Genomic DNA, 71,491 nt, shown 5'->3' on the forward strand with positions numbered 1-71,491 from the left:
AGGCCGAAAGCTTAGCATAGGCATCAACGGGCCGAATTACGCGATAGGCCTTTAACAGGCCCAAAGTGACGTTGGGCTTAACTGTTGCCACCTTTAGCATGGGTCGTTAGTGGGCCCGATGTCCCATCGGACCATATATGGCCCATGGGCAGCACGGGCCATTCCCAGGCCGAAAGTCACACCGGGCTGAAATGGGCCCATGTCTACATCAGGCCTCTAACAGGCCAAAAGTCACTGGGCTGTAGTTGGGCCCAAATATTCGGCGAACAATTAACGGGCCAGATCTGGCTTCGGGCCGCAAATGGGCCCAAATATTGGGCGAACAATTAACGGGCCAGATCTGGCTTTGGGCCGTAAATGGGCCCAAATATTGGGCGAACAATTAATGGGCCAGATCTCGCTTCGGGCCGTAAATGGGCCTTTATTAAGCAAGCCGTTATTGGGCTGGCCCACTAGTACCTGATTAAGTTCTACGGGCCTTTGACTGGGCCGGCCTTTTTAACCTATATGGGCCTCTGTTGGGCCCAGCCACGTGTCGACGTATCATAGGCATGTCTCCTCCAATGGACGGGCGACATCTGGCCCACTGACGAGCTGACAGGTGTTCCCTTCGACCAATCATAATTTTACACGTGGAAATTTCCCATTGGTCAGGGCTGTTAACGGGTTATCGGATCCAAAATCCAACCCGATAGCTTAACGGCATTCTGTTACGGTGGATGCCACGTGTCGGTCACCCTTGACGAAAGCACTTCTGTGACGCGCGATTTAACATCATGGAAGTGGACACTTCCGTGATCATAATTTTGGCAATGTCATGGAACACTTCTACGACAGCACAGGTATGACTATCTTGATTCTGTCATAAATTTGTCATGGATGTACATGCATGACAGAAAACGCGACCTACCGTGACAAACACGTATCATCACGGAAGTGTATTTTTTTGTAGTGTTAGCCGTGTGCGGTTTCCCCCTCCACCATAATCCACCTCGGTCATATCGTAGCGGTGCTTAGGCGAAGCCCTGCGTCGGTAGAACATCATCATCGTCACCACGTCGTCGTGCTGACGGAACTCTCCTCAAAGCTCGGCTGGATCGGAGCTCGAGGGACGTCATCGAGTTGAACGTGTGCTGAACTCGGAGGTGCCGTGTGTTCGGTACTTGATCGGTCGGATCGTGAAGACGTACGACTACATCAACCGCGTTGTGCTAACGCTTCCTCTTTTGGTCTACGAGGGTACGTGGACACACTCTTCCCTCTCATTGCTATGCATCATCATGATCTTGCGTGTGCGTAGGAAATTTTTTGAAATTACTACGTTCCCCAACAGTGGCATCCGAGCCTGGTTTTATGCGTTGATGTTATATGCACGAGTAGAACACAAGTGAGTTGTGGGCGATACAAGTCATACTGCTTACCAGCATGTCACACTTTGGTTCGGCGGTATTGTTGGATGAAGCGGCCCGGACCGACATTACGCGTACGCTTACGCGAGACTAGTTCTACCGACGTGCTTTGCACACAGGTGGCTGGCGGGTGTCAGTTTCTCCAACTTTAGTTGAACCGAGTGTGGCTACGCCAGGTCCTTGAGAAGGTTAAAAAAGCACTAACTTGACGAACTATCATTGTGGTTTTGATGCGTAGGTAAGAACGGTTCTTGCTCAGCCGTAGCAGCCACGTAAAACTTGCAACAACAAAGTAGAGGACATCTAACTTGGTTTTGCAGGGCATGTTGTGATGTGATATGGTCAAGGCATGATGCTATATTTTATTGTATGAGATGATCATGTTTTGTAACCGAGTTATCGGCAACTGGCAGGAGCCATATGGTTGTCGCTTTATTGTATGCAATGCAATCGCCCTGTAATTGCTTTACTTTATCACTAAGCGGTAGCGATAGTCGTAGAAGCAATAGTTGGCGAGACGACAACGATGCTACGATGGAGATCAAGGTGTCGCCGGTGACGATGGTGATCATGACGGTGCTTCGGAGATGGAGATCACAAGCACAAGATGATGATGGCCATATCATATCACTTATATTGATTGCCTGTGATGTTTATCTTTTATGCATCTTATCTTGCTTTGATTGACGGTAGCATTATAAGATGATCTCTCACTAAATTTCAAGAGAAAAGTGTTCTCCCTGAGTATGCACCATTGCCAAAGTTCGTCGTGCCCAGACACCACGTGATGATCGGGTGTGATAAGCTCTACGTCCATCTACAACGGGTGCAAGCCACTTTTTGCACACGCAGAATACTCAGGTTAAACTCGACGAGCCTAGCATATGCAGATATGGCCTCGGAACACTGAGACCGAAAAGTCGAGCGTGAATCATATAGTAGATATGATCAACATAGTGATGTTCACCATTGAAAACTACTCCATTTCATGTGATGATCGGTTATGGTTTAGTTGATTTGGATCACGTGATCACGTACATGATTAGAGGGATGTCTATCTAAGTGGGAGTTCTTAAGTAATATGATTAATTGAACTTAAATTTATCATGAACTTAGTACCTGATAGTATTTTGCATGTCTATGTTTGTTGTAGATAGATGGCTCGTGCTGTTGTTCCGTTGAATTTTAATGCGTTCCTTGAGAAAGTAAAGTTGAAAGATGATGGTAGAAATTACACGGACTGGGTCCGTAACTTGAGGATTATCCTCATTGCTGCACAGAAGAATTATGTCCTGGAAGCACCGCTATGTGCCAAACCTGCTACAGGAGCAACACCAGATGTTATGAACGTCTGGCAGAGCAAAGCTGGTGACTACTCGATAGTTCAGTGTGCCATGCTTTACGGCTTAGAACCGGGACTTCAACGATGTTTTGAACGTCATGGATCATATGAGATGTTCCAGGAGTTGAAGTTAATATTTCAAGCAAATGCCCGGATTGAGAGATATGAAGTCTCCAATAAGTTCTACAGCTGGAAGATGGAGGAGAATAGTTCTGTCAGTGAGCATATACTCAGAATGTCTGGGTATAACAATCACTTGATTCAACTGGGAGTTAATCTTCCGGATGATAGCATCATTGACAGAATTCTTCAATCACTGCCACCAAGCTACAAGAGCTTCGTGATGAACTATAACATGCAAGGGATGGATAAGACGATTCCCGAGCTCTTCGCAATGCTAAAGGCAGCGGAGGTAGAAATCAAGAAGGAGCATCAAGTGTTGATTGTCAATAAGACCACCCGTTTCAAGAAAAAGGGCAAAGGGAAGAAGAAGGGGAACTTCAAGAAGAACAGCAAACAAGTTGCTGCTCAAGAGAAGAAACCCAAGTCTGGACCTAAGCCTGAGACTGAGTGCTTCTACTGCAAGCAGACTGGTCACTGGAAGCGGAACTGCCCCAAGTATTTGGCGGATAAGAAGGATGGCAAGGTGAACAAAGGTATATGTGATATACATGTTATTGATGTGTACCTTACCAGAGCTCGCAGTAGCACCTGGGTATTTGATACTGGTTCTGTTGCTAATATTTGCAACTCAAAACAGGGACTATGGATTAAGTGGACACTGGCTAAGGACGAGGTGACGATGCGCGTGGGAAACGGTTCCAAAGTCGATGTGATCACCGTCGGCACGCTACCTCTACATCTACCTTCGGGATTAGTATTAGACCTAAATAATTGTTATTTGGTGCCAGCGTTGAGCATGAACATTATATCTGGATCTTGTTTGATGCGAGACAGTTATTCATTTAAATCAGAGAATAATGGTTGTTCTATTTATATGAGTAATATCTTTTATGGTCATGCACCCTTGAAGAGTGGTCTATTTTTGATGAATCTTGATAGTAGTGATACACATATTCATAATGTTGAAGCCAAAAGATGCAGAGTTGATAATCATAGTGCAACTTATTTGTGGCACTGCCGTTTGGGTCATATTGGTGTAAAGCGCATGAAGAAACTCCATATTGATGGACTTTTGGAATCACTTGATTATGAATCACTTGGTACTTGCGAACCATGCCTGATAACCCACAAGTATAGGGGATCAATTGTAGCCTCTTTCGATAAGTAAGAGTGTCGAACCCAACGAGGAGCTAAAGGTAGAACAAATATTCCCTCAAGTTCTATCGACCACCGATACAACTCTACGCACGCTTGACGTTCGCTTTACCGGAAACAAGTATGAAACTAGAAGTAATTTATAGGTGTTTTTGTATAGGTTTGCAAGATAATAAAGAGAGCGTAAAAAATAGGGGCTGTTTAGATAAAGACACAACTAAATTAGTTCTAATAGAGAGCTTTTTGTTACGAGAAAGTTATTTGTCCCTAGGCAATCGATAACTAGACCGGTAATTATTATTGCAATTTTATTTGAGGGAGAGGCATAAGCTAACATACTTTCTCTACTTGGATCATATGCACTTATGATTGGAACTCTAGCAAGCATCCACAACTACTAAAGATCATTAAGGTAAAACCCAACCATAGCATTAAAGTATCAAGTCCTCTTTATCCCATACGCAAACAACCTACTTACTCGGGTCTGTGCTTTTGTCACTCACGCCACCCACCATAAGCAAATCATGAACATATTGCAAACCCTACAACGGGAATCCCCCATGCTTGTGCGACACGGAGAGCACCAATAATAAAACATGCAACTCAAACCAATCTTGATCATCAAATAGCCCATAGGACAAAACGGATCTATTCAAACATCATAGGATAGCCATACATCATTGGGAAATAATATATAGCATTGAGCACCATGTTTAAGTGGAGATTACAGCGGGTAAGAGAGAGGTTACACCGCTGCATAGAGGGGGGAAGAGTTGGTGATGATGGCGGTGAAGTTGTTGGTGAAGATTGCGGTGATGATGATGGCCCCCGGCGGCACTCCGGCGCCACCGGAAGCGAGGGGGAGAGGGCCCCCCTCCGTCTTCTTCTTCCTTGACCTCCTCGCTAGATGGGAGAAGGGTTTCCCCTCTGGTCCTTGGTCTCCATGGCATGGGAGGGGCGAGGGCCCCTCTGAGATTGGATCTGTCTCTCTGTCTCTCTCTGTTTCTGCGTTCTCCTCTGCTGCCCTTTCACCGTTTCTTTTATATCCGGAGATCCGTAACTCCGATTGGGTTGAATCTTTCGCCCAGATTTTTCTCATAAAATTAGCTTTCTTGCGGCAAAAGAAGAGCGTCAACTGCCTTACGGGGTGCCCACGAGGGTCTACGGCGCGCCTGACCCCCTGAGGCGCGCCCCCTGCCTCGTGGCCCCCTCGGACACCGTCTCGCGTTGATTTTACTTCCCAAAAATCATAAATATTCCAAAATAATTCTCCGTCCGTTTTTATCCCATTTGGACTCCGTTTTATATTGGGTTTCTGCGAAACATAAACATGCAACAAACAGCAACTGGCACTGGGCACTGGATCAATATGTTAGTCCCAAAAATAGTATAAAAGTTGCCAAAAGTATATGAAAGTTGTAGAATATTGGCATGGAACAATCAAAAATTATAGATACGACGGAGACGTATCAGCATCCCCAAGCTTAATTCCTGCTCGTCCTCAAGTAGGTAAATGATAAAAAAAGATAATTTTTGATGTGGAATGCTACCTAGCATAATCTTGATCATGTATCTAATCATGGCATGAATATTAAGATACGAGTGATTCGAAGCAATAGTCTATCATTTGACATAAAAGAAATAATACTTCAAGCCTACTAATAAAGCAATCATGTCTTTTCAAAATAACATGGCCAAAGAAAGTTATCCCTACAAAATCATATAGTCTGGCTATGCTCCATCTTCACCACACAAAATATTCACATCATGCACAACCCCGATGACAAGACGAGCAATTGGTTCATACTTTTTAACGCGCTTCAGCTTTTTCAACCCTCGCGCAATGCATGAGCGCAAGCCATGGATATAGTACTATAGGTGGAATAGAATATGATGATGGGGGTTATGTGGAGAAGACAAAAAAGGAGAAAGTCTCACATCGACGCGGCTAATCAACGGGCTATGGAGATACCCATCAATTGATGTCATGCAACGGATGCACTAGAGCTATAAGTATATGAAAGCTCAAACTGAAACTAAGTGGGTGTGCATCCAACGTGCTTGCTCATGAAGACCTAGGGCATTTGAGGAAGCCCATCGTTGGAATATACAAGCCAAGTTCTATAATGAAAATTCCCACTAGTATATGAAAGTGATAACTCAAGAGACTCTCTATATGAAGAACATGGTGCTACTTTGAAGCACAAGTGTGGTAAAAGGATAGTAACATTGCCCCTTCTCTCTTTTTCTCTCATTTTTTTGGCCTTCTCTTTTTTGGCCTTTCTCTTTTTTTATTTTATTTTTATTTATTTTTTTCGTCCGGAGTCTCATCCCGACTTGTGGGGGAATCATAGTCTCCATCATCCTTTCCTCACTAGGGCAATGCTCTAATAATGATGATCATCACACTTTTATTTACTTACAACTCAATATTACAAGTCGATATCTAGAACAAAGATATGACTCTATATGAATGCCTCCGGTGGTGTACCCGGATGTGCAATGATCTAGGGTAGCAATGACATCAAAAAACGGACAAGCCATGAAAACATCATGCTAGCTATCTTACGATCATGCAAAGCAATATGACAATAAATGCTCAAGTCATGTATATGATGATGATGGAAGTTGCATGGCAATCTATCTCGGAATGGCTATGGAAATGCCATGATAGGTAGGTATGGTGGCTGTTTTGAGGAAGATATAAGGAGGCTAATGTGTGATAGAGTGTATCGTATCACGGGGTTTGGATGCACCGGCGAAGTTTGCACCAACTGTAACAGCCTGGATTTTGGCCCTTTTCTTTTTCTTTTTGATTTATTGGTTTTTGCTCTGTTTTTCTTTTTGGAGTGGTTTTGTGGCCTTGTCACCTGGGAAATCATCCTCTTTTTCCTTCCCAAGTGGCTCATCATTCTCAAAATCCTGCCAAGATCACGTCACTCCACTGCTTGACCAAACCCTAATTTCTTTTTCTCAGGAATATTCCTTTTTCTATTAAAGGAATAACCCTGTCTGCCCTAGGTTGTGAAGCAACCTTTATTTCCATCACTCCTAAAATTCCCAAATAATTCTCATAAATTTTTTGGGTCATATATTTCTCAAATATGGCAAAATATTTCATTTGTCATGTTTATCATCTTGCTCAAATAATTCATTTCCTATTCTGCCCTAAATGGCACATTGTGAAGCAAGTGCTATTTTCCTTTTCCCAATTGACCTCAAAATCCTTGGACACCTTTTCCTGTCCATATCATTCCCACATGCCAAAATGCAACCTCATTTGCCTAGTAATTATTTAATTATGATTTTCCAAAGTTTCTTCCCAGAAAGAAGCTTTGTGAAGGAGGTGCAAGCTAGGCATATCTAAATGAGTTGCCATTTTGCATGATCCCTCGTATCATCATATCATAGCCCTCCACCAAAGTAGAGCTCATGTCATGCCTCCATGTGAGCTCATCTTCAATTCTTTGATTCTGCCCAAAATTTCAGTTTGTGAAGCAAGTATATTTTATCTTGCTCCATTATGGCTGCCAATTTTTCTATGCCTTCTATTATCCATATAACCTACCTCCACCCATATTGGGCATGGTTCATCAAGCCATTATTCCTCTAGAATTTTTGCAAGTTTCTGGTCAGCAAGGATGTTTGTGAAGCAAGTACCATTTTGGTGAATCCAATTGGTATGAAACTTATACAGCATCTTTATATGATCAAATCATGAAGCCTTGCCAAACTTGAGCTCAAGTGGCCACACCATTTGAGTGCATCATCCAAATCTCATTTCTGGACCATTTTGGTCAGTTGCAAAGCAACTATGATTTATCTTGATCCAAACCCCCCCATAGTTACCAGGATGTAAGTCCTTCTTTACCTCAACCTCTCAGACAACTCCATTGGATCCAAAACCCTTCCTGTTGATCACTAGTGCTCACCCAAGTTTACTGCAGTAAACTTCAGAGGGTTCTTACCAGTTAACCATAGCACTTTTAACCGAGCTATCACCGGAGTTGAAACCTACACTGGATGAACTTACCACTAGACAACATTTTCAAGCCTCTCTCCCCCGCTACATGCCAGTGCACACGGTGACCGCGTTAATGGCATCACTATGCACGCGCTCTGTGTGCAGTGGCCGCGCCCAGTGGCTGTTTGTGCTTCGGCCCCTCCTCCTCTCGTCGTCTTCGCGCGCGTGAGCGTGTCCAACAGCTAGCCTGCATCGTCGCCGTCCCCCTGGACCCCTCTCCCCCTCCAGCAGCTTCCTCACCGACGCTCGCCGCCGAACGCCCACGGGAGCACAGTGCCCCAACATGTTTTAATGGTGCTCGGCCTCTTCCTCTGCTCTCCGGCGTCGCCTACCCCTCCGTGAGCTCTGAATCAATAGCTCGTTGTGTTCCCGTGCCCTCCCATGCTCGCTGGCCGTCGCCAGAGCCTCGGACGGACGTGCCCGGCGGCACCCGAGCCCATCTCCCTCGCCCGGCTATAAATAGCCATCCCCGAGCCCTCCTGAGCACCTCACCAGCCTCCACTCGCTCCACTACACCTCCCCATCCATCCGCCCGAGCCTCTGGAGCTCTCCTGCTCCACCATTGCCGCCATGGCCGTGGGCCTCCTCATCCTAAATTCGCCCGGAGCCGAGCCCCTCTCCCACTTCCTCCTCCACCAGAGCACCTACCAGACCATGGCGTAGCTCCCTCGCCGTTCCCCTCCTCTGCCAGAGCCCCGTAGCCTCAAGTTCGTCGGCGCCTGAAGCTCTTGTCCGCCGTGGCTGAGGCCCTGCTTCCTCCAGCTCTCGCCGACGCGCGTGAAGAGCCCATGCGGATGTGCCTCCCCGCGCTGGTCATTCCGGTGGCCGGGGCGTCGCCTGAGTCGACCCGCGCCGCCCGGACGAGCGTCGACGCCGGCGGCCTCCCTCTGGTCCACGGGCGAGCACGAGGGAGATGAAGATGATGACACCCCGCGCATGGGACCCACACGTCAGCCACTCCCCGTTGACCCAGCCCAGCGATGACGTGGATAAGTGGCCGGCCCCACCCGTAAGCCTCACATCTCTGACCAGCCCCGGGCCCGCGTGTTTTAAGTGAAAACATATTTCTATGAATACGTTTTCGCCTCTGGAAAACGCGTTCCCATTCTTCTTCAGCCCTGAATGCGTTTTCAGTTCAGTGAAAGCGTATTTCGCTGATTGCGCTTTCTGTTTTTCTGTCCAGGCCCAGATTGTGAAGTTTTTCTTTACAAAGAGGTCCCTAGCAGAAAAACTATCATAACTTTTTGCTCGCAACTCCGTTTGAGGTGAATCCAAAGCCCACTTCTTCATTTCATCGAGCCTGTTCTGATGGAATCATTTTCACCATGTTTTCACATTCTGAAAATGCCATTTTGCCCCTGCCCTTATTCAGCCCCCTCCGAGGGAGTACGTTTTCCGGCGATCCTTTCCGCGAGTTTCTCGCACTTTGTCCCGGTGATTTCTTCCACCCCAGGCAAGCCACACCCTCCATTTGAATGATTGCAATGCAGTGAGATGGTTTCTTTATTAAAACTTGTTTAAAATATTGTGTTAGCTATGTATGATTTGTTCATGGCATTTCTCGGAGTATTGTTTGATTTGATATTGCCATGATATTGCTTGGAGTTCTAGGATTAATATTTTGATGATTATGTGGATGACATGTGCCTTTGGATTTTTAGTGGCTATTATGTTTATTTTTCATGATGGTATCTGGTATTATTTTGGAGTATTGCTTTGGATATCATGCTGCCTTTGGATTATTAGTGGTTAGTATGCTTATTTTCATGATGCTAGTTGATGTTCGGTTACTTGGAGTATTATTTTCGGAGATGATGTTTACATGTGGATCCTAGCCGAATAGCTTTATTCTTGTTATTGGAGTAGTAGGATTATTGTTTTCGGATTCATCATGACAGTAGTGTTGTGCTACCCTTGGAGTATTTTGAGATGATGAGATTATGCTTGGATTATTTGTTGGATATTGCTATGACTTGGATTATAGGTTGATAGATGATATTGGAGTATCAGTTACCACAGTTATATTTTTGGGGATAAATTCCGTCATTAAGTTGGTCAGGTGCCACCGAACCGGGCTTTTCCAGTGCAACCACATTTGCCTTTATGGGAAGGCCCTAATGCGGCCTATTGTCATGTCTCTCGCCGGTGCCTCCAACGAGGGAAGGTTATGGGCGTGCGTACCCTGGCCCGGTAAGCAGACATAACCTTGTGTGCCCGTTGTTGTTGTTATGGATCCGGTCCCCGTGAGGGATGTTTTGGCCACGACGGTGGTCGGTGTGTCTTTGGTAGACACGGGGCCACCCAGGACTAAACCCAGAAGGGAGGTTGGTCGGAGTGGCCGGGAGAGTGTCATGGCAGTAGATCGGTTTTGTCGGAACGTCGTTGGTCCACCCGAATGGGAGTACGAGGCCATGGGTTCTGTGGTGTGGGTACAATGTGCTACCTCTGCAGAGTGTATTAATCTATCGATAGTCGTGTCCTCGGTCATGGGCATGGGTTTGTACTAGGTCCCACCGTTTGATCAACACTCACATGACAGAATGACTTATAGGTGATTTATATGTTGATATGTTGAGCAGTACAGTTTGGCAGGATGTTGATGATGATGTTGGAGACCAAGTGTTGGTCGTGGTTGTGATCGCCGGAAAGATCACAGTTTGAGACCAAGTGTTGGTCATGGTAGTGATCGCCGGAAAGATCACCGTGTGGTTTTGATCATGAGTTGATCGAGATGGTATATTGCTTGGCCGGTTAGCCAAGAGAGATATGGTTATGGAGATCTGAGATGGTGATTTATCAGCATTGTATTAGTTTCATCTCATGCTTAGTAGTTGCTTCATCATGGTAGTTGTTAATTAATTAACCTGTTAATGCTATGTTATTGTCTTGGCTTGATGTTTATGGTTGTTGTGGGCTTGCAAGTACATTCAATGTACTGACATGGCATGTCATGCCAGATTGCAGGAGATGCCATGATTGCTTGATTGCTTGTCGAGGTTGCCGTGCGTGCGAGCTAGATCGTGTCCCAGCCAGAGTCCTTGCGGAGTGGAGTTCACCACCTTCGTCGTTGTTCCGCTGCTAGAAGTTTTCCGCTGCTACGAGTTGTTTCGCTGCTAGCATAGAGCAAGTGTAGTATCGCTGGCATAGTGTCGCCGTGCTGATGTGCTTCTTTGTAACATCAGACCCTTGTATTATTATTCTTGTAATAAGAGCTAATTTGTTCTATGTCAAGCAGTGTCGTATTCCAGAGACTTCTCCTTGATCTCTGGGCTGGAATACGGGGCGTTCCGGTTTCTCTAAGCCGGGGTGCCACACCAACTCTCGAGGTGAGAAAGGGCAATGCACGGTACCGAAGAGGCTAGCAATGATGGAAGGGTGAGAGTGCGTATAATCCATGGATTCACATTAGTCATAAAGAACTCATATACTTATTGCAAAAGTGTATTAGCCCTCGAAGCAAAGTACTACTATGCATGCCCCTAGGGGGATAGATTGGTAGGAAAAGACCATCGCTCGTCCCCGACCGCCACTCATAAGGAAGACAATCAATAAATACCTCATGCTCCGACTTCGTTACATAATGGTTCACCATACGTGCATGCTACGGGAATCACAAACCTCAACACAAGTATTTCTACAATCCACAACCACCCACTAGCATGACTCTAATATCGCCATCTTTATATCGCAAAACTATTGCAAGGAATCAAACATATCATATTCAGTGATCTACAAGTTTTATGTAGGATTTTATGACTAACCATGTGAATGACCAATTCTTGTCATCTCTCTAAATAGATATAAGTGAAGCAAGAGAGTTTAATTCTATCTACAAAAGATATGCCCACGCTCTAACAAATATAAGTGAAGCAAAAGAGCATTCTACAAATGGCGATTTTCTATGTAAAGAGAAACAACCAATCCAAACTTCAAATGATATAAGTGAAGCACATGAAGCATTCTATAAGGCCATACTCAAAAGATATAAGTGAAGTGCAAAGAGCATTCTATAAATCAACCAAGGACTATCTCATAACAGCATGGTGCATAAAAGAAAAATGAAAACTAAATGCAAAAGACGCTCCAAGATTTGCACATATCGTATGAACGAAACGAATCTGAAAACATACCGATATTTGTTGAAGAAAGAGGGGATGCCTTCCGGGGCATCCCCAAGCTTAGACGCTTGAGTCTCCTTGAATATTTACTTGGGGTGCCTTGGGCATCCCCAAGCTTGAGCTCTTTCCTCTCTTCCTTCTTCTCACATCGAGACCTTCTCGATCATCGAACACTTCATCCACACAAAACTTCAACAGAAAACTCGGTAAGATCCGTTAGTATAATAAAGCAAATCACTACTCTAAGTACTGTTGCAAACCAATTCATATAAATCGTTAGTTTCATTAAAACAAGCAAACTATGCATCAAAAAGAGAATGTGTCTAAAACAGAACAGTCTGTAATAATCTGAACATTCACCATACTTCTGATACTTGAAAAATTCTGCCAAAATTAGGACGAATAAAAAATTTGTATAGCAAGACAGTGAAGAAAGAATCAGAACCATTTGACGTTCTAGTAAAAAATTAAAAATCGCGCACTACAGCCAAAGTTTCTGTCCTGCACCATACAAACCAACAAGCATTGTAAACATCCTAAAGGCAAACCTTAGCACATTATTTTTATAATACAATGGAATTGTACAACGGGATAATTATTTTTGTTGAAAAGTTTCTGTAATCAAGATTCACAAAGTTTCCGTGAGCATGAACAAAGTTCAAGGCTAGCTCCCACTTTAACAATGCTTGTCTTTCTCACTTTCGCTTTTCTTTTTGAAAAAGTTTTAGGTTCCCCTCTTTATTTTTTTTTGTTTTTAAACTATATGAAAGCACTCAACAGAAATAAATGACTCTCTAAAACTTCCGGTTTGTCTCCCTGGCAGCGCTTTCTTTAAAGCCATTAAGCTAGGCATATAGTGCTTAAGTAGTGAATCCACCCGGATCCCAAGGTATATCAAAGCCAATTTTAATTAACAATGATTTGTGATTTAGTAGTGAGCACAAGGCAACATATATCATGCAACAACTAAGTCTAACTCTCTTCCTATGCATCGGCATGTCATAAAAGAACAATTCATGCACACAAAGTAAAGGCCAATGCATAGTATAAACAGTTTCTTGCAATTTTATCGTGTTGAAAACATAGAGAGGTGGAGATATAGTTCCTCTCTCATAATAATTGCAAGTAGGAGCAGCAAGCACATGCATATTATATTCATCAAAATCATCATGTGCAACGGTATAAGGCAACCCATCAATATAATCCTTAATAAGAGCAAACTTCTCCGATATAGTGTAGTTTGGAGAATTCAAAAAGATAATAGGACTATCATGCGTGGGTGCAATAGCAACAATTTCATCTTTAACATAAGGAACTATAGCAAGTTCATCTCCATAAGCATAATTCATATTGGTATCTTGGCCACAAGCATAGCAAGCATCATCAAAAAGGGATATTTCAAGAGAATCAACGGGATCATAACAATCATCATAGCAATCATCCTTCGGTAAGCACGAAGGGAAATTAAACAATGTATGAGTTGAAGAGTTACTCTCATTAGAAGGTGGGCACGGGTAGCTAATCCGCTCTTCCTCGTTTTGTTCTTCGCTCTCCTCCTCATCTTTTTTTCATCCAATGAGCTCACAGTTAATCAATTTCTTCTTCCATAGACTCCTGCAAAATATTAGTCTCTTCTTGGACAGCGGAGTAGTCCTCAATATATGGTTCAATATCGGAATTGAATTCATAATTCTCATAGCAATATTTAAGGATAGCTGAATTTTCAGGTCTATAAACAACATCATAAAGATTTTCAAACTCTTTAAACATAGATTCAATTTCATAAGCACCCATAAAAGCAACAAATTCTTCTATTTGTTCCACATCATAGTAATCATATATACCATTAGCATAAGAAGCTAAGGTTTTATTATCATTAAATTTGCATGAAAAGGGAAGGTATGGAGACTTCATCCTAGAGCAACAAGTATAATCATATCTCAAGCATAGTTGCCTAGCATACCACTTCAACATATGAATTTGATCCCATAATAGTTTCCCTTTTTGAGTCAAGCGATAATCCCTAAAGTATTCACGTTGATCCAATGTGTCTCCCATTACATAATTGAATGGGGTTTTCTCAGGATTATCAAAGTAGTACATAATATCTTTCACATAATGAGCATCGAGGGTTTTAGGAGGTTCCCCATCTCCATGAGTAGCAAGTACACCTAATTTTTTGGGTATTTCGTGTTCCATATCCATAACTAAAGATAAAGAACAACTAAGAATAGTAAATAAAAATTACTTAGTGATAAAGCAAACAAGCACACATGAGAATATTTACCGCACAGTATTGCTCCCTGGCAACGGCGCCAGAAAAAGGTCTTGATAACCCACAAGTATAGGGATCAATTGTAGCTTCTTTCGATAAGTAAGAGTGTCGAACCCAACGAGGAGCTAAAGGTAGAACAAATATTCCCTCAAGTTCTATCGACCACCGATACAACTCTACGCACGCTTGACGTTCGGTTTACCGGAAACAAGTATGAAACTAGAAGTACTTTGTAGGTGTTTTTGGATAGGTTTGCAAGATAATAAAGAGTGCATAAAAAATAGGGGCTGTTTAGATAAAGACACAACTAAATTAGTTCTAATAGAGAGCTTTTTGTTACGAGAAAGTTATTTGTCCCTAGGCAATCGATCACTAGACCAGTAATCATTATTGCAATTTTATTTGAGGGAGAGGCATAAGCTAACATACTTTCTCTACTTGGATTATATGCACTTATGATTGGAACTCTAGCAAGCATCCGCAACTACTAAAGATCATTAAGGTAAAACCCAACCATAGCATTAAAGTATCAAGTCCTCTTTATCCCATACGCAAACAACCTACTTACTCGGGTCTGTGCTTCTGTCACTCACGCCACCCACCATAAGCAAATCATGAACATATTGCAAACCCTACAGCGGGAATCCCTCACGCCTGCACGACACGGAGAGCACCATAGGACAGCACCAATAATAAAACATGCAACTCAAACCAATCTTGATCATCAAATAGCCCATAGGACAAAACGGATCTACTCAAACATCATAGGATAGCCATACATCATTGGGAAATAATACATATCGTTGAGCACCATGTTTAAGTAGAGATTACAGCGGGTAAGAGAGAGGTTACACCGCTGCATAGAGGGGGGAAGAGTTGGTGATGATGATGGTGAAGTTGTTGGTGAAGATTGCGGTGATGATGATGGCCCCCGGTGGCACTCCGGCGCCATCGGAAACGAGGGGGAGAGGGGCCCCCTCCTTCTTCTTCCTTGACCTCCTCCCTAGATGGGAGAAGGGTTTCCCCTCTGGTCCTTGGTCTCCATGGCATGGGAGGGGAGAGAGCCCCTCCGAGATTGTATCTGTCTCTCTGTCTCTCTCTGTTTCTGCGTTCTCCTCTGCTGCCCTTTCACTGTTTCTTTTATATCCAGAGATCCGTAACTCCGATTGGGTTGAATCTTTCACCCATATTTTTCTCATAAAATTATCTTTCTTGCGGCAAAAGAAGAGCGTAAACCGCCTTACGGGCTGCCCACGAGGGTCCAGGGCGCGCCTGACCCCCTGGGACGTGCCCCCCTGCCTCGTGGCCCCCTCGGGCACCGTCTCGCGTTGATTTTACTTCCCAAAAATCATAAATATTCCAAAATAATTCTCCGTCCGTTTTTATCCCGTTTGGACTCCGTTTGATATTGGGTTTCTGCGAAACATAAACATGCAACAAACAGGAACAGGCACTGGGCACTGGATCAATAGGTTAGTCCCAAAAATAGTATAAAAAGTTGCCAAAAGTATATGAAAGTTGTAGAATATTGGCATGGAACAATCAAAAATTATAGGTATGACGGAGACGTATCAATGCCTCATGGGCAAGATGACTAAAACGCCGTTCTCCGGAACTATGGAGCGAGCAACTGATTTATTGGAGATCATACATACTGATGTATGTGGTCCAATGAATGTTGAGGCTCGCGGCGGGTATCGTTATTTTCTCACCTTCACAAATGATTTAAGCAGATATGGGTATATCTACTTAATTAAACATAAGTCTGAAACATCTGAAAAGTTGAAAGAATTTCAGAGTGAAGTTGAAAATCATCGTAACAAGAAAATAAAGTTTCTACGATCTGATCATGGAGGAGAATATTTGAGTTACGAGTTTGGTCTACATTTGAAACAATGCGGAATAGTTTCGCAACTCACGCCACCCGGAACATCGTAATCGTACTTTACTAGATATGGTGCGATCTATGATATCTCTTACTGATTTACCGCTATCGTTTTGGGGTTATGCTTTAGAGACGGTCACATTCACGTTAAATAGGGCACCATCAAAATCCGTTGAGACTACGCCTTATGAACTATGGTTTGGCAAGAAACCAAAGTTGTCGTTTCTTAAAGTTTGGGGCTGCGATGCTTATGTGAAAAAGCTTCAACCTGATAAGCTCGAACCCAAATCGGAGAAATGTGTCTTCATAGGATACCCAAAGGAAACTATTGGGTACACCTTCTATCACAGATCCGAAGGCAAGACATTCGTTGCTAAGAATGGATACTTTCTAGAGAAGGAGTTTCTCTCGAAAGAAGTGAGTGGGAGGAAAGTAGAACTTGATGAGGTAACATTACCTGCTCCCTTATTGGAAAATAGTTCATCACAGAAACCGGTTCATGTGACGTCTACACCAATTAGTGAGGAAGTTAATGATGATGATCATGAAACTTCAGATCAAGTTGCTACTGAACCTCGTAGGTCAACCAGAGTGGTACAGTAATCCTGTTCTGGAGGTTATGTTACTAGACCATGACGAACCTACGAACTATGAAGAAGCGATGGTGAGCCCAGATTCTGCAAAATGGCTTGAGGCCATGAAATCTGAGATGGGATCCATGTATGAGAACAAAGTGTGGACTTTGGTTGACTTGCTCGATGATCGGCAGGCCATCGAGAATAAATGGATCTTCAAGAAGAAGACTGACGCTCATGGTAATGTTACTATCTATAAAGCTCGACTTGTTGCAAAAGGTTTTCGACAAGTTCAAGGGATTGACTATGATGAGACCTTCTCACCCGTAGCGATGCTTAAGTCTGTCCGAATCATGTTAGCAATTGCCGCATTTTATGATTATGAAATTTGGCAAATGGATGTCAAAACTGCATTCCTGAATGGATTTCTGGAAGAAGAGTTGTATATGATGCAACCGGAAGGTTTTGTCGATCCAAAGGGAACTAACAAAGTGTGCAAGCTCCAGCGATCCATTTATGGACTAGTGCAAGCCTCTCGGAGTTGGAATAAACGTTTTGATAGTGTGATCAAAGCATATGGTTTTATACAGACTTTTGGAGAAGCCTGTATTTACAAGAAAGTGAGTGGGAGCTCTGTAACATTTCTGATATTATATGTGGATGACATATTGTTGATCGGAAATGATATAGAATTTCTAGATAGCATAAAGGGATATTTGAATAAGAGTTTTTCAATGAAGGACCTCGGTGAAGCTGCTTATATATTGGGCATCAAGATCTATAGAGATAGATCAAGGCGCTTAATAGGACTTTCACAAAGTACATATCTTGACAAAGTTTTGAAGAAGTTCAAAATGGATCAAGCAAAGAAAGGGTTCTTGCCTGTGTTACAAGGTGTGAAGTTGAGTAAGACTCAATGCCCGACCACTGCAGAAGATAGAGAGAAAATGAAAGATGTTCCCTATGCTTCAGCCATAGGCTCTATCATGTATGCAATGCTGTGTACCAGACCTGATGTGTGCCTTTCTATTAGTTTAGCAGGGAGGTACCAAAGTAATCCAGGAGTGGATCACTGGACAGCGGTCAAGAACATCCTAAAATACTTGAGAAGGACTAAGGATATGTTCCTCGTTTATGGAGGTGACAAAGAGCCCGTCGTAAATGGTTACGTCGATGCAAGCTTTGACACTGATCCGGACGATTCTAAATCGCAAACCGGATACGTGTTTATATTGAATGGTGGAGCTGTCAGTTGGTGCAGTTCTAAACAAAGCGTCATAGCGGGATCTACATGTGAAGCGGAGTACATAGCTGCTTCGGAAGTAGCAAATGAAGGAGTCTGGATGAAGGAGTTCATATCCGATCTAGGTGTCATACCTAGTGCATCGGGTCCAATGAAAATCTTTTGTGACAATACTGGTGCAATTGCTTTGGCAAAGGAATCCAGATTTCACAAGAGAACCAAGCACATCAAGAGACGCTTCAACTCCATCCGGGATCAAGTCCAGGTGGGAGACATAGAGATGTTGCAGACCCGTTGACTAAGCCTCTTGCACGAGCAAAACATGATCAGCACCAAGGCTCCATGGGTGTTAGAATCATTACTGTGTAATCTAGATTATTGACTCTAGTGCAAGTGGGAGACTGAAGGAAATATGCCCTAGAGGCAATAATAAAGTTATTATTTATTTCCTTATATCATGATAAATGTTTATTATTCATGCTAGAATTGTATTAACCGGAAACATGATACATGTGTGAATACATAGACAAACAGAGTGTCACTAGTATGCCTCTACTTGACTAGCTCGTTAATCAAAGATGGTTATGTTTCCTAGCCATAGACAAAGAGTTATCATTTGATTAACGGGATCACATCATTAGGAGAATGATGTGATTGACTTGACCCATTCCGTTAGCTTAGCACTTGATCGTTTAGTATGTTGCTATTGCTTTCTTCATGACTTATACATGTTCCTATGACTATGAGATTATGCAACTCCCGTTTACCGGAGGAACACTTTGTGTGCTACCAAACGTCACAACGTAACTGGGTGATTATAAAGGTGCTCTACAGGTGTCTCTGAAGGTACTTGTTGGGTTGGCGTATTTCGAGATTAGGATTTGTCACTCTGATTGTCGGAGAGGTATCTCTGGTCCCACTCAGTAATGTATATCACTTAAGCCTTGCAAGCATTGCAACTAATGAGTTAGTTGCGGGATGATGTATTACGGAACGAGTAAAGAGACTTGCCGGTAACAAGATTGAACTAGGTATTGAGATACCGACGATCGAATCTCGGGCAAGTAACATACCGATGACAAAGGGAACAACGTATGTTGTTATGCGGTTTAACCGATAAAGATCTTCGTAGAATATGTGGGAGCCAATATGAGCATCCAGGTTCCGCTATTGGTTATTGACCGGAGACGTGTCTCGGTCATGTCTACATAGTTCTCGAACCCGTAGGGTCCGCACGCTTAAACTTCGATGACGGTTATATTATGAGTTTATGTGTTTTGATGTACCGAAGGTAGTTCGGAGTCCCGGATGTGATCACGGACATGACGAGGAGTCTCGAAATGGTCGAGACATAAAGATCGATATATTGGACGACTATATTTGGATACCGGAATGGTTCCGGGTGAGATCGGGATAATACCGGAGCACTGGGAGGTTATCGGAACCCCCCGGAGGTCTATGGGCCTTAATGGGCTTTAGTGGAAAGGAGGGGAAAGGAGCAAGGGGGGCTCCCCCCAAGCCCAATCCGAATTGGGAAGGGGGGCGGCCCCCCCTTTCCTTCCTCCCTCCTTCCTCTTCCTTCCCTCTCCCTCTCCAAATAGGAAAAGGAGGAGTCCTACTCCCGGTGGGAGTAGGACTCCCCCCTTGGGCGCGCCTCCTCCCCTTGGCCGGCCCTCTCCTCCCCCTTTATATACGGAGGAGAGGGGCACCCCATAGACACAACAATTGATCCCTTGGATCTCTTAGCCGTGTGCGGTGCCCCCCTCCACCATAATCCACCTCGGTCATATCGTAGCGGTGCTTAGGCGAAGCCCTGCGTCGGTAGAACATCATCATCGTCACCACGCCGTCGTGCTGACGGAACTCTCCCTCAAAGCTCGGCTGGATCGGAGTTCGAGGGACGTCATCGAGTTGAACGTGTGCTGAACTCGGAGGTGTCGTGCGTTCGGTACTTGATCGGTCGGATCGTGAAGACGTACGACTACATCAACCGCGTTGTGCTAATGCTTCTGCTTTCGGTCTACGAGGGTACGTGGACACACTCTTCCCTCTCGTTGCTATGCATCACCATGATCTTGCGTGTGCGTAGGAATTTTTTTGAAATTACTATGTTCCCCAACACTCCCGATCCATCCCCGTCTCTGTCCACCTCTGCTTCCACTACTTCCCCTGCATCAACCCCATGGCTGACGCCGCCACCGCCAAGAAGAAGGCCTCGGCCAATGCTGAGGCTGCTGCCGCCGCCGCCTTTGCATGGCCAACCGAAGGGTATGAATCGATCATGCCATATTTGCTCGTTCATGTGCTAGCCGTATATATGTTGTTCATAGATGTTTCAGTTCTATGTACTGTACGTGCTCACATGCTTAGTTATCGGTATGAGATGCATACCGTATTTGCCATGCTTACTGTTTACTCGTGGATTAGATTAGTCAGAGAAGTGCTAATATTTCCAACAATCCAAAAACCTTATTTTAGGCACTTTTTGACTCATGGCTTCGCCGCTACTCTGAAACCGGACAAGTTTACTGGAACACATTTTAAGCGTTGGCAGACGAGGACTACCTCACAGCAATGAACGTGTTCTGGGTTGGTAGTGTGTCTCCCACGGTAACGATTGCTCCTGAACAGGAGAATGCATTTAGAGAGGCAACCACCATCTTTGTGGGAGCCGTTCTTACTGTGATCGGAGACAAGCTAGTTGATGCATATCTCCATATGCACGTTGCCAAGAATTTGTGGGATGCGCTCGAAGCTAAGTTCGGCGCAACCGATGCTGGAAGCGAGTTGTATGCTATGGAGCAGTTTCATGATTACAAAATGGTTGATAAACATTCTGTATTGGACCAGGTCCATGAGATACAATGCATTGCTAAGGAGCTGGAGCTCCTGAAGTGTGAGTTATCGGACAAGTTTGTCGCGGGTTGCATTATTGCAAAACTCCCTCCTGGATGGAGGAACTTTGCTACTTCTCTCAAGCACTTGAGACGTGAATTCTCTGTTGAGGATGTCATCGGTCATCTAAGTGTTGAGCAGAACTTGAGAGCAAAGGACTCACACATGAAAGGGGCAGAGGGTTCTTCTAGAGCCAATGTGGTGCAGAAGAACTTCCACAAGTTCAAGGGAAAGAACTATGTCCAACAAAATACTACCTTTAAGAAGAAGGGTAAGAAGAAAGACAAAAAGAGAGATGGCTGCTTCACTTGTGGTTCAGAGGAACATTGGGCAAACAAGTGCCCAAACAAGTACAAGAAGCCAGGACAGGATGCCAAGCCTGTCAATGTCACTCTAAGCAACAATGATGGGGCATCTGGGTCTGTTTACCATACTTTCAGTTTGTCAGTCCACCAACTGGTGGGTTGACACTGGGACCAATATTCATGTGTGTGTTGATGTGTCTTTGTTTTCTTCTTACTAGGTCGCTCGAGATTGTTCCGTCCTGATGGGGAACGGCTCGCATGCTTCTGTACATGGTGTTGGCACGGTAGATCTGAAGTTTACTTCGGGAAAGATCGTGCAACTGAAGAACGTGCAGCATGTCCCCGCCATCAAGAAGAATCTCGTTAGTGGCTCCCTTCTATGTAAAGAAGGGTTTAAGTTAGTATTTGAGTCCAACAAAGTAGTGGTATCTCGGTATGGGCTATTTATTGGAAAAGGATATGATTTTGGTGGTTTGTTCCGCCTTCTCCTGGAGGATTTATGTAATAAAGTTGTGAACCAAATTCATTCCAATGTGAAAGAATGTGAGGTTTGGATTCACGTCTTTGTCACATAAATTTCGGTTGTATGACGCGGCTGGCTAAGATGAATCTAATCCTGAGTTTCGTTTTAGACAAAGGCTCTAAGTGCCATGCGTGTGTGCAAGCAAAGCAACCTCGTAAGCCTCATAAGCCTGCGAAGGAGAGACACCTGGCACCACTACAGCTCATACATTCAGATCTCTATGATATGAATGGTGTGTTGACTAAAGGTGGAAAGAAATACTTCATGACTTTAATTGATGATTCCACTAGATTTTGTTATGTGTATTTGTTAAATACAAAGGATGAGACTCTACACTACTTTAAAATCTATAAGGCTGAAGTTGAGAACCAACTTGAGAAGAAAATAAAACGAGTCTGGTCTGATCATGGTGGAGAGTAATTTTCTAGTGAGTTTGATTTATTCTGTGCGGAACATGGTATTATTCATGAAAGGATGCTTTCCTATTCACCCCAGTCAAAAGGGGTTGCCGAACGGAAAAATTGTACTCTAACAGATTTGGCTAACGCCATGTTAGATACATCAGGTTTATCCAAGGCATGGTGGGGGAGGCTGTATTGACATCATGTCATGTCCTGAATAAAGTTCCCGCGAAGGATAATGGGACTACTCCCTATGAGCAATGGGAAAATAAAAGAACTACACTCTCTTACTTGCGCACTTGGGGCTGTTTGGCGAAAGCCAATGTGTCGACCCCAAAAAGCGTAAGCTTGGACCAAAGATCGTGGACTGCGTTAATTTGGGCTACGGTAAGAATAGCGTTGGCTATAGATTTCTAGTGGTGAAATCTGAGGTACTTGACCAGAAGGTCGGTACAATTATAGAGTCTAAGGATGCTACATTCTTTGAGGATATTTTCCACATGAGAGATACGCAAAGCACTTCTAGACTGGAATCTGATGAGACTCCTGAACCTGCCATTCCGATGGAATATTATGAACACAAAAGTGATGAAAGTTCATCAGAGGATGATGAGGAAGCTCCTGTTAGGAGTAAGAGACAAAGGGCTGCAAAGTCTTTTGGTGATGATTTCCTCGTGTACCTCGTGGATGACGACACTCCTAGTTCTATTTTAGAAGCTTATGCATCTCCGGATGTTGACTACTGGAAGGATGCTGTCCATAGCGAGATGGATTCCATCATGGCTAACGGGACATGGGAGATCGCTGATCGTCTTTATGGTTGCCAACCATTGGGATGTAAGTGGGTGTTCAAGAGGAAGCTTAGGACCGATGGTACTGTTGAGAAGTACAAGGCTAGGCTTGTGGCCAAGGGTTATACCCAAAAGGAAGAAGAGGATTTCTTCGACACTTACTCACCCGTGCCTAGGCTGACAACCATTCGAGTGTTACTCGCTTTGGCTGCCTCACATGGTCTTATCGTTCATCATATGGACGTTAAGACGGCTTTCCTTAAGCGAGAGCTTGACGAGGAAATTTACATGCAACAGCCAGATGGCTTTGTAGTAAATGGTCAGGAAAGAAAGGTGTGTAAGCTAGTGAAATCTTTGTATGGCATGAAACAAGCGCCTAAGCAATGGCATGAGAAGTTCAATACAACTTTGACATCTGTTGGCTTTGTTGTTAACGAAGCTGACAAATGTGTATACTATCGCTATGGTGGGGGTGAAGGAGTTATACTGTGTCTGTATGTCGATGACATACTGATATTTGGGACCCACCTCAAAGTAATTGAGGAGGTCAAGGCCTTTTTATCTCATAATTTTGAGATGAAAGACCTGGGCGTGGCTGATGTTATCTTGAACATCAAGCTACTGAGAAATACTGAGGGTGAAATTACACTTTTGCAATCCCACTATGTTGAGAAGATTTTGAGCCGTTTTGGATATTCGGACTGCAAACCTTCTGCAACACCATATGATCCTAGCGTGCAGATTCAAAAGTTCGAAGGCACGACTGCGGATCAATTGAGATATTATCAAGTGGTTGGTTCATTCATGTACCTAGCTTGTGCTACTCGCTCTGACATCTCATTTGTTGTGTGCGAACTGAGCCGGTTTGTTTCCAATCCGGGAGATGTGCATTGGCATGCTGTTGAGCGAGTGATGCGCTATTTGCATGGTACTGTGAACTACGGGATTCACTATTCTGGGTACCTGACGGTACTTGAGGGGTATAGTGATTCTAACTGGATATCTGATGCTGATGAGATGTAAGCCACAAGTGGATACGTCTTCACACTTGGTGGTGGTGCTGTTTCCTGGAAGTCTTGCAAGCAGACGATCTTAACCAGATCGACTATGGAAGCTGAACTCACATCATTAGACACATCATGCATCAAAGCAGAATGGCTTCGAGAGCTTTTGATGGATTTGCCGGTGATTGATAAACCAGTCTCGGTGTCGGTGGGAAACGACACCTATGGGATCACAAGAATCCCTACTACGGTTGCTGGGGCGCAGGGTTGCAAGAAGAGCAGAATTAGTAATCAGCACAAGGATCGTTTACCCAGGTTCGGGCCGCGAGGATGCGTAAAACCCTAGTCCTGCTTTGGTGGATGTATTGAGTGTTCTTGAGCCTTCCAACTAGCTACGGTGGCTGGATCGTTCCAAAGAGCTGAATCCTTCTCCAGTACGCCATGGGCCTCCTTTTATAGTCGAAAGGGGCTGCCACAGTGGAACACAGGAGGTGGAAAGGCGTACAGTGCTACGAGCTTATCGCCCGTATTACAGGACAAGACACATTTAATGCGCCGCTGAGGTGTCCCCTAGCTTTATCGGGGACGGGAGCGAGGCCCGTCCCGTCCGTCGCCGCTCCTCCTCGCTTCGACACGCGCCCTGGTCAGCGATGCGTGCGGCGCCATGTAGGCAGGCAGGCAGCTGAGGTGGCGCGGTGGTAGGGTCTTCACAAAGATCTGCATGCCGCCACGCAGGCACTGCATGTTGCCACGCAGGTGCCTGCCCAGCTGGTTGGACTGGCAGCTGCATGCGAGCGGCGGTGGAGACTTGGCTGGTGCGGGCCTGGAGGTGGCCCTGCTGGCGCCCTTGGCGAGGGCCTTGCCGGGTGGCCCGGCAAGGGCCTCGCCATGGCATGCTGTTGTCCCCGGCAAGGATCTTGCCGTGGGTATTGTGGCTCCCCTCGGCAAGGATCTTGCCGAGGATCGTTGTCTTTTAATCCTCATCTGATCTTGAATATTCCTTGGTCTTGACAAAGATCTGCATGCCACCATGGAGGTGCCTCCCGAGCCCTAGTTCCAACGTAGTTGGTTGAGTTGGAACCCGTGGGCTCGAGGGTGGCTCACTCCGCTGGTGTGGGCGAGCCGCCCCAGCAAGGGTCTTGTCGGGGCTGCTGAGGCTGCCCCGGCAAGGGTCTTGCCGGGGGAGCCTGCTTCGTCCTTCTGCTTCTTTGTGTTCTTGGCCTTGGCTGTCTTGTACTTCGGCTTCTCTCCGGCTTCCCTCCCTTGCCTTGCTTCGTGTGGCCGCGGCGGGTGGCTCTGACTGCCCGTGCACAAGTAAAAAGGTCAAAAAGGAGAGCCCCTACTTTTGTACACCGACACCCGGCTGTCCTCATGAACTGTGACAATCAAACTATGATTGCCAAGGCTAAGAGTTCAAAGGACAATATGAAATCCACAAAGCACATAAGAAGAAGATTAATATCTGTCAGAAAATCAAGAAACTCTGGAGTAATAGCGTTGGATTATATCCAGACGGCTAAGAATCTGGCAGACCCTTTTACGGAAGGGCTATCACGGATTGTGATAGAAAATGCATCAAGGGAGATGGGTATGAGACCCACGTAAGTTGCCATGGGGGTAACCCAACCTATGTGATTGGAGATCCCGTGAATTAGGACTTGGGAAAACAATCCAGCGGTCAACTGAGGAGAGTATCCTTAATTATCCCACTCCGTTGGAGATGCAATAATACTCTCAATTCTGTAAGGCAGGCTGACTTTTGTCTTAATGTGTTCCAAAGCTTATGTAAGCAAGATGCTAACCTACAGAGCATTCTTTGGAGGAACACACCTATGTGAGCCCGACTGCTGGTCATAGTTTATGAGATTGGGTGATCTCTAGGAAGCTCAAGAGAAGGTACGGAGTATGACTAATAAGCTCCACTCATGGGGTTTAGCCTTCGGTAGCCACGTATCAGCTGACAATAGGCGAAACTTCTACACACCAAACTGACAATTCAAGGCATAGTCCATTGTTCAGTTGTGAAAAAGTCTAATCCTATTGCTCTAGGTGGAAGTTCAACTTAACAGTCTCCACTGAAAATTCTGGTATATTAAACATTGTTTGGAACAGTTGACAAACTTATGTGCCTCGAGATCTGGTGGGGGATTGATGGATTATGGATGGGTTTAGGCCCATATAAGACAATAATCCCTAGTTAATCTCTAAGGCCCATGCATGTGTACAGCAAGTGGTGGGAAATGTGGGAAGTTTAGTCCCATACTGCTACAGTAAGAAGAGTGAGACCTCTTTATAAGGGCTGCTCTACCACTTGTTATTGGGAGCCTGGGAATAAGAGTTGTGCACGCGCGCTCCTCCTCCTCCGCCGCCCGCCTCGCCTCGCCTCGTCACGACGCGCGCGCCGCTGGTTGCGGGGATGAGCCGAGCCGAAGTGGCCAGTGGAGTGAACCCTAACTCAGTTCATTCACTCCCTCTCGTACAACCCTAGTCGTCATCTACTGTTCCTCTCAGCATGGCATTTTTCAACATCTTGAGGAGCAGAACTTTAATTCTTCTTACTTTTCAAGATACACATGCCATGTTTGTATTGTATAAACATATTCGCTGCCATATTTTTTCAGAAAAAGAAAAGATACAGCCATTATCTCAAAAGAAAATACAATTTTAAGAAAAAATGTTAATACATCTAAAACATGATAGGTGTTCATCATTACTTAAGTGGAAGCCGCATCTTCATTTATTCATATTTCATACAGTTGAACAAGAGAAAAAGGACTTGCTTGCCAATTGCTACCCTATTTGACACACAGTACATACTGTTATTGCCAATCTATTTCCTTTAGCTATACATACATACATACATACATGCACACTCCTACATACATAACATTGACAATAATAATGCGGACACTTCAAAGTACAGAAGAATGCTCGATCATCCGAAAGAACATAGCATATTTCCTCCAGTTCAGGACAAATCAACCTGACAAAAGCCATCTCAGATACTCAGTTCCATCACTGCAAGCAGGCGGAGCATCAGGAGCAGCTACCCTCTTCCGCATAAAAGTATCGACTGAAATGGGCTTCCTCTTGCGGCCACCTGGATGAGGTCGAAGTTGCTCATCAGCCTCCACAAAATCGCCCTGCCAAGATGTGAACAGCGTGCGGATTATAAGTTCCTAGAACAGAGCATCATGTGGAGGTAAACTATGTGATTGGTGGTGGTGGTTGCCTTGTATTTACCTCAAAAAGCACGTGAACACTAGATTTCTCATGATTGTCCCTTACATGCTTGTATGAAAACTTCTGGCCGCACCCAGAGAATCCACATGTGAAAGGTCTACTCTGCTCATGAACTGCCTTAATATGCTTGTGCAAATTGGATTTCTGAAGTTCAAAGTTATTGAGAATGAAAACAGAGCAGTTTTGAAATTTATTGAAGAGAAACAAATCCATAAAAAGGCAACATGTGAGCTTGCAAATCACACCTTTGAAAATGAGCGCTTGCAATCCTTGAAGTTGCATTTAATCCTCTCAGTGACAAACGAACCTTCATGCATTCGCTGATGCCGCTTGAAGTTCTTCTTAAGCTGTTTAGTGTCACAGATATCACACTGAACATACTGATGACACGATTGGTTATGGGCCTTGAGGCATTCCACATTAGTAAAAGTCTTCATGCAGCCTGGTTCGCAGCAGATAACTTCAGTGTAATCCAAGTTGACTGCACCATAAGATTTGAATCATCAACTTTCAAGATTGTGATTGCTAAGCATATCTTATTACAGTAAGGAAAATAACTATGAAAAATTTATAGAAAGTCAGTTTCTCACCATGTGATTCCTCGTGTTTCTGTAGCTTGGAAGCATATTTGAACACCTTCCCACAGTTAGCCTCTGGGCAGATGAACTCTTTCTTGCCTCCACACTGAGGGCCATCCTCGTGAAATTCCTCAACATGTCTCTGGATATTACCCTTGATACTGAACTTACGGTTGCATCCTTCCATAGGGCACATGAATAGTTTTCCTTGATGAGTAAGCAGATGGCGGTTCAAATGGTCCTTCCTGCTATAGCTGAAAGGGCAACCATCTACATGGCAGGCAAAGGGTCTCTGCAACAGTTTTGAGAAGGATAAAAATCAGAATAGTACTCCCATATCCAAAGAAAAGTTCACTTGACATAATATAAGTTTATGCATACATTTATAAACATGCTCAACAGCACTAGCAGAATTATTGTGCACATGCTTAAACAATTTGGACGTACTATCTAACAAAGAACTATTTGGGTGCAAGACCATCAAGTGGTAGTAACACCGTGAATAGTACAACAGCATCAGTTATCCAACATGACTAAACAAAACTACATGTAATTCACCCTGCATGCTAAGACTGCACATTGTAGTATGTTGAGAATGCTTAGTACATAAATAGTAGCTTTGGCATACATACTACATTGTACATACATACACATTAGTAGTTTGAGAATGCTAAGTAGCAAATAAATACACATCACATCCAATAAACAGAGCTTGGAACAAGAAGCAACGGCTAGGGTAAAAGCAGTTCCAAATGAACAAGCAAACCTGAGGAAGCGCGTGAATGAGGCATTCTTGATGGAGCTTCTCAGGAGGGTCTCCCCTTCCTGATACTGGTCCATTCAAGGCCTTCTGGCATTTTGGAGTTCTTGGGATCCAATGCTTCACACATTCATATCTGAACATGTAGTCTGCCAAAATCAGCACAATTCAGAGAAATAAACAATGGTACACCCACACACTAATAAAACAAATGATCCAAATAGTACTCCATCCCAAAATGAGTGACTCAACTTTGTACTAGCTTGTACTAACTTTGTACCAAAGCTAGTACAAAGTTGAGTCACTTATTTTGGGACGGAGGGAGTAGTAAATAATATATCAACATAATTCACTGTCAAATGGGAATTGTTATTATTCATGCAAGGAATATTACTGCAGAACTAAACGGATAAGTGACTTGTGCCAAAGAACATAATTTTTATTATTTCAGGGATAATTTGTTTTAGAACTCAGGGAACACAATAACCATCATTCACATAAAAATATGCTCAATGAAACATATAACATTATCTTATCATGTGCACATCCTACAACTACTTGCTTAACTATTGGATCATAGATGGAAGGCCATTAAGTGGCTATTGTACTTGGATACTGAGTATAATAACTCAAATGACGCAGCACCAACTATGACATACAAGCATATGACTGACAAGAAGGCACGATTTGTTGACAAAGTGGTGGGTGCTAAGACATGAGCATGCAGTAGCTTCAAAATACTAAGGGTGCATCACATGTAACGATCAAGAACTAACAGCAAGTAGTTTGACAAAAAAAGGAATAACCTGAAGAAGGGCGTGAAAGAGGCTTCCTGAAGGAGCTTCCCAGGAGGGTCTCCCCATCCTGGTACTAGTCCATTCAGGGCCCTCTCGCATTTTGGAGTTCTTTGGGATCCAATGCTTCACGCAATTAAATAGCCTGCAAAAAGTCAGCACAGTTCAGCAATTCGGAGTACCATACAACAAGCACGCTTGGAAACAATCAAGCAGCAACTCTTAATCATCTACAGCTTCCATCACTGTTAAGCAATGGGTTTCAAACACCACTTCTAAGCAGAGGTCGGCGCTTATTTTACTCTCGAGCACCGACTGAACAGCCAAACAGAATGCATCACTTGCGCCAACAATACGGAAACCCCCTGAACACAAAACTAAAACTCGGGACTATTCGGATACCTCGGGAGAATGGCTCTGCATATGCTGCTTCAGATGGGCCGGCTTCTTAAACCTCGCGCCGCACTCCTTGCAATCATGGCCGATCTCCTTGCCCGGCGGCGCACTGCCGCCACCACCACCTACGTTGTACTCATCCAGACCATCCACTTCGTCCTACAGCACACAGCGGTAACACTTCAGCTCACCCACAATTCACAGCTCCCGCAGAAATCAGTAGCACGGGTGCTCTATTAATAAGAAAACAGAACAGATAACACACGTCCTGGACCAGGGAGAAGCCAGGAGCGCGACCCCACCTTATGGTGTTCGAGGACGTGGTCTCGGATCAGCCGCTTCTTCGAACGCACGACGTCGCAGAACTCGCACTTGTACCGCCTGATGTCCCTCACAGGGGCGGCCGCCGCCGGCGGCGGCGAGGTCGAGGTCGAGGCCGAGGTCGCTCCGACGACGCCGCCACTGTCGGGATCTCCTTCTCCCATCTGGCCTGACCAGTCGCAGAACTCGCATCAGGAAATTCACGAAGCAAGCACGATTACAGCGAGAAATCGACCAAGATCGACAAAATCGGCGGCTCCAGCGGCGCCAGTCGCCGGCGAATTACCTCGGATCGTGGAGGAACCCGCCGGATTTCGCAGAATCGCGACCGAGGGATCGGGAGGCTCGCGGCGGCGCGGTGGAGGAAGAGGAACCCTCGAGCACAGCACACTACCCGAATGAGGAGGAGGATGGAGAGCCAGCGACACGTGTCGAGGAATTAGTAGCAGAGCCTAATCGGGCCGAGACCGGGCTCACTTTTCGGGTTCGTGCTGGGCTGCGGGCTGTGGGTCTTCCTGGGCTTTTAGTGGGCTGCTGGCCCGCCGGGCAGCAGCAGCTAAAAAAAAACGTGTGCTGCCGTTTCCTCGGCTCGTTCTCCCACCCGCTGTGGCTGAGGCGCGAGACCGTACGCTGGACTGCCGCTGCCCGCCCCCCGGCCTCTCCCCGACCTCGTCGCCGGCGATGGCCGCCATGGTCGCCGCCGCCGCCCCCGCGCGGCTCGTTCCTCCGCGCCTCTCTTCCCCGTGGCTGCACGCGGTTCAGCTTCGTCCGGCGCCGGGGCGGCTCCTCACGGTGGTCGCCGCGTCGCGTCGGAGCCCCGGCGACGGCGGGAAGAGGGGCAGGAAGAAGCGGGGGAGGCGCGCCACGGAGGCCGACCAGGAGGACGGCCTCTCCGTAGGCTCCGGTAAGCCGCCCGCCCCCACCCTGGTAGCTCCAAGCGTCCTCCGCGCTTAATTAGAGTTCGGTGGAAACTGTGAAGCCCCATGAGCTTAATTAGAGTTGCTTGACAACTCATAGAACCTAAGGATATTTTTGTTAGCTTATAGAGAGTTTATTATGATTTCTGAACATGAATCCCAGGTCAATTTTGATTGTACAGTGACCACCCAGAGCTATCCACTGAAGCACTGCTCATATTTGTTGTGAGCTTAATTATGAGCTTCCTCTTGTGGACATATGCTGCAGAGATGGAGACGAAGAGTTCCACCCCGCGTGCAACGGTCAACGATGGAAGCGTGAAGCCTGCGCTGGAAGCCAGCATGACCCCGAAAGACTCTGCCATCAGAAGAGTTGCATTGGTGGTGAGTCTTTACATGTGCATGTGGCGAAATTTTAGTAATACTTCACTGTTTGTGCTGAAAGGGGAGCTCGAAAATTTCTCTTGTTTCAGGTCATCGCTGCAGTATTATTCGGCGTTAGCATCGCCTTGAAGGACGGGGTCGAGAAGGCATCGGAATATTTTGCAGGGTGTGTGCTATACATCTCGACTAATCTTTAACATTGAGGCTGTTTTACCCAACTGTTGGAGGTGTGGTTCCTTTCCGCATTAGAATTTTCAAGACCATATAGGAGCCCATTCGAGAATCGAATGCATCATTGCGTACTAGCTTCACTAGATGCTTGAATGAATGCATGGCTATGTTTCAGACATAACCGTGTAGGAAAATGTTCTACTAACAAATAGGATGAGGGTTAGTAAAAGTAACAAACAGCACGCTGTGTAAGCTCACTCTTTGGGTTGTGCAAGTTAGTTTGCTACTTTGCTTAGTTGCGACTTTGCATATCTTTACATGATTTCTTACAAAAGCACTCCTTAATTTCTTCTATATTCGAGGTATAACAATGTGATCAGGTTCTGTTATGTAACAGCTATTTGTTGGAACAGAGTTTGTCGGTGGACAATCTCTTTGTTTTTATTCTGGTCTTCAAGTATTTTAAAGTGCCACTGGAGTACCAGGTACAGTTAATAGCTAATGTGATAGGCAAAGTCCTAATATACTTTTTGATTTTCTGCTCACTCTTTCTGTGACATTGGAAACAAGAATCGGGTGCTTTCTTATGGTATTGCCGGAGCAGTGATCTTTCGTGCAGTGTTGATCATTCTAGGAGTAGCTACCATTCAGGTTGGTTGTTCTCCCATGTTGCCATTATTATTTTTATCCAATTGTAGTAATGCTTATAAGTTCCTCATGTTCTGTAGAGTTTTGAAGCAGTGAATTTATTTTTTGCTGCGATCCTGCTATTCTCTTCGTACAAGGTAAAACTGTTCTTCCCATGTTAAAAAAAAGGGGTCATGCTTTTCATATTTTATTTTTCTTTCGCATACATAGTTACTTTTGCTGTTATTCATTGGCAACTTCCTTTATGAGAAGTTCTTGCTAGCACTTTTTTTTTCCATACAATCACAGAAAAGGATCGGGTTCCACTATTATAAGATAACGGACCAGAAAGCATAAAAAATCACCCTGGTGCAAAGGTAAAAGAGCAAGCTAAAGCTGCCGCCTCCTAAGGCTAATCAGCTGATCTAGGAAAGCAAAGTTTTAAATGAACGCAAACTTATTACATATTACATATTACATGGGGGATATCTGCACCCCAGCCCAGCTCATATTTCAGCCAAAATAACCAGCATCAAACAAAGATTTTTGACCATCTGCATCCAACCGTGCACCAATCTTCAAAGCCCTCAGTTTTTAGTCCTCAATTGCAGTTCATGCTAGCACTTAAAAAAATATTCGCACTTAAAAAGGATTTACTTGCTTTTTCCCAAGCGAAGTTTCCTTTGGCAAAAGCATAGTCTCATCCCTGTCTTTTAACAATCTTGTTCGACCAATTTAGTTGCATGTACTATCTTACCACAAACTTATTAAGCATAACCCTTCCATCATTGAGCAGCTAATGGTGCAATGGATCCCCCCCCCCCCCCTCTTTTCTTATATTGGGTATTCTTGTTGTAGTATGTTATAACAATCGAACCTAGTTCTTACATGAGTCCGTAAGTTGTCACAGATCCAATTCAATTTTTGGTTGCTTAAATGGAGTGGCACTTCAATAAGTAGTACTCCCTCCGATCCAAAATAAGTGTCCTGGCTTTAGTTCAAATTTGAACTAAAACGGGAATATGATTTTTTTAGTAACTTCAGGTATATTAATATATCCAATACATGTGGATGCTAACGGCCATACTCATATGACAGCTATTTGCTGGAGACGAGGAAGAATCTGATCTGTCTGATAACTTCATTGTGAAAACATGCCAAAAATTCATTCCTGTCACTGGTAAATAACTCCATTAAATGATTTTCAGTTTTTCTTACCTTTTTGTTATTTAGGTTATCAGCCTCCTCCACTTTTCTTCATGGGTGATGAACTCACTCTTCTGTTTCTTTTACCAGATTACTATGACGGTGATCGGTTTTTGATAAATCAAGATGGTATATGGAAAGTAAGTGATGTCCGATTTAAGCATGACCAATTATCACAACAGCTATTGCATAAGCTTGTTACCAGATATGATTACTAACTAGTTACAGAATGTGATATGTCTATGTCCTGTAACATGGAAATTTTATCAGTTCCACTAATGTTTGACTGGTTTATTAATTCTGCATGCACGGAAAGCTAACGCCACCAGCAACATTGTGTGTCTGAGTGAACCATCTCAAAGACATATTTCAACTTCGTAAAGCTATTTGTTCCTGAATATGTCATTTTTGGTTTGATGTCTACAGGCCACCCCATTACTCTTGACTCTGGTAGTGATCGAGCTAAGTGATATTGCTTTTGCTGTAAGTTCGTTCTCAATATTTCCCGCGTGATGTTTTCCTTTCCATTTTAGGACCACGAGCATGGGGATTAACATCTTCAGTTTGTAGGTCGACTCAATACCAGCAATCTTTGGTGTGACAAGAGACCCACTTATAATATTGTCATCAAATATTTTTGCTATTTCTGGTAAACCTTCTTTCTGTCCCTATGAACAAACTGTGCGCTATGTTTTTTTTTCTCTTTTCATAGACAAATGGAGCATTTTTAAGTTATAGTTCTCCATCATTAGTGATGGATTACACTGCCGACTTTTGATTTGTGTATGTTTCAAAACTTGTCTTCCTCGTAAGACTTCATTCTTGCTTTCTATACACGGGTTTGAAGTTATTTCTTCCATTGATTTTTTCTTTGTAAGTTTGTATAATGTGAAGTTAATAGCTCAGTGTGTATTTTTTAAATCTCTGAAATCCGCTTCTGTTAATTCAGCCACACGTTGGGGCTATTGCCTATCAGTAACACTAACCCTAGCTTTGTAGCAGTCTTTGATATTCACCTTTGTCTTCTCTAATTACAAGAAACTGATATGTATCACCAAGTAATTTCATCATTTTTATGCTGTTGAGCAATTAGTAATCACATGTACTCCCTATATTGTTTTTTTTTTCTTCTAAGTCTTTTGTCCCAAACAAGTTGGGGTAGGCTAGATATGAAACTCTTTCACGAGCCAAAAAAAAACGTCTTATATTTTGAGACAGGGGGAGTACCATACAATGAAAAATAAGTGATGCATGAAAAGGCAGCTTGGATACCATAGTTGTTGATGCAGAATGTTCATACATAGCGCAAATTTGTGCATTCCGAATACACTTTGAAGTGTTAACGTAATAACATGACGGAATTACCCTGTAGGCCTGAGGTCACTCTACGTACTCATTTCTGAGAGCATGTCTGAGTTGGAGTATCTGCAGGTAAATGTCCTTTGCTCTTCTAAAGTTTCTTGAAATATTTAGTGATTGTTATTGAATACATAATATCCCTTGCTCTTTTAAAGTATCTTGAAATATTTACTTATTTTTTAAATACATAAAGAATATCCAGTAGTTATGCATTTTTATCATTTATAGTTTTTGCACTTAACTTTTAACAAACCAACCATTCGAATTTTCACCGAGATCTGTCTAGGTAGTGATAACTGGCTGGTGATTGCCTTCTTGCTGCCATTTTCTTTAACCCCCATGCGCATGTATTGGTTCATGGATGGTCAAGAGTGTGAACATATCCATATTTGTAGGGGCGCAAGCGGCAACCCGCTTCGTCCCGTGAAACTCATCAATTAGTTTAAAATTTGCTCGTCACTTGCTTAAAATTAACACTACATTTATACTATGGTATTGTCCGCTAGCCCACCCCGCTTGCATCCCTACGTATTTGTCTATTATCTATTTCTTGTCACTTATTGCTGTTGGCAATGTGCTCTCCAGCCTGCTGTTGGTATCGTTTTGGGCTTCATAGGGGCAAAGATGATCTTTGACTTTTGTGGTGAGCAATCATAGTTGTTATACTCATGGCATTCCACACTATGATCTGTCACCATTAACAGACCATGCTGATTATGCTGATTTGTGGCAGGTTATCATATACCAACTGAAGCTTCCCTTGCTGTTGTTACCACATGTCTTAGCGGTGGAGTAATATTGAGTCTTAGGAAAGCATCAAGTGAGGAACGTGACAAGTAGCCAACATGGCGTGGAGAAGGTAAAATCATTGAGTTTAACATTGATGTATTCTTTCATAGATAGTCATACTACAACACGGATGTTATTTACAACCTAGAGAAAGTTGCCCTTTTCTAACTAAAGAATGTTTATGTGACTACGTTGAAGAACCTAGCTTGATAAAACATGAATGGGCTTCTGCGGTTCAAAGGATTCTCAATGGAATTTTGGAGGATTCTAATCCTTGGGTTTTTCCTACGTGGGTTGTTTGATTCGTAAGATTGTAAGCCATAGAATTTTTTCCTAAGGATTCATTTGCACTAGATTTCATAGGAAATTTTTCATCCACTCCAACCTCTTTGAAAGAATCCTACGCTTTTCCTATGCACAATCAAACATCATTACAATCCTGTAGTATCACAGTGGCATGCCAGTTGTTAGAGTACGTAATGGGCCTGGGCTGGCGGTATAGCCCATTAGTCTTAGGGTTAATTAGAGATAAGGGTCGCTTGCTTGGGAGTCAAGTAAACCTCTCTATATAAAGAGAGGAGATGTATCAATCTAATCAAGCAAGAATTAAGAAGGAAATCCCTTCCCTCTTGCCCGGCCGTGGGCAAAGTACGTAATGGGCCTAATGGGCCTGGGCTGGCGGTATAGCCCATTAGTCTTAGGGTTAATTAGAGATAAGGGCCGCTTGCTTGGGAGTCAAGTAAACCTCTCTATATAAAGAGAGGAGATGTATCAATCTAATCAAGCAAGAATTAAGAAGGAAATCCCTTCCCTCTTGCCCGGCCGTGGGCAAAAAAGCCCCCGGTCGGCCCTCTCGCGCCCTCCTTCTAGCAGCGCCATAACAATTTGGTATCAGCTAGCTTCGGTTCGATCATGTCTTCATCGCCGCCCAACCCGTCTCTCCCGCTGTCCTCCGTCGCGCCCGCCCCCGTCGTCCTCACCCCGGAGGAGGTGTCCGGGGCGCTGCGGGACCTAACCCAGGCGGTCTAGGAGATCTGCCTGTTCTTGTCCGGGTCTTACGGGCCGCACCAGGCTGCGCCACCCATCGCCGCCACCGCGCCGCCGTGGCTGCCGTGGCAGCCGCCGCACCAGGCGGCCCCCGCCACGCTCGTCGGGCCGCTGCAGCTGCCATCCACCGCCTCACCCTGGCTGCAGTGGCAGCCGCCGCTCCTGGCGGCCTCCGCCGCGCTCGCCGGGCCGCTGCAGCTGCCATCCACCGCCCTGCCCTGGCTGCAGTGGCAGCCGCCGCTCCTGGTGGCCTCCGCCGCGCCCGGCGCTCCGCCACAGCAGCCGCTGCCGCTGTCCGGCGCGACACCGCAGCAGCCGCTGCAGCTGCACCGACCCCCGCCGGTCAGCTCTGGCCCCACATCGACCGCGCCGGCGGGAGTCCCGATCCACCAGGTCAAGTTCCCGCCATTGCCATCACCGCTTTCCGAGGGTGTCCCCATCCAGCAGATCAAGTTCCCGCCGTCGCCGTCACCGCTTCCGGCTTGGATCGCTACCCGCCACGTGTCGGCGGCGGTGAGGCTGCAGGCTGCTGCGCGCGGCCTCCTAGCGCGTCGGTGTGTGCGGGAGATGCGTGGTCTGCAGCTGCCACTCCTCCCAGTTGTCCTTCGCTGCGCAAAGGACCTCGATCTCGTCCCCACGGACAGCGACCTCAAAGTCTGCGACATCGGCAGTTGGGGGGGGGGGGGGGCGCACCCCTCCTCGTCGTTCTCCATCGCAAGCCCTCCACTCTTCTCTGTGCGGTGCAGACCAACAGCCGTTCGGCGGGGAGAAGGCAGGGTGTCACCGACAGGAGCGCACCGCGTCCCAACTGCTGCAGTGGCTGGTGTCCATGGGATCCAGGTGGCTGTACACGTGCACGTCCGACGTGCGGATGGTGTCCACTTTTTGTTAAGGGGTCCAAAATAAAGCGTCCTAGTCCATTTCAGGTTAATAAAACAAGCCGAGAGGTAAAAGGCTTGTTTTTAGGTGTTAGGTTTGTGTTGCGTCGAGTCATGGTTATAAGTTGGTTAGGCTGCAGCTCGAGGACAAGCTGCATGTCCAGGTGGGGTGTAGTGTTAGAGTACGTAATGGGCCTAATGGGCCTGGGCTGGCGGTATAGCCCATTAGTCTTAGGGTTAATTAGAGATAAGGGTCGCTTGCTTGGGAGTCAAGTAAACCTCTCTATATAAAGAGAGGAGATGTATCAATCTAATCAAGCAAGAATTAAGAAGGAAATCCCTTCCCTCTTGCCCGGCCGTGGGCAAAAAGGCCCCCGGCCGGCCCTCTCGCGCCCTCCTTCTAGCAGCGCCATAACACCAGTCTATTCCTACATTTTGGAAATCCCGCGAATCAAAGAGGCCCCTATATGCTTAACTGATCCTTGTTCGTAGTTCAAATACCCTTGTTTTCCTTTTAGATCAAATTAACTAGAAAGAATCTGCAAGTGTTAACCGTTAAAAGAACAGGAAGCGCCTCGAATGGATTTGGCTTCATAACGATTGTTAGGGCTTTGGGCATGCTTGGCATAAATTAGGCTGGTACATACTTAACCACTTTGAGTTGTCGATGTACTACCATTCTACATCTGGTATGATTTTGGAGCCAGTGACCTGATCCTTTTGCCAAGAATCCTATAATGTATAATATATGAGCAGCCTTGGATTTGTCTACACTCATCAATATTTTAGTTGAAGCGATTATTATTGAAAATTCTGGAGCTTACTTTAAGCAACCTTCTGGGTGCTGTAGGCAAGAACCACACCATGTAGTATGCACAATATAACATATCCTTCTGATTTGCTTCCAGTCTTTGCTTTTCAAATATGTTCAGATCAGACTCATTCTAGTTGTCGTTCCATCAAAATCTAGTAATTCATTTTTTTGAATGATGGGACGGTCATGTCATGAGTTGTTGGAAACTCGTGTTGGATCATAGTACGATACTTGTGTTGTTAGACATTACATATTCAACAAAGCAATTATGCTTATGCGCAGGGAACATGTTAGTATATCTTGGTTTCTTCCATGTGGAATTCTTGTTGCATGGCATGGCACTGAACACATACATATAAGCCGCTTCCTTTCTCTCAATGCAGTATGGTTCACTCACTATCCACCAGCCATGACTGAGTATAGAAAGAAGCAACAGGCTCCATTTGTTCAAAGTTTGCATAATGCAACAGCGCAAGTAACAGTCTGCATTTGTCCGTGAATTTGATAGCAATCAAGCTGATTGTGACCAAGATTGATGCTCAAGGCATGACATAGATGCCTGAACTGATAAGTTATAAGTTCCAAATGCTACAAGTTTCTTCTGAAGCAGAAGGTTTTGGGGATAGGTGATGCTAAGTCGGCGACCGCCCATTGTGAGGCAGTTTTTGTCATGGATGTTAGCTGTTCAGAAGATTTAGCTTGTCCTAGGCATGATGATATGCATATCATACATGTAACTTAGCAATACTATGCCTGGTGCGGCCGTGTAAGTAGCAATTGATTCTTTGATTCTCCTGCCGAACAAACCTCACTTGTAGAAACATGATGTCAAATGTAATTTGTTTCTGCATTTCCTAAATGTGCAGCCATTACATTCTGTACAATGTAACGTAATTTTGTTGCTTACAAACCGCAACACGTAGATTCAGAATCACACACCATCCAGAATTACAATAACATAATAGCACAACAACACAACATAAAGTCGAGCCATAAAACATTCACAGATAACATGATAATTTCACCAAGGGAAGTAGCAAACGAGAATATTGTGTATTGTTCAATCTGAAGTCTGAAACTGGAATGAGCAAATGACCTTATGTACGACTATGTGAATGACACGCCATATCTACAATTTTTGTTAAACTAAATGGACCTTCTCGAAGACATGATGTATCTAAACTATACTCCCTACGTTCACATTACAATAAGATGCTCTAACTCTTCTTTTTCTGATTTGAATGTATATAGATGCATTTTAGTTTGTTTGTTTACTCATTTCAGTCCGTACGTAGTCCATATTCAAATAGCCAAAACATCTTATATTCGTGATCGGAGGGAGTATATAACTAAACGGTACTAACATTGAAATACGGCAGGTAACTGACTCAGACCTTGTTGTGATCGGAGGGAGCATACACTTCTTGTAATGCTTTTAGTTTAGAACCCTTTTTGCCATTGTTGAGTTGTTAAAGCAGAACATTTAGCTTGTCCTAGACATGGTGGTATCTACATCATTTGTGTAACTTAGCAATACTATTCCTGGTGTATCCATGTATCTGTTCTTTGATTCTCATCAAACCTCACTTAGAAACATGGTGTCAAATGTACTCCCTCCGTTCCTAAATATAAGTCTTTTTAGAGATTCCAATACGGACTACATATGGAGCAAAATGAGTGAATGTACACTCTAAAATATGTCTATATACATTCGTATGTAGTTCGTAGTGAAATCTCTAGAAAAAACTTATATTTAGGAACGGAGGGAGTAATTGTTAGTACATTTCACTGAACACACTGATATCTGAAGACACCTCCAGATTTACAAATAGCAGAACAACAGAATGCAGACATAAAAAATTCACAGATAACATGATACTTTAATTCAGAAAGGGAAGTAGCAAACCAGAACACAACTTATCGTTCAATCTGAAGTCTGAAACTGGAATGAGAAAATGACCTTATGTACGACTACGGAATGGCACGACATATCTACAATTTTTTGGAGAACTAAACCGACCTTTTCAAAGACGCATAATGAATCTAAAATATATCTAAACGGTGCTAGTTTTGAAATCCTGCAGTTAGCCGACTCAGACCTTCGTGCCATCGGCATCAGTAGCATAAACCTGGCCGTATTCGCCCTTGTCATCCTCATCCTCATCCTCATCCAGATAGTCGGCCCTTGCATTAAGGGCCAGCATCTGGCAAACAAGCCAGAACAGAGCAGCGTCAAGGGCCAGGAAAGCGGCGCCTCCAAAGAGGCCGGTCTTTGCGGTGGGGCACAGGGTATCCATGTCATGGTGAATGTTACTGGTGCGATGGCGACCCTCTGTGATCGTTGCCCAGAGCAGCATTGCAAAAGCCAGAGCTGACACCAGCCTGATTTCATAAGAACAGTTAGTAGAATGAACAATGTGAAACTTGATTACCATAGTAAGTAAATTAGTATTAAGTGCAGGAGACAGCAGTGTGCATAATGTAATGATTCAATTAGTCATACAGGGGAAATATAACAGCTTGCAGAATTAAACGCTTGAACATCAAGCCTCAACCATAAATGGCAGAATTGAACACTTGAACATTAAGCCTCAATAAATCCCCTAGAGGATAATCCATTTAACCGAAGAACTAGAATGTTGGCAATGTTCAGCATTTATTTATGAAGTACACACTATCAAAAGAAACAAGGGTCCATCAACGACTGAGCATAGCTAATCTTCATCAAATGGCAGGGCTCAAGAGGTGAACCAACATCGGAACATTAGGTACTATTGCATCTGGTCCAGATGAAATTCTTGGCCACAGAGCCAAAGGGAACTTACTCAGCAATAACAAAGAACACAGACAAGCTGGTGCTCTGAAATAACGCTCCACGAGGAACCGACTTGCCCTTGTACGGGTAAAAGATGGCAACGTGCCCAATGAAAGCAGCTAACACAAGTGCCACAATGGACAGGCTTCCCATTGCAATCGTTGGGTCACTCGGGAACTTGCAGATGACAACATCCTTTCCCTTGATAGGAGTTCCATATGGAGGCTGCATCAATGGAAAAACGAAATTCACACCAAGTTAAATTATTCAGAAGAGATCCATAACAAGTTACAGTCAGCTAAGAGGAAATATGCAGTTTGAGGTTTCCATAATTACTCTGATTATGCATGCTCCCCTATACACAGTTGGGACTGTTCGAGTGAAGTAGACATGGGACCCAAAATTCGTAGGAAGGTAATATTATTGCAAAGGAGGTGGTTCCTGAACTGATGTGTGCTAGTAATAATTTTTTACTGAAAAACATATTCCGGAACATGTACTGAATTCAGCACTCTCCACAAGAAAGCGCATGCATGATTCATCATATAACAGATATAAGCAACACAAACCTTTTTGTTTTCCGCGATGACGCCGAGCAGAAACGCGAGGAGGCCAAACAAGGAGACGGTGAGGGCGATCCCCTTCGCCGATGTCAAACCCATGGCTCCTGCGTAAGAATGCACATATACCATCGGGAGAGAGACAGCATCAATATCAATGCAACATGAAGGAATGTGTCATCACGACGGCATAGCAACAGCAGTAAATGCAACTAGGCTAGTAATAACAACCCCTTATATGGCCTTATATATCCCGGCATTCTCCGCCCGGTGCCACCGTTGCCAAATAAATAAGACTGGCGCCAAATAAATAAACTGGGCATAAATAAACTAGCATAACATGCCTTCTCAGATTCTAAATAAGGATGAGTATAAGTTGGGGAATCTGCCATCCGAAATTATATCGGGGGGCAATGAAAATGGTACTGGCACCAATCTACCGAGACCCGTCGCCGTCGCACCGGCCCATCGATTCCGGCTGTCACTCCCCGCCGCCAGCCCGAGAAGCGAAGCCGATCGGCGAAACCACCTTCCCATCCGGAGGAGGGAGAACCGACGGATGGATGGATGGATCGGTCCGTGTGCCACTCCCGTCCCATCCCCACCGGGCAACCAACGCGAAGAGACTGGAGAGAAGATCGAGATCGGGCCGGATTACCGTGGGCGGAGGAGACGTCGGAAGGAGGTGGCGGGGCTCCGCCGCGCGTGAATCTCTCTCTCTCTCTCTCTCTCTCTCTCTCTCTCTCTCTCTCTCTCTCTCTCTCTCTCTCTCTCTCTCTCTTCTCTTCTCTTCTCTTCTCCCCCCGCGTCCGCCACTCCTGCAATTCACGGCGGTGGGACGATGGAGGAAGAAAGGTCTGTGGTCAACTCCACCCCACAGGCCACGGACGGATATAGCGGTCTGCGGTGTGAGGCTGCGAGTGGGGCCGGCGGGCCCGACGAGGCCGCTTCGGACGGCACATGGTTGGGCTTTTCCGGGGAGCACGGGGAGAACAGAAGGGAGAATCTTTGTCTCTGTTACAGAAAGACCGTAACTGAATCTCGCCTGAAAGGATGAAAATAGTTCTAACTGCCACTTGGATCTCGTTCCATTCGGATCTCTAGGGAATCCGTTTTCTTATAGAGAGAGAGGGAGCGCTGATTTGTTTTGCGAGCTGGAATCGGATGATTGTTCGGGATTGAAGAACACGTACAACCTTGTTGTCGCTGAAATGAGTGTATCTAAACATATTTTAGTGCTAGATATATCTAATTAAGCGACAAGTAATTTTGGGCGAAGGGAATGATAAGTAGAAAATGCGAACTTTTTTTAGGAAACGCTATTCGGCAAACTTCATTGGGATCCTATGATAGTTGCAATGACATTCCCTATAAACTAGGGCGTGTCCCTCCAGAGACAAATGGAAATATGAATCATAAGCATGTCAAGCTAAAATGTGCGCTAATGTATCTTAGCATCCCGTGGGGCAAACGTTGGGATGAAACCTCGACGATTGAGGAAGCCTTCTGGAAACAGTAGAACCATCGTGTAGGACGTCAAATCATGAGTATTTTATATTTCCAGTGAGTCTGACTCAACAATAATCGAGGAGCATAAGCGCCCCTATGCAGCGGTTAGGGTTTGGGCTCCGAGTTATTCTTGAGAGCGGATGCCCCGCGGCCAAAATTTTCATCAGGATGCTGATAATCCCCAAATTCAGGGAGTATTGTAGCTGGAATAACCACCAACATTGGTGTATACAACATAACAAGAAAGAACAGAAACATAAGTCCAAGAAATTAAGTACGCATTTTAATGAAATTTGCCATGTGAGAGTGGAGATAGTGGCCAACAACTAGGATTGGAACTTGCAATGGCCTAATTATCATCAAATAGCTTTGAGAAATTGCCCGCCAGCTATTCATCATGAAGTTGCCTTGCATGGCTTTAAAAATAATCCATTAGCTATTAAATGGAATTGCCAGGGGCCAAGCACATTTGGCATGCACATAATGAAACATGATTTCCAATGAGGGGGAAACCACATAGCAATTTCAGAAAAAAATATATAACTTGTCATGCTCCTCTTTATAAAATACAAGAAAATAAAAACTTGACATTAGTGTTCATCAAGAAGGTACACATTTGCCATTTTTTGGCTATACGCAGTAGGCTAAAACCCCACAACATTTTTTATTATTTAAATAAATAAAGCAGTACAAAAAGTCTAAAAGGCTTGAGCTAAGCCAGAGAAAGAAAGAAAGAAAAAAGAAGGGATACAACTAAAAAAGAAAAAGAAAACAAAACAAAAATACATCAATTGTGCCAACCAAGCATTGAACATCACATCAAATTTCCTCTTAATCCTATGTTTTAAGAGACTGAGCTCATAGAGATAAGTATCCTTCCACCTCTGAAAAGAAGGTCGAATGCTCTGAAACATGAAGTTATTCCTGGTGATCCATAAAGCCCAAGAAGCCAGGATGATGACTTCCATGGAAAATGCCACTTGAAGTTTTTGCTTCACATATGCAATTGCTTGAAGGACAGACATGTTATGAGATCTAGTAGGGCAAACATAATCCCAACACTGGTCAGCAAAGGGGATGTTGTAGTGTCTCCTCTTGCATACAAGAAAGTGTGGCACAATTATATGAATCCAGGTGAAAAAAAATTCCTTCTAAGCAAATTCCTGGTACTTAATCTATCATGCAGGAGCATCCAAAAGAAAACTTTATGTTTGGGCCGATAGGAGCACTTCCAAATCCATTTAAATTGAGGAGGTACTACTTGCAAACCAATCATCACTCTATATGCTTGGGCAACAGAAAACACCTCACTGATACGTCCATTTTGTATCATGTTTTCCTACTGTTATTTATAATGTTTTTATACATAATAATACTTTTTGGAGTAATTCTAATGCCTTTTCTCTCATAATTTGCAAGGTACACACAAAGAGGGAGAATTCCGGCAGCTGGAAATCTAGACCTAGAAAAGCTACGTCAGGCTACCTATTCTGCACAACTCCAAATAAGCTGAAACTTCACGGACAATTTTTATGGAATATATGATGAATATTGGAGCAAATAAGTACTAGAGGAGGCCCACCAGGTGGGCACAACCCACCTGGGCACGCCAGGGAGCCCAGGCGCGCCCTGGTGGGTTGTGCTCACCCAGGCCCCCCTTCGGTGCCCATCTTCTGATATATATAAGTCATTTTGACCTAGAAAAAATTAGGAGAGGACTTTCGGGATGGAGCGCCGCCGTCTCGAGGCGGAACTTGGGCAGGAGCACTTTTGCCCTCCGGCGGAGCGATTCCGCTGGGGCAACTTCCACTACTGGAATCAGGATCTTTGCCCCTCAGCCAGCTCTTTGCCATAAGCTAAAGGAAAGCTGACGGCGAAGAACATGTTTGCCGTCAGCCAGCTCTTTTCCGTCAGCAAGCAGACGGCACTAGCTGACGGCAAAGAGGGAGGGTGGCCCACTAGCGAGAACCACCTAACGGCCACTTTCTTTGCTGTCCGCTAGCAGACGGCAAAGAAAGTGGCCAACCTAACGTCCGTTAGCTAGGCTCTTTGCCGTCTGCTAGCAGACGGCAAAGAACTGTGACCTAACTGAAAAGCGGCCAGCACCCTGCCCCATCCCTCTCTTTGTCTGCTCTCTCTCCCCTGCCTGAGCCGCCGCCGCCCCTAACCCGCGCCGCCACCCCCGTCGCCGGTCGCCCCGCCCCCGTGCCCGAGCCGCCGCCGCCTCGCGCCGCCACCCCCGTCGCCGGCCGCCCCGCCCCCGTGCCCGAGCCGCCGCCGCCTCGCGCCACCCCCGTCGCCGGCCGCCCCGCCCCCGTGCCCGAGCCGCCGCCGCCTCGCGCCACCCCCGTCGCCGGCCGCCCCGCCCCCGTGCCCGAGCCGCCGCCGCCTCGCGCCACCCCCGTCGCCGGCCGCCCCTCCCCCGTGCCCGAGCCGCCGCCGCCCCGCGCCACCCTCGTCGCCGGCTGCCTCGCGCCACCCCCGTCGCCGGCCGCCCCGCACCGCCCCGCCCCGCCCCCGTCCCGAGCCGCCGCCGCCCGACTGCGCCGCCCCGCCCGCCCGGCCGCGCCGCCCCCGTCCCAAGTCGCCGGCCGCCCCACACCGCCCCACCCCCGTCCCGAGCCGCCACCACCCGGCCGCACCGCACCTCCCGGCCCCGCCCCTCGTCGTGGTGAGTTTTTTGTTCTGTTTTTTCTAGATTTAGTTTATGTTTGTTTAGTTTAGTTTAGGTTAGGTTAATTTAGTTTATTTTAGGTCACATTTAGTTTATAGTTTTGTTTAGTTTTTTTCTTCTGTTTTTTAAGAATAAACAAGAATGATGAAAAAAATAAGTAAAAGAAGAAGAGGAAGAAGAAGAAGAAGAAAAAAGAACAATAAGTAGTAGTAGAAGAAGATGATGAAAAAAATAAGTAGAAGTAGAAGATGAAAAAAAGAAGTAGGAAAAGGGGGCGCCCGGGGTCGAGCGGGTTAGGGGGTTCCTCGAGTGTCGATGGAACCCTAAATAGCAAGTATCGTCGGTGCGAGATACATGTGGCCGTCGGTGTCGAACACTACATCCACGTCCCACAAGTAACGCCGGCGTCCGGCGTCCCTCAGCAACAATTCTCGGCGTCGATGGTGGTCGAACACCATTGCGAATTTGTCTTGTAGCCTCTGCGATGACGATTAAAAGCCAAGTGTTGAAACTTGAAACACCCAAACTGACTCAAGTCGGTTTGGTTGTTTGAACTTTCAAAACTTGGCTTTAATCCTCATCGCAAAGACTGCCAGACAAATTCGCCAAGGTGTTCGACCGTCATCGGCCACTAGAACTATTGTTGCGGGACGCCGGGCGCCGGCTTCACTTGTGGGATGTGGATCTAGTGTTCAACGCCGAGCGCCACATGTATCTCACACCGATGATACTTTCTATTTAGGGTTCCATCGACGCCGAGGAACCCCCTAACCCGCTCGTCCTGTTGTAAATATTTAGTTAGGTTGACGAAAAAAACAAAATTGTTATGTTACTCATCTTTCGATTTAAATTTGCACTTTTTTGCGTGCTGCGAGGGTCTAGTGTTCGACGAGCTCCGCCCCTGCGTTCGTGGGTGAGCACAAATGACATCTCCTCCTCCCCCCTTCATTTCCTCTGTTTCGGTCTTCGTGCCAATGAAACTTGCTAGCTATAGGTGTCTTCAATCATCAGTATGCGTGACCACTATGCGCCTCCCATTCGAAAGGGTTACATCTATAAATATGCATGCATTTGCATATTTATAACCGTGATTCTTTCGAATTGTCCAATGTTATCCATGGACAGCCCGAGTATGTGTAGATTGGGTTCGTTTTCCCATATGCTCTGCTCTGGATCCGATGCAGAATTTTGTCAGTGACTCCCTGTTGTTCTTCGGGTACACATCATCTCTGCTTATTGCCGAGACGTGTATCAGGAGAATAGCAGGGCGGTGCTGCCAAAATTTTGCGTCGGATCCGGAGCAGAGCATGGGAAAACAAACCCAATCTACACATCTCAGGTGGGATTAGGACCTATCTTTACCTATTAGCATCTAGGTTGCATGGACGTAATAAAAGTGACAAACTCCATTAACTGATGAATATATACATGCTGATTTATATATATATTTCTTATGTGTCCAATACCTAGGCAAGATGACTGATTGTTCATGGATGTACACCGGCCACACTAGTTAGAAAGACATGACCATTGAATGGTTAACAAAAACCAAGGGGTTTCTGAGAGCCGCATTTGCAAATGGCCAGAGGACAACATGGTGCCCCTGTGCCGGGTGCAACAATTGGCACAAGAGGACAGAGGATGAAATGGGCAAACACCTGCAGAAGAGGGGTTTTACGCCAGATTATATGGTGTGGACATTTCATGGCGAGTCTGCCCAACGTGCCATAGCTGAGGTGCTTCGTCGTCGCACCGACGAGTATGGTACCAGGATGCAAGACATGGTGCAAGACTTTGATGATGCTCGGGACTCGGACGATGAGATGGAGGAATTTGCAAAGGCCTTCAATGAAATGTTGGAGTCTTCAAAACGTCCTCTCCACGAGCACACTGAGCTTTGTCAGCTGGATGCCATCTCAGAAATAATGGCTCTGAAGGCTCAATTCAACTTGGGCAGAGAATGCTACGACGCAATGATGACAATATTTGGATGTTTTCTACCCAAAGGCCATGTACTACCTGCAAACCTGTACCAGTCAAACAAAGTCCTCCGTGCTCTTAAGATGCCCTATGAGAAGATACATGCCTGTGAGAAAGGATGTGCCTTATTTAGGCTTCAGTATGCGGACTTGAACTATTGTCCCATTTGCAAGTCATCCAGCTATGTTGTGGTAGACAACGGTATGGGTGAGAAGACGCAGACCAAAATCCCCGTTAATGTTCTTCGGTATATGCCAATCGTACCAAGACTTCAACGTCTTTTCATGGTCGAAGAGACGGCCAGACAGATGACATGGCACAAAATGGGCAAAAGAACCCAACTAGATGCAGATGGGAAGGTGATGATGGTGCACATATCGGACGGTGAAGCATGGAAGCGCTTCGATGCATTACATGATGACAAAGCGGCAGATCCGAGGCATCCTCGAGTCGGCATCAGCACGGATGGGTTCAGTGTGTTTGGTCTAACGGCAGCCCAATACAGTTGTTGGCCCGTATTTGTCTTTCCACTCAATCTCCCCCCTGGATAGATTATGCAAAGAAAGAACATTTTCCTGACGTTGATAATTCCAGGGCCCAACTATCCGGGGAAGAATATGAATGTGTACATGCATCCGCTGAAGGATGAATTGCAAGAAGCCTGGGATAATGGGTTCAAGACATACGACGCCTTTAGCAAACGAAACTTCATAATGCGTGTCTGGTACATGTACTCGACGCATGACTTGCCGGCGTATGCGCTATTCATTGGCTGGTGTGTGCATGGAAGGTTCCCGTGCCCCACATGCAAGGGAGCTCTTTAGTTTCGTTGGCTTCAGGCCCGTCGCAAGTTTTCTTGCTTCGACATGCATAGACAGTTCCTGGATCCACACCATAAGTTCAGGAAAGATAAGAAGAACTTCATCAGAGGTAGAGTTGTCAAAAACACTGCACCACCTGCATTGACAGGCCAAGAGACGCTGGATCAGTTAAACGCTCTCGAGCCAGATCCAGAGCGTCCAGGGTATTTCAAGGGGTATAATTCGAAACACGCCTGGACTCACAAGACATGCTTGTGGGATCTGCCTTACTTCAAAGACCTCCTTTTCCCACACAACATCGACGTGATGCACACTGAGAAGAATATCGCCGAGGCACTTTTTGGTACATTGTTTGGCATAGATGGGAAGTCAAAGGATAATACTAAGGCTAGAGTCGATCTGGAGGCGCTATGTGATAGGCCGTTACAAAACATGAAAGAACTGAAAGGAAAGCAGAACTGGACGAAGCCAAAGGCATGGTTCAATCTTGGAAGGCCAGCTATGAGGGAAATTATCTTATGGGTGCAACAACAGTTGATGTTCCCCGATGGGTATGCAGCGAATCTAAAGAGGGGAGCGAGTCTTGATAAACTGAAGATATTTGGTCTCAAGAGTCATGATTGGCACATATGGATTGAGCGGGTAATGCCGGTGATATTGCGTGGCTTCATCCCTGAGGATGAATGGCTAGTACTGGCAGAGCTGAGCTACTTCTTCCGTGTTCTTTGTGTGAAAGAACTATCGCCTGGCCTCCTAGAAGAAATGGAAGAGTTGGCACCGGAGTTGATCTGCAAGTTAGAGAAGATCTTTCCGCCGGGCTTCTTTAATCCAATGCAGCACTTGATTTTGCATCTCCCAACCAAGGCAAGATTGCGGGGGGGGGGGGGGGGGGAGGGGGGTGTGCAAAATCGTTGGTTCTACGCAACTGAGAGGATGTAGAAGACGCTATGAGCAAAATGTAAAAATAAACATAGAATTGAAGCATCGATGGCTGAGGCATTCATTACTGAGGAGGCGGCAAACTTCATGACAGCACACTACGAAGCCAAAAATCGTCATTTGCATAATCCGAAGCCTCGGTACAATGTTGACGACCCTAAAAAGGGTGGATCCAACCTCAGCCTATTCAAAGGGGATCTCGCACCAGCCGATGCTTCTAATTAATTCTTAACGATGGATTTCGAAGAATGTCAGATCATTTCGTTGTATATCTTCACCAACCTAACAGAAGTGCGGCCGTACATCGAGTAAGTTCTCGGTACATTGTTTCGCAACTTCTAATTCCTTTGAACTCCTCTTATTCCCAGATAAATTTGATACACTCGATACGTTGCCAAATTCTCGTATGGAGTGATGATCCAAAAGGATTCCGTCGAAGAGTATGAGCTTCTGGCAAAGCATGGAGGCGGCTATCCCGGTTTCATCTATTGATTCAAACAAACGGTAATTTCCATTAGACAATTTCATTTCTTCGTCTAATTTGTGGCTAATGCAACAATCCCTTTTGTATTAAACTTGTAGGCTAATTCAGAGTCTATGGACGCCGAATTGAGACAAGTCGCTAATGGTTTTGACTTTAAGGTCCGTTCATTTGACAAATACGACATCAACGGGTATTGCATTCGTACCTATGGCAAAGAGCTATCTATGGCCGACCGAAAGTCTACAAATTATTGTGTCTCTGCTATCAGCGAAGGAGATACCGAGTATTATGGAAGAGTTGAAGCAATTTATGAACTTCAATTCTATGGTGCAAACCCACCAAATGTCGTAGTCTTCAAATGTTATTTGTTCCAGCCGAAGGAGACTAGAAGGACTCATGAACACTTAGGGCTGATGGAAATCAAACAAAGCACCCATTTGGATGTTCCCGATGTCTATATTATGGCTCAACATGCAACCCAAGTTTTCTATCTACCGTGGGCCTGTGAAAGTGATCCAAATGTCAATGGTTGGGATGTCGTTTATGAAGTGCCACCATGTGTTAGACCACCTCCCCCAATGAAGAGGATTACGAACCTCACATTAACCCAGACACATATGAAGGAGAATTCTTCCAAGAAACACGTCTTTCCAAAAAACGTTTCAAGAACCGCTCTACTTCACCCCAGAACATTGAAGTAGACAGCGACAGTGAACCCGACTTCAACCCTGAGCCGGAACAAGAAGAGCCTGAACTAGAAGAGGTTACTGCTGCGGATGACCTGTTGATACATCTCCAACGTATCTACAATTTATGAAGTATTCATGCCAATATATTATCATTCTTGGACGTTTTACAATCATTTTATAGCAACTTTATATCATTTTTTGGGACTAATATATTGACCCAGTGCCCAGTGCCAGTTGCTGTTTTTTGCTTGTTTTTTACATCGCAGGAAATCAATACCAAACGGAGTCCAAATACAACGAAACTCCACAGTGATTTTTTATGGACCAGAAGACACCCATTGGGCCAGAGCAGCACCCGGGGGTGCCCCGAGGGGGACACAACTCACCAGGGTGCGCCAGGTGGGTTGTGCCCACCTCGGTGGCCTCCCGTATCCCTTCTTTGACTATAAATTCCCAAATATTCCGAAACCCATCGGGTTTGCCCCAGATCAGAAGTTCCGCCGCCGCAAGGTCTCTGTATCCGTGAAAACCAATCTAGACCCCGTTCCGGCACCCTGCCGGAGGTGGGAATCATCTCCGGTGGCCATCTTCATCATCCGGGCGGCCACCACGATGAGTAGGGAGTAGTCCACCCTCGGGGCTGAGGGTTTGTACCAGTAGCTATGTGTTTAATCTCTCTCTCTCTCTCTCTCTCTCTCATGATCTATATCATGGGCTTTGTTAATATAGTCAGATCATATGATGTTTCTCCCCGTTATACTCTTCTTATGATGAATTGAGTCTTTACCCTTTGAAGTTTTGTATTATTGGATTGAATATTCAGAGATGAGAACACATGATGTATGTCTTGCAATATGAATACTTGAGGTGACAAATGGGGTATCTTATTGATTCACTTGATATGTGTTATGGCATTGAACTCGCAGATTCTCGCAGTGATATTGGGGTAATCTATGCATAGGAGTTGATGCATGTTTTTATTATATTTTTCGATAGAAACTTTGGGGTCTCCTTGTAGTTCTTTGTGTGGATTGAGTATTATGAATATGAATTTTCTTTGGTGTTATTCTAGTACGAACTCCTTATTAGATCGATCAGGAAGAATAGCTTGCGTTATTCTAGTACGAACTCTAGGATAGATTGATCGGAAAGAATAGCTTTGAGGTGATCTCATACCCTACAAACAATTTCTATCTTTTGTTCTCTGCTAATAGGAACTCGTAAGTGATTCTTTGCTGCACTTTGAGGGATAATCATATGATACAACTATGTTAGCATTGTTGAGAGATTGCACTAGCGAAAGTACGGACCCTAGGCCTCCTTTTTAAGCATTGCAACACCATTTTTGTGCCCATTTACTATTTGCTACCTTGCTGTTTTTATTTATTCAGATTATAAAAATATATTTCTACCATCAATATTACACTTCTATCACCATCTCTTCGCCGAACTAGTGCACCTATACAATTTGCCAGTGTATTGGGTGTGTTGGGGACACATGAGATTTCTTGTATTTGGTTGCAGGGTTGTTCGATAGAGACCATCTTCATCCTACACCTCCCACGGATTGATAAACCTTTGGTCATCCACTTGAGGGAAAATTGCTACTATCCTACAAAACTCTGCGCTTGGAGGCCCAACACGAGTCTACAATAATAAAGTTGCGTAGTAGACATCAAGCTCTTTTCTGGCGCCGTTGCCGGGGAGGCTAGGTAAGCGGCACTCACATCCCGTCAACGAAGCTCTTTTCTGGCGCCGTTGCCGGGGAGGTGAGTGCTTGAAGGTATATCTTTAGATCTTGCTATTGAATCTTTTAGTTTCTTGTTTTATCACTAGTTTGGTTTATAAAAGAGAACTACAAGAAATGGAATTGAGGTTGCATCATATTATTGATCATCTTTATAATATCTTTCTTGAAAATGACGGATCGGAAAATTGTGCTCAATTGTTAGAAGAAGAAGTCAATATAATGTTTGGCACAAAATATTTGAATGATGAGCATGATTGCAATGTTGTTAGTACGAATTCTTTGAATATCCATGGTGCTAATGATATGCAAAGCCATAAGCTTGGGGATGCTATGTTTAATGAATATGATATTTTTAGTCCCCCAAATTTTGATGAGAAAATTTATTATGATGAAAGCATGCCTCCTATTTATGATGATTATGGTGATGACATGTATGCTATAAAGAATAATCATAACCATTAAAATTGTCATCATGATTTTAATTTTCAATCGCATGATAGTTATTTTGTTGAGTTTGCTCCCACAACTATTTATGAGAATAAATTTGCTTATGTGGAGAGTAAGAAAATTTCTATGCTTTTGTATCATGAGAAGAACGATTTATGTGATGGTTATATTGTTGAATTTCTTCATGATGCTACTGAAATTTATTATGAGGGAGGAACATATGCTTGTAGGTATTGCAATAATATCAAGTTTCGTCTCTATGTGTTGAAAGTTATGAAGTTATGCTTGTTTTGCCTTCCTATGCTAGTTGATTCTTGTTCCCATAAGTTGTTTGCTCACAAAATCCCTATGCATAGGAAGTGGGTTAGACTTAAATGTGCTAGTCATATGCTTCATGATGCTCTCTTTGTGTTTCAATTCTTATCTTTTATGTGAGCATCATTGAAATCATCATGCCTAACTAGAAGGCATTAAAGAAAGGCGCTTGTTGGGAGACAACCCTACACTTTTACTTAATGTTTTTGTGTGTTCACATGATTATGCTACTGTATTTATCATGTTTTATTGCTTTTGTTTCAATAAAGTGCCAAGTAAAGCCTTTGGGATCATGTTGGGTGATAGTTGATTTGATCCTGCTGAAAAACAGAAACTTTTGCGCTCACAAAAATAAGTCCCATTTTTAACAGAAGAGTGATTTTGAGTTGATCCTTTTCGCAGAAGTTTAATATACAAATTTCTCACGTGGTCCAATTTGTTTTATAATTTTTGGAGTAGCAGAAGTATGGTTTGAGTACAGATTACTACAGACTGTTCTGTTTTTGACAGATTCTGTTTTCAATGCATAGTTTGCTTGTTTCCTAGTTTCTATGGCTTATATTGCTAAATATAAATTGTGGAAATGATATGATACAGTAGGCATTGTGTGGAAACAATTATAAATCTTGTCTTTGACAGTACCAAAGTGAAATGGTTTGCTCTTTATCATACTAACCTATCTCACGAAGTTCCGTTAAGTTTTGTGTGATTGAAGTTTTCAAGTTTTGGGTGAGATATCGATATGAGGAGAATAAGGAGTGACAAGACCCTAAGCTTGGGGATGCCCAAGGCACCCCAAGTTAATATCCAAGGAATATCCAAGCAACTAAGCTTGGGGATGCCCCGGAAGGCATCCCCTCTTTTGTCTCCAACATTATCGCTAACCTCACTTGGAGCTATGTTTTCGTTCGTCACATGATATTGGTTTTGCTTGGAGCGTCAATTTATTTTGTTAGGATTTTCTTTCTGTTATTTATAATAATGTTTTGCATCTTTTATTTTAATAAAAGTGGCATTGATAGCCTTTGCCATGCTTATTTTACAAGTCTACATCTTGCTGTTTCAAAACAGAAAGTTTATAGATGTTGCAAAAATTCCCTAGAAAAGTCAGAGTGTGATAAAATATTGAAACTTTTTGCAAATTAAGCTCTGATAAATTTTCTACAGTGTGGTAGAATTTTATAATGTTTGGAGTTGAATAAGTATTGATACTCTTGCATTCTTTACAAACTGTACTGTTTTGGCAGATTGCTGTTATGTTTGCATTGTTTGCATATGCTTGCTTGTTTAATGAATCTATTTGAGGATAGGAGTATTAAATATGCAGAGGCATTTAGTATGCAATGTTGAATAATAATTAAGTATTTTCTACAGTAGAGAATGATAAGGTTTTTGCATTGGTTTATACTAACTTATCTCACGAGTTCTTGTTGAGTTTTGTGTGGATGAAGCTTTTGAGATTTAGGAAAACGGTGATATGAGAAGAATTAAGGAGACACAAAAGCTCAAGCTTGGGGATGCCCAAGGCACCTCAAGATAATATTTCAAGAAGTCTCAAGCATCTAAGCTTGGGGATGCCCCGGTAGGCATCCCACCTTTCTTCTTCAACAATTATCGGTTAGTATCGGTTGAGCCTAAGTTTTTGCTTCTTCACATGATGTGTGCTATCCTTGAAATGTCATTTTGTTTTGTTTTGCTTGCTGTTTTAATATATTACTTAGATCTGAAAGTTTTTAAATAAGAGAGAGTCCTCAATTAGCTACCCATTTACTTAACTACTCGCATGATCTTCACTTATATCTTTTTCGAGTAGTTTGTCATTTACTCTTGTGCTTCACTTATATCCTATGAGTAAATTGATGAATAAATTGAATATCATGAAGTTGAAATCATATCATGCCTAGTGGTAGCTTCACATTGGTTTTGGAAAGTGAAATCTTTTGAGGCCTGACAATCACAATATTGGTCATACAAGCAATTCACGAATAATTAGTATAAGGAAGAGAACTTTCACATGCAAATACACTATCCTAGAAATCTTTTGTGATTGTGAGCCCCCATCAAAATAATATATGCCAAAATTGTTGACGTTGGACAAGGAAGACAACGTAATGGTTTATGTTTGTTCATATTCACATAGAAGTCATATTGTCATAGATCCTTCAACATGTGGTGCTTGCCCCCCATCTTTGCTAGCCAAAAATTCCACACCAAGTAGAGATACTACTTGTGCATCCAAAAATCCCTAAACCCAAATCTTATTTTCAAGAGTCCACCAAACCTACCTAAGGATTGAATAAGATTCTTCAAGTAAGTTGTCATCGGTGCAATAAGGCAATAAAAATTGCTTCTAAAAATGTAAGATCATTTAGTGTAAGAGAAAATTGAGCATTGTACGAACTTGTGATGGTAAAGCAATAAAAGCGACAGACTGCATAATAAAGGTTGCCATCACAAGGGGCAATATAACGTGACGTTCTTTTGCACTAAGGGATTGAGCATACAAACAAATAAGCGCATGGAAACCTCTGCTTCCCTTTGCGAAGGGCCTATCTTTTACTTTTCAGTATTTACTTTTATGCAAAGAGTCAAGTTTTTCTCTCTATTCCTTTTTATTTTTCTCCTTTGGAAAGCATCATGTGGTGAGGAAAGATCTAGGCACATATGTCCAGTTGAATATGGGCAGCATGAGTTATTATTATTGACATCACCCTTGAGGTGAATACGTTGGGAGGCAAAAAAATAGGCCCCTATCTTTCTATGTGTCCGGTTGAAACGTTTTGCTCATGTGTATGTGGTGAGTGTTAGCAATCATAGAAGACTATATGATGGGTGAGTATGTGGAGCTCTTACTTAAACTCTGCTGAAAGTTGAATTGCAATTGCTTGGTGACTAAGAGCATAGGTTATTGAGTTTCAAGAGAGTTCATTGTTTGAACCTTAACATGTGAATTGGTTGCTACTATAACATGAGAAGTTTTATAAGAAAGAATTGTTGTTATGATGCTAGGAAAAGTGATTGAAATTATCATTGATCAAACTTATGCACTTTGCTAGCATTCACACTTCATAAATTATTTCTTTTATCATTTACCTACTCGAGGACGAGTAGGAATTAAGCTTGGGGATGCTAATACGTTTCCAACATATCTATAATTTATGAAGTATTCATGCCAATATATTATCATTCTTGGATGTTTTACAATCATTTTATAGCAACTTTATATCATTTTTTGGGAGTAACCTATTGACCCAGTGCCCAGTGCTAGTTGTTGTTTTTTGCTTGTTTTTTACATCGCAGGAAATCAATACCAAACGGAGTCTAAATGCAATGAAACTCCACAGTGATTTTTATGGACCAGAAGACACCCATTGGGCCAGAGCAGCACTTGGGGGTGCCCCGAGGGGGGCAAAACCCACCAGGGCGTGCCAGGCCCACCTGGCGCACCCAGGTGGGTTGTGCCCACCTCGGTGGCCTCCCGTACCCCTTCTTTGCACTATAAATTCCCAAATATTCTGAAACACATCAGGGTTACCCTAGATTAGAAGTTCCGCCGCCGCAAGGTCTTTGTATCCGTGAAAACCAATCTAGACCCTATTCCGGCACCCTGCCGGAGGGGCGAATCATCTTTGGTGGCCATCTTCATCATCCCGGCGGCCACCATGATGAGGAGGGAGTAGTCCACCCTCGGGGCTGAGCGTTTGTACCAGTAGCTATGTGTTTAATCTCTCTCTCATGATCTATATCATGGGCTTTGTTAATATAGTCGGATCATATGATGTTTCTCCCCGTTATACTCTTGTTATGATGAATTGAGTCTTTACCCTTTGAAGTTTTGTATTGTCGGATTGAATATTCAGAGATGAGAACACATGATGTAGGTCTTGTAATTCTCGTATGGAGCGATGATCCAGTCGATACGTTGCCAAATTCTCGTATGGAGCGATGATCCAAAAGGGTTCCGTCGAAGAGTATGAGCTTCTAACAAAGCATGGAGGCGGCTATCCTGGTTTCATCTATTGTTTCAAACAAATGGTAATTTCCATTAGACCATTTCATTTCTTCGTCTAATTTGTGGCTAATGCAACAATCCCTTTCGTATTAAACTTGTAGGCTAATTCAGAGTCTATGGACGCCGAATTGAGACAAGTCGCTAATGGTTTTGACTTTAAGGTCCATTCATTTGACAAATACGACATCAACGGCTATCGCTTTCGTACCTATGGCAAAGAGCTATCTATGGCCGACAGAAAGTCTACAAATTGTTGTCTCTGCTATCGGCGAAGGAGATACCGAGTATTATGGAAGAATTGAAGCAATTTATGAACTTCAATTCTATGGTGCAAACCCACCAAACGTCATAGTTTTGAAATGTTATTGGTTCCAGCCGAAGGAGACTAGAAGGACTCATGAACACTTAGGGCTAGTGGAAATCAAACAAAGCACTCATTTGGATGTTCCCGATGTCTATATTATGGCTCAACAGGCAACCCAAGTTTTCTATCTACCGTGGGCCTGTCAAAGTGATCCAAATGTCAATGGTTGGGATGTCGTTTATGAAGTGCCACCACATGTTAGACTACCTCCCCCCAATGAAGAGGATTATGAACCTCACATTAACCCAGACACATATGAAGGAGAATTCTTCCAAGAAACACGTCTATCCAAAAAACGTTTCAAGAACCGCTCTACTTCACCCCAGAACAATGAAGTAGACAGCGACAGTGAACCCGACTTCACCCCTGAGCCGGAACAATAAGAGCCTGAACTAGAAGAGGTTACTGCCGCGGATGACCTGTTGATACGTCTCCAACGTATCTATATTTTATGAAGTATTCATGCCAATATATTATCAATCTTGGATGTTTTACAATCATTTTATAGCAACTTTATATCATTTTTTTGGGACTAACCTATTGACCCAGTGCCCAGTGCCAGTTGCTGTTTTTTGCTTGTTTTTTACATCGCAAGAAATCAATACCAAACGGAGTCCAAATGCAATGAAACTCCACGGTGATTTTTGATGGACCAGAAGATACCCATTGGGCCAGAGCAGCACCTGGGGGGGTGCCCCGAGGGGGCCACAACCCACTAGGGCGCGCCAGGCCCACCTGGCGCACCCAGATGGGTTGTGCCCACCTCGGTGGCCTCCCGCGCCCCTTCTTTGCACTATAAATTCCCAAATATTCCGAAACCCATCGGGGTTACCCTAGATCAGAAGTTTTGCCGCCGCAAGGTCTCTGTATCCGTGAAAACCAATCTCGACCCCGTCCCGGCACCCTGCTGGAGGGGGGAATCATCTCTGGTGGCCATCTTCATCATCCCGGCGGCCACCACGATGAGGAGGGAGTAGTCCACCCTCGGGGCTGAGGGTTTGTACCAGTAGCTATGTGTTTAATCTCTCTCTCTCTCTCTCTCTCTCGTGATCTATATTATGGGCTTTGTTAATATAGTCAGATCATATGATGTTTCTCCCCGTTATACTCTTCTTATGATGAATTGAGTCTTTAGCCTTTGAAGTTTTGTAATGTCGGATTGAATATTCAGAGATGAGAACACATGATGTATGTCTTGCAATATGAATACTTGAGGTGACAAATGGGGTATCTTATTGATTCACTTGATATGTGTTATGGCATTCAACTCGCGGATTCCCGCGGTGATATTGGGGTAATCTATGCATAGGAGTTGATGCACGTTTTTATTATCTTTTCCGATAGAAACTTTGGGGTCTCCTTGTAGTTCTTTGTGTGGATTGAGTATTATGAATATGAATTTGCTTTGGAGTTATTCTAGTACAAACTCTTGATTAGATCGATCGGGAAGAATAGCTTGTGTTATTCTAGTACGAACTCTAGGATAGATTGATAAAAAAGAATAGCTTTGAGGTGGTCTCATACCCTACAAACAATTTCTATCTTTTGTTCTCCGCTAATAGGAACTCAGAAGTGATTCTTTGCTACACTTTGAGGGATAATCATATGATCCAACTATGTTAGCATTGTTGAGAGATTGCACTAGCGAAAGTACGGACCCTAGGCCTCCTTTTTAAGCATTGCAACACCGTTTTTGTGCCCGTTTACTATTTGCTACCTTGCTGTTTTTATTTATTCAGATTATACAAATATATTTCTTCCATCAATATTACACTTTTATCACCATCTCTTCGCCAAACTAGTGCACCTATACAATTTTCTATTGTATTGGGTGTGTTGGGGACACAAGAGATTTCTTGTATTTGGTTGCAGGGTTGTTCGAGAGAGACCATCTTCATCCTACACCTCCCACAGATTGATAAACCTTAGGTCATCCACTTGTGGGAAAATTGCTACCATCCTACAAAACTCTGCGCTTGGAGGCCCAACACGAGTCTACAAGAATAAAGTTGCATAGTAGACATCACCTGTCAATGCTTGACCGATTACGTAAAGGTGACCTTCCACATGATGATGCATTTATTAATGATGATGATGAGCACGTCATTACTGATAGTGATGATGATGATGATGCATTTATTGATCCCAGAGCATTTATTGAACCCGACGATCCAGATTATTATTAGGTACTCAATTTTTTATGTTGTACTTGATTTATATAGTTACTTGTATGATTGTATGATTTATATACTTACTTGTATAATTTTCTTACTTTGTATGATTGTTTCTTATACATAGTGCCATGGTCTTGATTTCCGTCCCCGTCGGCCCTCGCCTGCTTTATGATTCAGATGTGGTAAATTCTCTTTTATAACTATTTGTTGCATTTCGCATTTATGACAATTATGGCCATCAAGATGACATAGAGATATTCTAATCTAGGAGGTATGTGAACCGGAATTTGAAACCGACCCTCTTGTCGAGAAGTTAAATTTAGTTGAAAAAGAAAATGAGTATTTGAAAGAAAAAATTAAAAGAATTGAAGAAGAGAAGATGACATTGGAGTTGTATGTTGCCGATGTCGTCGATGATCACAAGATGATGATGAATGCAATGCGCTTGAAGATGGATGCAATGCGCCAGAAGCTTAAGAAGATTAGAAAATATGCTATTGATAATGAGGCGTGGTATCATTATGCCATTGGATCAATTGTTACCTTTGTTGCGATCTTCATCGCATTTGTTGTTATGAGGGTAAGTTTTCTCTAGCGTTTTGCTTAACAAATGCATACTTAGCTTATTTTCCTCCTAATGGCATAATTACCAAAGTTAGATAAAAATGGCATTTTTACCTATGTTAGTTAGAAGAAGAAGAAGATAAAGAAGAGGAGACGGGAAAAAGAAAGAGAAGAAAATTCTTCTTCTTACTCTTCTTCTTCTTCTTCTAGCTAGTCTTCTTCTTCTAGTCTTCTTCTTCTTCTTCTTCTTCTACTGCTTCTAACTTTCTTCTTTCCCAATTTGCAGATTTGCTTTCGATGAGGAAGCTTGCGTTGATGGAGTCTACTCTTTCTCCTTGTGCTTCCTTTTTGTTTTGATTTTGTAGGATGAACAATGTGAAACTTGCTACCTATATATGTATGTATGGATGAAACCATTGTATGCTTGTTGTTGGATATGTTGGCTAGCTATATATGTTGCATATGGACTTTTCATTGGTATGTATATGTGTTGGATGATCATATCCATATGGTAGGGATATGATTTGGTATATGTATATGTGTTGTTATGCTTGTTGAAAGTATCTTCAAATGTGTATATGGATATATATAGATATCTGAAATTCTGTCAAATTGAATGAATTTAACAATAAACAGAAAAACAGGGGATGTACAGGCTCTTTGCCATCAGCTGGCAGATGGCAAAGAGGTTTGCCATCAGCCAGCGGATGGCAAAGCTGCCACGTGGCAGCTACCTGTGCAACATGGGGGCACTGGGCTGGCCTATATGGTTGCTTTGCCATTCGTTGGCAGACGGCAAAGACCTTTGCATCTTTGCCGTCTGCCAGCGGGCGGCACCACGTGTCAGCTACCTGGGCTGGCCTACATGGGCACTTTGTCGTTTGCTGGCAGACAGAAAATATGCAAAGGTCTTTGCCATCCGCCTACCGACGGCAAATCACGCCGTTAACCCCCTAACGGACCTAACCTGCCACGTGTGCCATCCAGGCTCTTTGCCATCTGCCAGCGAACGACAAAGCCCATTTCTTCTTTGCCGTCCGCTAGCCGACGGCAAAGAACCCTTTGCCATAGCTTATTCAGCCGGACCTATTGCCGTCTGCTGGCGGACCTTTGCCGTCCGCCAGGCATGCCTTTGCCGTCAGCCATGGCTGACGGCAAAGTGCTTGATTCCTGTAGTGTTCCCTCTTGGAGGGGGAACTCATCATCATCATCATCACCAACAACTCTCCCATCTTGGGGAGGGCTATCTCCATCAACATCTTCAACAGCACCATCTCATCTCAAACCCTAGTTCATCTCTTGTGTTCAATCTTGTTACCGGAACTATAGATTGGTGCTTGTGGGTGACTAGTAGTGTTGATTACATCTTGTAGTTGATTACTATATGGTTTATTTGGTGGAAGATTATATGTTCAGATCCAATATGCTATTTAATACCCCTCTGATCTGGAGCATGATTATCATTTGTGAGTAGTTACTTTTGTTCTTGAGGTCACGGGAGAAATCATGTTGCAAGTAATCATGTGAAATTGATATGTGTTCGATATTTTGATAGTATGTATGTTGTGATTCCCTTAGTGGTGTCATGTGAACGTCGACTACATGACACTTCACCATATTTGGGCCTAAGGGAATGCATTGTGGAGTAGCAATTAGATGATGGGTTGCAAGAGTGACAGAAGCTTAAACCCCAGTTTATGCGCTATTCCGCAAGGGACCGATTGGATCCAAAAGTTTAATGCTATGGTTAGAATTTATTCTTAATACTTTTCTTGTAGTTGCGGATGCTTGCGGGAGGGTTAATCATAAGTAGGAGGTTTTTTCAAGTAAGAACAACACCTAAGCACCGGTCCACCCTGATACGTCTCCACTGTATCTATAACTTTTTATTGTTCCATGCTGTTTTATTATCAATATTGGATGTTTTATAATCATTTTATATCATTTTTGGTACTAACCTATTGACATAGTGCCAAGTGCCAGTTGTTGTTTTTCTGCATGTTTTTTACATCACAGGAAATCAATATCAGACGAAGTCCAAATGCCACGAAACTCCACGATGATTTTTTATGGACCAAAAGGACGAAGTTGGGCCCTGGTTGCACCTGGGGGGAGTCCCGAGGAGGGTACAACCCACCAGGGCGCGCCAGGAGGCCCAGGCGCGCCCTGATGGGTTGTGCCCACCTCGGGTGCCCCCCGGACCGCCTCTTTGCTCTATAAATACCCCAATATTCCAGAAACCCTAGGGGAGTCGACGAAATATTCATCCAGCCACCGCAGAGTCCAGAACCACCAGATCCAATCTAGACACCATCTCGGATGGGGTTCACCACCTCCATTGGTGCCTCTCTGATGATGCGTGATTAGTTCTTTGTAGACCTTCGGGTACGTAGTTAGTAGCTAGATGGATTCCTCTCTCTCGCTGAATTCTCAATACAATGGTCTCTTGGAGATCCATACGACGTAACTCTTTTTACGGTGTGTTTTTTGGGATATAATGAACTTCGAGTTTATGATCAGTTATATCTTTTTATATCCATGAAAGTTATTTGAGTTTCTTTGATCTCTTATAGCCTCGTATTTCTTCTCCGATATTTGGGTTTTGTTTGGCCAACTTGATTTATTTATCTTGCAATGGGAAGAGGTGCCCGGTAGTGGGTTCGATCCTACGGTGCTTGATCCCAGTGACAGAAAGGGAAACGACACGTATGTATCGTTGCTACTAAGGATAAAAAGATGGGTTCTATATCTACGCAATAGATAAACGGGTCTTGTCTACATCATGCCATCGTTCTTATTGCATTACTCCATTTTTCCATGAACTTAATACACTAGATGCATACTGGATAGCGGTCGATGTGTGGAGTAATAGTAGTAGATGCAGGCAGGAGCCGGTCTACTAATCTTGGACGTGATGCCTATGTAATGATCATTGCCTGGATATCGTCATAATTATTTGAAGTTCTATCAATTGCCCAACAGTAATTTGTTTACCCACCGTTTGCTATTTTTCTCGAGAGAAGCCACTAGTGAAACCTACGGCCCCCGGGTCTTATTTCTCATATATTTGCTTGCAATATACTTTTCCTTTGCATTTTTATCTAGATCTATTAAACCAAAAATACAAAAATACTTTGCTGCACTTTATTTTATTTGCGGTCTATTATTTCAATCTATTAACAATTTCTGGCATCGTTACCAGAAAGGGATTGACAACCCCTTTAACACGTCGGGTTGCGAGGTGTTGTTATTTGTGTGCAGGTGCTGTTTACGTTGTGTTGCTTGGTTTCCAACTGGTTCGATAACCTTGGTTTCATCACTGAGGGAAATACCTAACTTCGCTGTGCTACATCATCCCTTCCTCTTTGGGGAAATACCGACGTAGTCCTAGCAGACAGGAGCTTTCTGGCACTATAGTCAAGGAGCAATCAAAAGGAATTTCTGGCGCCGTTGCCTGGGAGGATCTTCAACATATACCAGGTTCCTAATCACAAATCTCATCTCCTCGCAATTTACATTATTTTCCATTTGCCTCTCATTTTCCTCTCCCCCACTTCACAAAATTTTGCCGTTTTATTCGCCCCTCTTTTCCGTTCGCCATTTTCTTGCCGGATCTGTTTTTGTGTGCGTTCTTGTTTGCGTAATCATGATACCTCAAAGAAAATATTATGATGTTCCTTACCCCAATATTTTGCTTGAAATTGAGAAAAGTACTAAGGAATACATGACTACACAATTTGAGCATAACAAGTACTTTACCGAAGAACTTAAGGAACACTCTTGTCGGGGCTCAGGAAACGACACCTATGGGATCACAGGGAATCCCTACTACGGTTGGCGGGGCGTGAAGCTGTGCAAAGAGCGGGTCTAGAAGATCAACGCCGGGGATTTTTACCCAGGTTCGGGCCGCAAGTGATGCATAAAACCCTAGTCCTGCTTTGTGTCTATTTAGTGTTCTTGAGCTCTTGAACTAGCTGCGGTGCATGCCTAGTCCAAAAAGTCTGAAACCTTCCTCAGTACGCCTCAGGCCTCCTTTTATATGTCAAGGGGTCGCCACAGTGGCACACAGGAGGTGGAAAGCATCTACAATGTACAAGTCTATCCCTGACATCGTGGGACAAACGCATTTAATGAGCCTCCTACATGTCCTCTTGCTTTATCGGGGACGACAATGAAGCTCGTCCCGTCCGTCGCCACCTCACCTTGCTTCGAGCATGTCCAAGCTGACGAGGCATGCAGTGCCATGCAGGCTAGCAGGTTGCTGTGCTGGTGTGGTGACAGAGTCTTCACGAAGATCTGCAGGCCACCACGCAGGTGCTTGCTTAGTTGGCCCGGAAGCTGCATGCTGCCACGCAGGCGCTCGCCTAGTTGGCGGGCTGATCGCCGTGTTGGAACGGCCACGGGGTAGCGGAGCCTTGGTAGGTGTGGGCCAGGCTGTGGCCCTGCAGATGCCCCCGTCAAGGGCCTTGCCGGGGTCTAGGCAAGGGTCTTGCCGGGGTCTTGTGGTTGTCCCCGTCAAGGATCTTGCTGGGGGTCTTCGTCTTTTGGTTCCCATCTAGATTTGCAGGCCTTCGGTCTTCACAAAGATCTGGATGCCACCACGCAGGAGCCCCTGAGCCTTGGTCTTGATGTTTGTCGATGGTGTCAGGACTCTCAGGCTCAAGGGTGGCGGCCTTGCTGGTGTTGGGCAAGTCGCCCCGGCAAGGGTCTTGCCGGGGGAATCCGCTTTGCCCCTTTGCTCTTCATGCCTCTGGCTTGAGTGCTGCCTCGACAGCCTTGTTCATTCCCTTCCTCTGCCCTGCCAAGCCTGGCCGCAGGCATGGCTACGACCGCCCGTGCACAAGTAAAGAGGTACAGAAGGCCCCTACTTTTGTACACCGACAGGAGCCCCCGGTCCTGGGCCACATATAAGCGCAGAGCGTTGTTGGGCCAGGCCCAGAACGGTGCGCGGGGCAGGCGTGGAAAGTGTTAAACGTAGTAATCCCTTCGCTAGTTGCACTTCCCCACGATCCGCATTAAGTGCGTGACGTGGGGGTCGTGCATGGAGTGGCTGCAGCACGCTTGCGTCACCCCGCGGTGAATAATAAAGAGGCGGCCCGCGTCTTCCCCATAAAAGAGAGGAAGCTGCAGGGGCGCGACTCATTTACAAAAGTGGGCTCGGGTCGTGGCCTTTATGGCGCCCGCGTCCCATGATCACGGGGTGGAAAACGGTCGTTCCACTTGTTTTCTTGATCCCGACCCGCCTGCCACGTGTCCCCATGCCCCAAGGAGGGTAGGTGGCGAATATGGAGGGCAGGGGATTTAACACCGAGGTGGGAAACCAGGCTTTGGTGATTGGAGCAACGGGTCGGTCCTGATTCCCTGCGCCTCTGGCGCTCGGACTGGTTGAGCGGGGCGGCTGTGCTTAGGTTGGGGAGCCGAGCCCCGGCTTCGCCCCTCTATAAAAGGGAAAGAGGGACGACATCCTTCTGCATCCATCTCCTTCCTGCTTGGCCTGTTTCTTCCGCTTGCCATGGTGAGAGGGCGTGGCCGCGGCCGTCCTTCTGCGGAGGCGACTAGGTCTTCCTCCCGCCAGAGAGCCGCGGCGGTTAAGGAAGAGCCAGATGCTCAAGGCGGAGGCACCGGACGGGGTCGCGGTTGGTGAGGTGGTTGAGGCAGAGGTGGACGCGGAAGGGGGACACCCGCGACGCCACCGTCTCCGCCACCATCTCCTCCTGCTTCGTCGAGCGGCCACGTCGGAGACACAGCGCTGGAGTTCATCTTGCAGTTGCACGAGCCGCCGCGTAGCCACCTTCGTCTTCCCGAGGCATTCGAGAGGGTGCTGGAGATCGACCAGCCGCCGAGGCTGAGGCTTCACATGAAGGGGTGTTGCAATGGCGACATGTGGGCGAACACAAGGTTCCCTGTCCCTCATGTAATGCTTCTTCATCGGGGTTGGAAAACCTTCGCACGCGCCCACTGCTTGATGAAGGGGCACATTCTCCACTTCAAATTAGTGGAGAGTGACCTTCTCTCCGTCAAGGTCTTCGGGCGCTCGGGAATCAGGTCAGGGTGCTGCGCCAAGAGCTCGACAAACGATGAGAGCTCCTCCTCGAGCGATGGCGACGAGGAGGGGACCAGTGGGGAGGACAACAGGGACGGGTCCGACTAGACGTCGGACGCTAATTCCTGCTCGTCCTCGAGTAGGTAAATGATAAAAACATAATTTTTGATGTGGAATGCTACTTGGCATAATTTCAATGTAATTCTTCTTAATTGTGGTATGAATATTCAGATCCGAAAGATTCAGGATAAAAGTTCAATATTGACATAAAAATAATAATACTTCAAGCATACTAACTAAGCAATTATGTCCTCTCAAAATAACATGGCCAAAGAAAGTTCATCCCTACAAAATCATATAGTTTAGTCATGCTCCATTTTCGTCACACAAGAATGCTCTCATTATGCACAACCCCGATGACAAGCCAAGCAATTGTTTCATACTTTAGTAATCTCAAACTTTTTCAACCTTCACGCAATACATGAGCGTGAGCCATGGATATAGCACTATGGGTGGAATAGAATATGATGATGGGGGTTATGTGGAGAAGACAAAAAATGAGAAAGTCTCACATCAACGAGGCTAATCAATGAGCTATGGAGATGCCCATCGATTGATGTTAATGCAAGGAGTAGGGATTGCCATGCAACGGATGCACTAGAGCTATAAATATATGAAAGCTCAACAAAAGAACCTAAGTGGGTGTGCGTCCAACTTGCTTGCTCACGAAGACCTAGGGCACTTGAGGAGGCCCATTGTTGGAATATACAAGCCAAGTTCTATAATGAAAAATTCCCACTAGTATATGAAAGTGACAAAACAAGAGACTCTCTATCATGAAGAGTATGGTGCTACTTTGAAGCACAAGTGTGGTAAAAGGATAGTAACATTGTCCCTTCTCTCTTTTTCTCTCATTTTTTGGGCCTTCTCTTTTTTATGGCCTTTCTCTCTTTTTTTTATTCCTCACTTGGGACAATGCTCTAGAAAATGATGATCATCACACTTCTATTTATTTACAACTCAATGATTACAACTCGATACTAGAACAGAGTATAACTCTATATGAATGCCTCCGGAGGTGTACCGGGATATGCAATGAACCAAGAGTGACATGTATGAAAGAATTATGAACGGTGGCTTTGCCACAAATACTATGTCAACTACATGATCATGCAAAGCAATATGACAATGATGAACGTGTCATGATAAACGGAACGGTGGAAAGTTGCATGGCAATATATCTCGGAATGGCTATGGAAATGCCATAATAGGTAGGTATGGTGGCTGTTTTGAGGAAGATATAAGGAGGTTTATGTGTGAAAGAGTGTATCATATCACGGGGTTTGGATGCACCGGCGAAGTTTGCACCAACTCTCAATGTGAGAAAGGGCAATGCATGGTACCGAAGAGGCTAGCAATGATGGAAAGGTGAGAGTGCGTATAATCCATGGACTCAACATTAGTCATAAAGAACTCACATACTTATTGCAAAAATCTACAAGTCATCAAAAACCAAGCACTACACGCATGCTCCTAGGGGGATAGATTGGTAGGAAAAGACCATTGCTCGTCCCCGACCGCCACTCATAAGGAGGACAATCAAAGAACACTCCCATGTTTCAAATTTGTTACATAACGTTTACCATACGTGCATGCTATGCGACTTGCTAACTTCAACACAAGTATTTCTCAAATTCACAACTACTCAACTAGCACAACTTTGATATCACTACCTCCATGTCTCAAAACAATCATCAAGCATCAAACTTCTCTTAGTATTCAACACACTCATAAGAAAGTTTTTACTAATCTTGAATACCTAGCATATTAGGATTATTTAAGCAAATTACCATGCTTTTTAAGACTCTCAAAATAATCTAAGTGAAGCATGAGAGATCAATAGTTTCTATAAAACAAATCCACCACCCTGCTCTAAAAGATATAAGTGAAGTACTAGAGCAAAAACTATATAACTCAAAAGATATAAGTGAAGCACATAGAGTATTTTAATAATTTCCGAATCATGTGTGTCTCTATCAAAAGGTGTGTACAGAAAAGATGAATGTGATAAACTAAAAAATAAAGACTCAAATAATACAAGAGGCTCCAAGCAAAACACATATCATGTGGTGAATAAAAATATAGCTCCAAGTAAAGTTACCGATGGAAGTAGACGAAAGAGGGGATGACTTCAAGGGCATCCCCAAGCTTGGCTTTTAGGTGTCCTTAGATTATCTTGGGGGTGCCATGGGAATCCCCAAGCTTAGGCTCTTTCCACTCCTTGTTCCATAATCCATCAAATCTTTCACCCAAAACTTGAAAACTTCACAACACAAAACACAGCAGAAAATCTCGTGAGCTCCGTTAGCGAAAGAAAACAAAAGACCACTTCAAGGTACTGTAATGAACTCATTCTTTATTTATATTGGTGTTAAAACTACTGTATTACAACTTCTCTATGGTTTATAAACTATTTTACTAGTCATAGTTTCATCAAAATAAGCAAACAACTCACGAAAAACAGAATCTGTCAAAAACAGAACAGTCTGTAGTAATCTGTAACTAACGCAAACTTCTGGAACTCCAAAAAATCAGAAAAAATAGGAAGACCTAGAAAATTTGTTTATTGATCATCAGCAATTGGAATCAATATTTTATCACGTTCTGGTGATTTTTAACAATTATTTTCGTGAACAGAAAGTTTCTGGAATTTTCTGCAAGATCAAATAACTATCATCCAAGAAGATCCTATAGGTTAAACTTGGCACAAACACTAATTAAAACATAAAAACACATCTAACCAGAGGCTATATCAAAGATTTATTCCTAAACAGAAGCAAACAGCAAAAAAACTAAAAATAAAATTGGGTTGCCTCCCAACAAGCGCTATCGTTTAACGCCCCTAGCTAGGCATAAAAGCAAGGATAGATCTAGGTATTGCCATCTTTGGTAGGCAATCCATAAGTGGCTCTCATGATAGATTCATATGGTAATTTTATTTTATTCCTAGGGAAGTGTTCCATGCCTTTCTTTAATGGAAATTGGAATCTAATATTCCCTTCCTTCATATCAATAATTGCACCAATCGTTCTAAGGAAAGGTCTACCAAGAATAATAGGACATGAAGGATTGCAATCTATGTCAAGAAAGATAAAATCTACGGGCACATAGTTCCTATTTGCAACAATAAGAACGTCATTAATTCTTCCCATAGGTTTATTAATAGTGGAATCCGCAAGGTGCAAGTTTAAAGAGCAATCATCAAAATCACGGAAACCTAGCAAATCACACAAAGTTTTTGGAATCGTGGAAACACTAGCACCCAAATCACACAAAGCATAGCATTCATGATCTTTAATTTTAATTTTAATAGTAGGTTCCCACTCATCATAAAGTTTTCTAGGGATAGAAACTTCCAACTCAAGTTTTTCTTCATAAGATTGCATCAAAGCATCAACGATATGTTTGGTAAAGGCTTTATTTTGACTATAAGCATGAGGAGAATTTAGCAGGGATTGCAACAAGGAAACACAATCTATCAAAGAGCAATTATCATAATTAAATTCCTTGAAATCCAAAATAGTGGGTTCATTAATATCTAATGTTTTGATCTCTTCAATCCCACTTTTATCAATTTTAGCATCAAGATCTAAAAACTCCGAATTTCTGGAACGCCTTCTAGGTAAAGGTGGATCATATTCAGTCCCATCATTATTAAGATTCATATTGCAAAACAAAGATTTGATAGGGGACGCATCAATAACTTTTAGATCTTCATCTTTATTTTCATAGGAATTAGAAGAACACACTCTTATAAAGCAATCTTTCTTAGCACGCATCCTAGCGGTTCTTTCTTTGCACTCATCAATGGAAATTCTCATGGCTTTGAGAGACTCATTGATATCATGCTTAGGAGGAATAGATCTACGTTTTAAAGAATCAACATCAAGAGAAATTCTATCAACGTTCCTAGCCAATTCATCAACTTTAAGCAATTTTTCTTCAAGCAAAGCATTGAAATTCTTTTGCGAATTCATAAATTCCTTAACATTAGTCTCAAATTCAGAGGGCATCTTATTAAAGTTTCCATAAGAATTTTTGTAGGAATTACCATAATTATTAGAGGAATTACTAGGATAAGGCCAAGGATTAAAGTTTCCTCTATATGCGTTGTTACCAAAATTATTCCTACCAACAAAATTCACATCCAAAGATTCATTATTATTCTCAATCAAGGTAGACAAAGGCATATTATTGGGATCAGAAGAAACACTCTCATTAGCAAATAATTTCATAAGTTCATCCATCCTTCCACTCAAAACATTAATTTCTTCTATCGCATGCACTTTTTTACTAGTAGATCTTTCAGTGTGCCATTGAGAATAATTAACCATAATATTATCTAGGAGTTTAGTAGCTTCTCCTAAAGTGATTTCCATAAAAGTGCCTCCCGCGGCCGAATCTAAAAGATTTCTAGAAGCAAAATTCAATCCGGCATAAATTTTTGTATAATCATCCACAAATTCAAACCATGCGTAGGGAAATTATGTATCATTAATTTCATCCTCTCCCAAGCTTGTGCAACATGTTCATGATCAAGTTGCTTAAAATTCATAATATCGTTTCTAAGAGAGATAATCTTAGTGGGAGGAAAATACTTAGAGATAAAAGCATCTTTGCACTTATTCCAAGAATCAATACTATTTTTAGGCAAAGACGAAAACCAAGCTTTAGCACGATCTCTAAGAGAAAAAGGAAATAGCTTCAATTTAACAATATCATTGTCAACATCTTTCTTCTTTTGCATATCACACAAATCAACGAAGCTATTTAGATGAGTAGTGGCAGCTTCACTAGGAAGGCCGTCGAATTGATCTTTCATGACAAGATTCAACAAAGCAGCATTGATTTCACAAGATTCAGTATCGGTAAGAGGAGCAATCAGAGTGCTAAGGAAATCATTGTTGTTGGTATTGGTAAAGTCACATCATTTGGTATT

At 43.9% G+C, this 71,491-nt stretch overlaps 3 protein-coding genes and 1 long non-coding RNA gene across 10 annotated transcripts; 2 read left to right on the top strand and 2 right to left on the bottom strand.

Moving 5' to 3' along the window:
- Positions 1-26,782: 26,782 nt before the first annotated feature.
- Positions 26,783-30,593, bottom strand: LOC109734513 (transcription factor IIIA). Of its 7 annotated transcripts, none has more exons than XM_020293720.4 (9): positions 30,447-30,572; positions 30,142-30,324; positions 29,846-29,998; positions 29,456-29,588; positions 28,656-28,798; positions 27,902-28,181; positions 27,557-27,792; positions 27,312-27,455; positions 26,783-27,211 (listed from the first exon to the last, which is right to left on the bottom strand). In XM_020293720.4, the coding sequence occupies exons 5-9, from the start codon at positions 28,791-28,793 to the stop codon at positions 27,047-27,049; spliced, it is 963 nt and encodes a 320-aa protein (XP_020149309.1). In that variant the 5' UTR covers positions 28,794-28,798; positions 29,456-29,588; positions 29,846-29,998; positions 30,142-30,324; positions 30,447-30,572; the 3' UTR covers positions 26,783-27,046. The 7 variants fall into 7 exon arrangements, with proteins under 7 accessions (XP_020149309.1, XP_040250441.1, XP_073363419.1 ...); XM_040394507.3 differs by having other exon boundaries at positions 28,656-28,785; positions 30,142-30,329; XM_073507318.1 differs by having other exon boundaries at positions 30,142-30,329.
- Positions 30,594-30,724: 131 nt separating this feature from the next.
- LOC109734510 (thylakoid membrane protein TERC, chloroplastic) lies at positions 30,725-39,211 on the top strand. Its single transcript, XM_020293712.4, has 14 exons — positions 30,725-31,064; positions 31,346-31,461; positions 31,551-31,627; positions 32,030-32,117; positions 32,203-32,283; positions 32,361-32,417; positions 33,358-33,439; positions 33,556-33,605; positions 33,892-33,948; positions 34,036-34,114; positions 34,838-34,896; positions 35,410-35,467; positions 35,558-35,683; positions 38,736-39,211. Exons 1-13 carry the CDS (start codon positions 30,842-30,844, stop codon positions 35,662-35,664), a joined length of 1,134 nt encoding a protein of 377 aa, XP_020149301.1. The 5' UTR covers positions 30,725-30,841; the 3' UTR covers positions 35,665-35,683; positions 38,736-39,211.
- Positions 39,212-40,212: 1,001 nt separating this feature from the next.
- LOC109734511 (uncharacterized) lies at positions 40,213-42,568 on the bottom strand. Its single transcript, XM_073507332.1, has 5 exons — positions 42,509-42,568; positions 42,386-42,455; positions 41,737-41,834; positions 41,178-41,392; positions 40,213-40,734 (listed from the first exon to the last, which is right to left on the bottom strand). Exons 3-5 carry the CDS (start codon positions 41,827-41,829, stop codon positions 40,446-40,448), a joined length of 597 nt encoding a protein of 198 aa, XP_073363433.1. The 5' UTR covers positions 41,830-41,834; positions 42,386-42,455; positions 42,509-42,568; the 3' UTR covers positions 40,213-40,445.
- Positions 42,569-44,422: 1,854 nt separating this feature from the next.
- LOC141041216 (uncharacterized) lies at positions 44,423-44,792 on the top strand. Its single transcript, XR_012201525.1, has 2 exons — positions 44,423-44,490; positions 44,656-44,792. It is a non-coding gene; the product is annotated as an uncharacterized lncRNA (long non-coding RNA).
- Positions 44,793-71,491: the final 26,699 nt, after the last annotated feature.

Source organism: Aegilops tauschii, chromosome 1 (genome assembly GCF_002575655.3).
Source record: "Aegilops tauschii subsp. strangulata cultivar AL8/78 chromosome 1, Aet v6.0, whole genome shotgun sequence".
NCBI classification, from domain to species: domain Eukaryota; kingdom Viridiplantae; phylum Streptophyta; class Magnoliopsida; order Poales; family Poaceae; genus Aegilops; species Aegilops tauschii.

What these genes read in the sequence shown, in the direction of transcription:
- LOC109734513 (XM_040394419.2), bottom strand. Translation starts at nt 30,324, where the DNA reads ATGGGAGAAGGAGATCCCGACAGTGGCGGCGTCGTCGGAGCGACCTCG. An exon ending in TGCAGAGCCATTCTCCCGAG is followed by an intron (nt 28,182 to 29,845) that starts GTATCCGAATAG and finishes AAACTGTTGCAG; the next exon opens with AGACCCTTTGCCTGCCATGT. An exon ending in GAAACACGAGGAATCACATG is followed by an intron (nt 27,793 to 27,901) that starts GTGAGAAACTGA and finishes CTTATGGTGCAG; the next exon opens with TCAACTTGGATTACACTGAA.
- LOC109734510 (XM_020293712.4), top strand. Translation starts at nt 30,842, where the DNA reads ATGGCCGCCATGGTCGCCGCCGCCGCCCCCGCGCGGCTCGTTCCTCCG. An exon ending in TCAGAAGAGTTGCATTGGTG is followed by an intron (nt 31,462 to 31,550) that starts GTGAGTCTTTAC and finishes CTCTTGTTTCAG; the next exon opens with GTCATCGCTGCAGTATTATT. An exon ending in GCATCGGAATATTTTGCAGG is followed by an intron (nt 31,628 to 32,029) that starts GTGTGTGCTATA and finishes GTTATGTAACAG; the next exon opens with CTATTTGTTGGAACAGAGTT.
- LOC109734511 (XM_073507332.1), bottom strand. Translation starts at nt 41,829, where the DNA reads ATGGGTTTGACATCGGCGAAGGGGATCGCCCTCACCGTCTCCTTGTTT. An exon ending in TCATCGCGGAAAACAAAAAG is followed by an intron (nt 41,393 to 41,736) that starts GTTTGTGTTGCT and finishes CCATTGATGCAG; the next exon opens with CCTCCATATGGAACTCCTAT. An exon ending in GTGTTCTTTGTTATTGCTGA is followed by an intron (nt 40,735 to 41,177) that starts GTAAGTTCCCTT and finishes TTATGAAATCAG; the next exon opens with GCTGGTGTCAGCTCTGGCTT.